Genomic DNA, 60,948 nt, shown 5'->3' on the forward strand with positions numbered 1-60,948 from the left:
AATTTTCAAAGTGTAATGATTTAAACCAATGAAAAAGTGAGTATTAGAGAGGGTGTTCAAAAAAAAAAGTGTTGTTAGTATTAATAACTAAGTTTTATTTATATTCAAATTGAAAAGTATCAAGAGTTTCAACTTCAGAAACTAACCACCTAAACTTGCAAAGAACAAATAAAAACTTAAATATAATACCTGAATACCCAATGCATGGCACCGCCTGAGTATTAAATCTGCGTGATATTAATGCTATTTATATGAATACAAGAAGGTTTGGTTGAGGAAGTATTGCATTCACCTATTGATATTAATCTCACAAACTTGCAAGAGGACTCGAAACAGTTGTCATTTTCATCCTTAAGACACCCGTGATTTGAAACACAATTGAACATTGAAGGTTACTGATATTTCAAACTTCTGGCAGATTGCTATGTTGAGTTTTCATAGATATGCTAGACACTGTATGATAGAACACTATCTAACAGACATCAGTTAGTGAGATAAGGTTTGGTTGTTGTTGTTGTATTAACTATTGATTTGCAAATAACACTTTTAATTATTTAACATATAAAGAAAAATATATAAAATGAGATAATCAGTGATTAAAGATGTTATAGAAAAAGAGAAGCAAAGTTATGTCATGTAATTTTACAGCCATCTCCGTCTCTAATTGGAATATCATGTTAAAAGAAACACATTTTGACCCAAATGTAAGACACTATAAACTTTTAAATGCATTTTTCTTTTAAAAAATAAAATAAATTTTTAGATTTATTTATTATTTATTTTTTCAAATATATCATTTATTAATACTACCAAAAGAGTATAATTATACATTGAATTTAAAATAGAAAAAGTTAACATTGAGTATAATTATTTTTTTGTTGATAAACTCCTCCTTTGGTAAAAGTCATTTTTTAGGTTCATTCATTTAATGATGTATGTGGTTCATAATATGGACCACATACATCATTAAATGAATGAACCTAAAAAGTGAATTTTGCTTATATTTTGAAACGGAGGGAGTACTACTTTTGATTTCCTTAACAACGACACTTGTTAGCGTAAAAAAAAGGAAGAAAAAAACATTCATTCATAAGCTACCATAATCAATCCACCCACCCACCCTCATAAGCTTGTTTTATTAACCAAAAATCTACAAGGAAACCAAAAATCTATCTTGATCCGTTATCTATGCTTTGAAAGAGACTAAAAGGAATTACTCAGGTGGACATGCATTGGAGGAGCCAAGAGGTGGCTGCATGAATGCTTTAAATATCTGCAACATTTCTTTACATGATTGCAACACTTCTCAAATAGCATTAAGTAAAAGTAAATTAGAACATGCAAAGACTGCTTTGATAGAGAGAGTAGCAGACTGAAGTGTGTAGCATATCTATGCAACTCAAACATAGCAATCTGTCAGAAGTTTGAAATATGAGTTACCTTCAATGTTCAATTGTGTTTCAAATCACAGGTGTCTTAAGGATGAAAATGACAACTGTTTCGAGTCCTCTTGCAAGTTTGTGAGATTAATATCAATAGGTGAATGCAATACTTCCTCAACCAAACCTTCTTGTATTCTCTCTCTCGAATGCATCAAGTGAAAGTTATTAGTCGTAATAACTATACTGAATGAGGTCGAAAGTTTGACCAATTACCTTAACATCTACATTAAGACATTGCATTATTATGCTTGAAAGAGACTATAGAATTATTAATGCTTAAAAGAGACTGTAGAAAGAATTGAATTACGTCAATGCCTTTATAGCCTTCTTACGTGGGAGGACTCAATGCATGGCACCCAATGCATGTTCAACTTCAAAAACCCACAGATCACATAAAAACTTGCAAATATCACATAAAAACTTAAATATAACACCTGAATACCTAATGCATTGCACCGCTTAGTATTAAATCAGAATACGATAGATCCTTAAGACACCCGTGATTTCAAAAACAATTGAACATTGAAGGTTACTCATATTTCAAACTTCTGACAGTCTTTGCGTTGCGTGTTCTAATTTACTTTTACTTAATGCTATTTGAGAAGTGTTGCAATCATGTAAAGAAATGTTGCAGATATTTAAAGCATTCATGCAGCCACCTCTTGGCTCCTCCAATGCATGTCCACCTGAGTAATTCCTTTTAGTCTCTTTCAAAGCATAGATAACGGATCAAGAGAGATTTTTGGTTTCCTTGTAGATTTTTGGTTAATAAAACAAGCTTATGAGGGTGGGTGGGTGGATTGATTATGGTAGCTTATGAATGAATGTTTTTTTCTTCCTTTTTTTTTTTACGCTAACAAGTGTCGTTGTTAAGGAAATCAAAAGTAGTAGTAGGTTTACATTGAATTCAACGATATTTTTACTTTTAAAATGTTAAATTCATTACTTTTCACTATTTTTCAATATAATATTTATATTTTTATCCTCTTAACCAATGCCCTGAGGGCATTTCAGGGCATTCATTACTTAATGCTATTAAAGAAGTGTTGCAATCATGTAAGTTGTAAGTGAGCCCCTGAGTAAAAATAGGCACGCAGTACAAAACATGTAAGTTGGCAGATAATGCAATGCTATAATGCATTGATATTTAGGGGACCATAGCATCTGTTGGTACAGGAAGCGTTGCAATCACCGACGCAGGAGAAAATATAGGCACACAGTACAAAACATGTAAGTTGGCACTAAAGCATTCACGCAGGAGCAATTCCTTTTAGTCTCTTTCAAAGTATAGATAATGGACAGTAACGGATCAAACTTTAATTTCACTATTGTGTCAATAAGAAGTGGCGGAGCCAGAAATTTTACAGAGCCTGGGCGAAAAATTTATCGCAAATTCACATGTGATATAATATACAGTTTAAAATAACATAGATGAAATATAACCTGTCAATAATTTAGATCGAATGTATCTCAATTCAATCCACTAAGTTGAATCATTTCGAATGATTAGATTAGATCTAATGGATCACAATTCAATCTACTAAGTTGAATCATTGTGGATGACCATATTCGTTCATTCGACTTTTAGTTGAATCCTAAACGATAAGTTGAATGTAAAAATATACTTATAGGTAAAAATAAGTACAATATTAAAAGAAATTTAAATAAAACGTGTTTTCTTAAAGAAGTCAAATAAAATGTTGTCCATCTCAAATAAATTTCTTTGGCATATCATGGCAATTAAAAAAAAGGAAAAATAAGAGTTAACGGGCTTCCATCAATCCTAAACAAAAAAAGAAAGAAAAAAAAAATTAATGGGCTTGTAAGTAAGCAGACTCGGGTTAAAGCCCAAATTACACTTCATCTTCAACCTTGGAATAAAGAGTGCAGAAAGGGGTTGCAGGGATGGTGTTGAACAGCAATCACGTTTTCACGACTGAAACGCGTGTTTGACAGTGTTGAACGCGAAACAAACAGGCACAACTGCATCCAGAATCGAATTTGGGTACGGTTCAATGTTTTCAACAAATTCAGGAGTGAATTCTCACGAATTACGTGACTGTGTGTTTGCCCAATAATTTTTTTTTAAGTTGTGTTAATGGCCTTTCAGGTTGGGTCTAATGTGAAAATATTATCAATCGAACCCTGGCGACCGCCCGGGGTCGCCGGGCAGTGAAACCGCCCCTGTCAATAAGTACAATTGCATGTTACCATTAAACAAAGGGTCTCGTTAAGAAGGGGGTTTGTTAAAAATCTAAAAAAGAAAACCATTGATAATTTTCTTGAAAAAAAAATTGCTTTGATATTTCAATGTGTTGCATGCACTAATCTTAAAGATAAAATTTCTACTTTAAAATTCTTATCAAATGTCTTTAAGGTATTTGTTATTGTTTTCCTTAAACAAATACTCCCTCTTAATTATAAGAAGGAAAAAAAAACTAAATCAATACAATCATTAGTTTTTGTTAAGAAGTAAAATTATCCCATCTAAATTGACATTGAGAAAATCGAATCTGAAACCTTGAAGAGGTTCAACTCTCAAATTTCAAGCCAACACCATCAGACCAACCGAGTGAGTTCAAGACAATCATTAGTTATTGTAACTTTTTGAATGTTTTTACAAATATACGTTTATATAAATCTGAAAACGATTAAATATGTTCATTAATATTAAAAAGACAAATATTAAATATTTGTTAAAAATTTCTTTTTAAAATAATCATACATTAAAAGATATGACTTTTTCTTCGAGTAAATATAGAACCAAAATAAAGACCGAAGGGAGTATAAAATATCCTTTTTTTGAGAATAAAATTTAACATAACTTCAAATTGAATTTATAAGGTTTCGACTTATAAAAAGTGTTTCAAAGTTTCGTCTCATAAAAAGTGTCTGGTTTAAGTTGTACGTGGTTCTTTAGAAAATAATTTGTTGTGTCGATTGAATGGTAAACTGATTATTGTTTACCAAAACGTTTTTATTAGTTTGTAGTAAATGGAGTAATCAATAGAGCTGTCAAAATAGGTCGGGCCTACCGGGCCGAGCCGTAAAAGCCCGAAAAATGCCGGGCTTGAACATAAAAAATTAGGCCCGTTTAAAACCAGGCCTTTTTAGCTTGAGCCCGTATAAGCCTGTGCCCGTGGCGGGCTAGCTCGAGCCTGTGGCGGGCTAGCCCGACAGGGCTCCGGGTAGCCCGCATTAATATAATATTTATTAAAATTTATTACAGTTAATTTTGTAGTATTAATTCACCTTCATTTTGTTTAGTTTGTTTACTGCTCTTTCAATTTCATTCATAAAGCACATTAGAATTTAGTCCCTGGTTGCAACAAGGTTATTAGAAAAGCATTAGTCATTGATATTTTTAGCACAAGCTGCATTATTTCACAACAAATAATAATCATTTTGAAAGTTTAGAAGAGTATATAGTCCACTAAAAGTTATGAAGCAACATTATAAAGTACTCGAGACTTTCTTTTAAAAAACTGTTATTGTTTTAACTAAAAAAAAAAATAAAAGTTTCTATTAATCGGGCCGGCCCGATAAGCCCGTTGCCCGCAAAGGGCCGGGCTTGGACATTAATTTTGGAGCCCGTTTATCATCCGGGCCTTTTTAACCCGGCCCGAAAAAGCCCGGGCCCGACGCGGGTCGGGTAGCCTGAATTGCCAGCTCTAGTAATCAAGTGGAGCGAAATTCAGAAAATTAGAATATATTACTAGTGGAAAATAAAATGAATTTTACATTGATATTCTACGTTAAAAATAATTTCAAGACAGAGAAAACATTATAAATGAAAGACCAAAGAGTGGATCAAGCAACACAAAATTGGACCTGCCTTTTTATGTCCAACAAGGTATTTCAAAGTTTTGATTCTTAAAAATCACTTCCCTTCACATTTATTTATTTGAATAAACTATTGGTCAATAATATAGTTTAAATACATTAATTGTTCAATAGATCTAAAAAGTGAGATGTTGTTTATAATTAAGATTGAAGAATTTCTCCAATTTTCCGTCGTTTTAGATCTTCGTCTTCAAATAACTTGACTTGAAATTTGGGAACAAAATTCCTCCCACTGTAAAGTCTCATGAGGCCTCTTGAATCTTCATTATTGGTCTTCCCAAAGTCTTCACAAATCTTCGGACGTTCTTGATTTGCCGATTTGCATGATTTCTTCGTGAATTAATTCAAAACCCCTGAAATTGTTATGTTTCGAGAAAACTAGAATTACAGACTCAAACATAGAAAATATTATAAAAGTCCTGAAATCACAGGCAATCGTAATAATACTCCACCTTTTTGCTGTTAAAAACTACTGAAAATAACTGAAAAACATGTTAAGAATAATGTAAGATGACCTGTCATCACAATCACAAACTTAAACTGTTGATTGTCCTCATGTAACGAAAGAAACACATAATTTATTTTGTGCATTTTTTAGGAAAAAAATAATTGTGTCACTCGGTCTTTATAATAAAAATCGCGTATTACATTGGATAATTTTGTTCTCTAAAAAATTATTACACTTGTAAAAAGTCGGAAAATTAACACAACTTCACAAGTTTATTTGTCAATTTAATCTATTGACTATGATACAATTACCAATCAAATGCAAAAATAAATTTTAACCATAAAGTTGATTTTCATAAAAAAAAAATATTATGCTATTTTTAGTTTTGACAAAAGAAATATGTTGTTAATCACAACAATATTTACAAGCAAGTGTATTTTTTTTGTGTTAAAAATAATTGTATATAATTTTAAATATAAATTGTAATATCATTAAGCTAAAATTATGAAACATGAGAAGTAAAACAGTAACACAATTATGAAATATATCATTAAAAATAATTGTGAATTTCAATGTTTTGTAATAAAAGAAATGTGAATTATAGTGACCTTTTGCAATTGAATTTAATATAACAAATACTACATCTGTTCCTTTTTAAGTGTCACTTTTTAACATTTTACACAAACCAAGATACTCAATAAATGTTACTTTTTCTTATACAATAATCTATATTTTTACTATAATAGCCTTAGTCATTTAATATCTTATTTCATATATTTCTCTCTCCACAATAAATAATTAAGGGTAATGTTGGTAAAACAACATTTATTGTTGCATTGAACTTTGAAAGTGACAGTTAAATAGGAACAAAAAATTTCTCCAAAGGTGACACTTAAAAAGGAACGGAGAGAGTAAGAAACAAAACCGAAACACAATTGAGAGCATGTGTGGTGGTTAGTGCATTCCACATTTTAAGCTGTTGTTGTCCAAAAAAAATCGAACAATTGTTGACCTGATCTGTTTTATCAGACCTCCAAGTCGCTGGTTTTGTTTCAGTTTTGGCCGAGTTTGACCGGTTTATAGCAGTTCAATAACATAACTGATCTAATAAGTGGACCGAACTAGGTAACCGATCCAATAAGTGGATCAATCCAATAAGGGTATAATATGAGAAGTAACCTCTTATTTAACTGTCACTTTCAAAGTTCAATGCAACAATAAATGTTGTTTTACCAACATTACCCTTAGTTATTTATTGCGGAGAGAGAAATACATGAAATAAGATATTGAATGACTAAGGCTATTATAGTAAAAGTATAAATTATTGTATAAAAAAAATAACATTTATTGAGTGTCTTGATTTGTGTAAAATATCAAAAAGTGACAATTAAAAATAAACGGAAGTAGTAGTTGTCAATTGGATTGTCAAACAAATGGATGTTCAAATATCACAACTCATACTAGTATGAGCATAGTTACTACGACGTCGACTAATAACTTTCACTCGATGCATTCGATAGAGAATACGAACGAGTACACATTTGCCATTGCCGTCAATTATTAAAATGTATATCAACGAACTTTTGGTTTTGTCCATAAAATTTCATGTAGTACTTCGATGCTTGGAAGTTTAAAACAAAGTTTTTTTTTTGGGGCCATATTCAATTAAGAGAATGAGCATCTGTAATTAACTTTTATATGATATATTTATGCTAAATTATCATTTTGTAGGCTTATTATGACCAAATAATTTGAGGTCTAAAGCCTTAGATTGAGCTGTTAGTCTCTTGGGTCGACACCGTTCAAAATTATTATTTTAATTTAAAAGGAAATTTATTCTATTCAAATTTTCTTCTTTTTTTTTTTGTCAAGTAGTCTAGTAGCTCGAAGTCACACAATTAAATGTGGAGAAGTGGGGTGTCCGGGGTTCGAATCCCGACCCATGCATATAACATGCAATATCCCTACCAACTGAGTTAAGCTCACGTCAATTTTAAGTAGTCTCGAGATCTTTAAATTGGAAGATTATGTTGTCAAATTTACAAAAAGAAACTCTAACATTTTATATTTAGGTCTTTTCAATTTTCGAGCGAAGTAAAGGTTTGTCTTTAAAATAGGGAAATGCTAACCATTGTTGAGAGAGAATAACAACATCATGTGAGTATGAGAGAGAAAGTTGTCCAAAAGTTGTCAAAAAGTGGTTGTCAAAATATCATTTCTCAGAAGAAAAAAAAAGACATAAATCATCAAGACCAAATAAATATATTGAAAATAGTTATCTTCATTTAAGAACATCCACAATGGTAGTTCCTTAATAGGGACTTCTTAAATGGATCTCACGTTACACATCAATTATTTATAATATTTTAATAAAAGTACCAATTAAGGACTCAATGACTCCAATGGGAGTACACTAATAAGGACTCTAATAAAAAAATATTTAAATAGACCCCACTAAATTTTCATCATTAAACTAAAATAATTTATTTATTAAATTATAAATTACTTCATAATATTTAATTATAATCCTTAAAAAAATTAAATTATAAAATATTTATTTATTGTATGAACTTAAATTTCTGCCACATTTGCAAATAATTTGAAAATGGAAAAATTAACATTACAAATTTATATTCCTTCGATATTTTTAAAAAAATTGCATTCCTTCGTTAAAAAATAATAATAATAATTTGCATGAATTACATTTAATTTAAAATGATGTCAAATAGATAAAATAATATTTAAAACAACTATTATTTTTATTTTATTTTTTAAATCAAAACAACTATTAATTATTAAAATATTACTTCTTTTGTAAACGGGACCACATAGTATATATTTTATTATTTTTTAAAAAGTGGGACCCGTTAGTTGCCTAGGATAGAGAGGGTCCTTATACAGTTACTCGTTCCTTAATGGGAACTCATTTTTCTTCCTTAACTAGGAGTGGTCCTTGTTAAGTAAGGACCTCCCATTGGAGATGCTTACACCTCTATATTTATTTATTTTTCCATGAATACCCCTAATTTAATTACTCTTGATTCCACCAACTTATGTACTATTAATATTCTCTCTCATAATAAATAAGGTCACTAATGAAATTTATCATCAAACGCGCTTGAAAATTGGTCAATATTTCTTATAAATAGGACCTAAAAAATTCACACTTTTGTTTCTTGTAAAGAGGACCGGATGAAGTATTATATTTTACTTTTTAAAAGTATTTGTTTTAAGGGATCAACTTTTAAAAATTTGAATGCACGACTTTTAAAAATGAATATTTTAATGTTTAACTCCTAAATATTTGTCCTTACAACTCATGTTAACATTTATTTATAGGATTAAATATGTTTTAAGTCCTTACAATTACGAGTTTAATTTTAAGTTTAGTTTCTATAAAATTTGAATGGTAGTTTTAGTTCTCTAAAATGTTGTAGTTTGTAAAAATAGACCTTATAAAATGCAAATATGGACTAAAGTGAATAAATATTTTATAGAGACTAATCTTAAAAACTTGTAATTTTGTAGGGACTAAAAACATATTTAACCCTATTTTATATTTAAATAGTGTTTCAAATATGACAAATTTTGAAGGTGGGGGACCATAATATCTCTTTGCCCCTCAATGTCTTCGCCTCTTATCAGTTCTATGACTATAAGTTTACGAATAAAACTATGATGTATCAAAGTGTTGCAACCACATGAGGAGTAAATAAGGCATGCAATACACATAAGTGGGAATCGATCAAAGGCATTGTTGTATTGTAATCAAAGAATTGTGAATAGTTTACTCAACACCTAACACAAATTAGCTACATCAGTAAATTTTCCAATCGAGTGAAATTAGTTTGTTGGTACCACTTGCAAATTTTTATGCCTAATTTTCAGTAGTTATTGGTTAAATTACCCAATTTCTTCAAAGGCAGCTTAGATCTCACTTAAAAAAATAATCAAAACTAAAAACTTCATTTCGTGGTAAAATGAGAAGAAGAATCGATGAAGATTCCTTAAAGGAATAAATTAAAGAGTCAAAAACATATGTTGCATATATTACAAAAAGCAGTAGTGAATTAGCATTCAATACGAGCAAAAGAATGAAATAAACATAACATAAAATTGAGAAAACACGAAAAATATGCAATGAGAGGCTTTATATATTTTTGTCCTAAGGGAAGGAGGGAGTAAATTTTTATCGATAATGATTGGTTTATTTGAGCAATAGAGAAAGAAGAGGGAGATGAAATGACAATAAGGGATCTAACTAGAGAATATTTTTTTTGGTTACAAAAAGTTTAGGTGGGTTCGGCTCCGGTCACCACCAGGGTCAGGGCACGCCTCCAGGCCCAAAGGGCACTTAGTTTAGGTGGGTTCGGCTCCGGTCACCACCAGGGTCAGGGCACGCCTCCAGGCCCAAAGGGCACTTATAAAGGTACTTACAGATCACCCACCAACACTTCCCTTACATCGGCAGAGGGAATCGAACACACAACCTTCTGCAAGGAAGTTGCTCGTTCCTTACCAACTGAGCCAACGTACAGTACAAATAATTTATTGCAAATATATCAAATTAATTTGAATTAATTGAGATTATTGCATTTAAAAAACATATTGTTTGTTATTTCTTTTAAATTAGTCCATTTAAATCTATATAACACCATTTAATTCAGTTTTATGTGCAAGTGTGAGTTATATGTGACATTAAATGAATCCCTGATATAGTGATCGCTTTCACCGTTGAGTTCTCAAATGTTTGGGAACATGTTTGCACCATTGTGTCTCTGTTGCTAAAAAAAAAAAAAAAAAAGTGTGTTTCGTTCGTTTTTTGTTTGTTGTTTGTTGGAGTCGGTGATTCTGTTGGTGTTATTTGGCTTTGATTCGGTTGCTATGTGCCTTTGTTGCTCCATTTTAGTGTTTTGTTGGTTCTCATTGGATTTTTATAAAAGTCGCAATCTTGTGTTTATGGTGCGTCGATTCATCAATGTTTTATTGAAGGTAATCCTCACCTCACAAGCCGGTTTTGTGGGGTTGTGTTAGACTCATCCACCATTTTTAAGAGTGTCAAGTGTCAGGGATTAATACTTACAACACAAAGTCTAAAATTAATTTAGTTTTTTCCACCATTTAATTCAGTATATACTTTGAATATAATAAAATCTTGGAACTAGAGCCTGGGCAAGTAATGAATACTACAACTATAAAAGGATGATACCAATGTTAAAAAAACAAATCTCATTCCATCTCTCAAGTTTGTGTATTGCATTAAAAAAAATTCTTTCACATAAAAGTATTTAAAAAGATATGGAATACTTAAGTTCCTTGATGACTTTGTTTTTTCTTTTTGTTACTATGGTGTTCTATGTAACCAATGGAGAACCTCGTGTTCCGGCATTTTTCATATTCGGAGATTCGATTGTGGATGTGGGAAACAACAACAACAACCTACTAACTGCTGTTAAAGCAAACTTCTTTCCGTATGGAAGAGACTTTGTGACTCGTAATCCAACCGGAAGAATGTCTAATGGAAAGCTTGCTGTAGACTATGCTTGTGATATTTCTACCCCCTCAAAATCTACATTGTCAATTTATTTTATTTCAAAATGAATATTTGTAGTCGACTTTAAATTCTCAGTTTATTGCATGCTAGTAAGATTAAGACAATTTAGCAGTCTCCAGGCGACTGCACTATAAAATTTGCTATAAGTGTCCTACTTATTTTGTCTAGTACTTATTTTTTTTACAAGAACTAGTATTTGATCTATATATGTTAATTTATTGCAGCCGAATTCATTGGATTTACATCTTATCAACCAGCTTACCTAACCCTAAATATCAAAGGAAGCAACATCTTGAATGGTGCAAACTTTGCCTCATCTGGTTCTGGTTACCATTCTTCCACATCAAAAATATATGTAAATAAACAATCTCTCTCTCTCTCTCTCAATTTCTTTATTGTATGTTGCATGAAATGAATATATTAATTAGCAATTCTTGTTATTTATCGGGTAAAAAAACCTTTGTTGTGTGTGTTTCATGTATGTAGAATGTAATTCCATTAATGACTCAACTGGAACTCTACAAGAATTGTCAGGAGGAATTGAGGAAAATAGTGGGAAATACAAATGCAACATCAATCATTTCTGGTGCAGCATATCTTCTTGTTGCTGGGTCTGGTGATTTTGCACAAAACTATTTCGTAAATCCATTCCTCAACAACCTCTATACACCTTACCAATTCTCGGACATTCTTATCCAAGAGTACTCTAATTTCATTCAGGCAAGCCCCTCTCAACCTTTATCTTGTCTTAGAAAACCTTTAAATTATGATTGGTTAGAAGGGGAGGTAATGAGAAAGAGAGATTATTTTAAACCTAACTTTTGGGAGGAGAGACTCAAAATCTCTATCGGGCTAATTACTGATATCCTCTAGGTATATATGAATTAGGAGAGAAGATAATATTCATGTTATTAATAGTTGATAATAGCAATTTATTTAAATTATGCAATGCAGCAATGTCATAGCACCACTAACAATAGCTTGTATTAAATTGAATATTGTGGAACAATGGCTATTTGTTAAAATTATACTATGTTATAGTACCACTAATTTACAATAGTGGATAATATTTGTTTAAAATTTTGATTTAAACAACTTTATCAATATAATGTTAAATATTAGAAATATGGAAGAAAAAAAAGTCAAATATTTTCCTCCATTGAAATATCATCTTCATCAAACATATATATGTATTTGTTTGTGTGTGTAATCTTATTTGATTTTAATTTAAATTTCTTTGCATGCATGTGACAGAATTTATATGCACTAGGAGCAAGGAAGATTGGTGTAACAACGATACCTCCAATAGGTTGTATGCCTGCAATGATTACTATATTTGGGTATCATACAAATAAATGTGTAGAAAGAATAAATGATGCAGCTTTAGATTACAACAAAAAACTTTCCTTCACTACCGAAAATCTAATGAAAAGGCTGCCTGACGTCAAATTGGTCATCTTAGACATCTATCAACCTCTCTATGAACTTATTATCAGACCTTCTGATTATGGTAAATAATTCAATTACGCTAAACCTATTAAGTCTTATTATTTATTGCTTATGAACAACATAATTTGTTTATTTCTATGTGTGGAATTAATATACGCAGGATTGTTTGAAGCAAGGAAGGGTTGTTGTGGGACAGGCTTGCTAGAGGTTGCTATATTATGCAATAACATGAGCATAGGAACATGCGCTGATGCATCAAAATATGTATTCTGGGATAGTTTTCATCCCACAGAGGCTACAAATAAGATTTTGATGGACCGTTTGATTCCTGCTGCATCCTACCTAATATATTCTAACCAGACAGTTCACTAGTCAATACTTTCCATTAATTTAGTGTGGAATGATAGAAGTATTTGTATTTAGCAATAGGAAAGTCTCTCCATTAGAGAATTTGGTTTCCTAGAATTATCTACGCACTATTTTAAAATAGTATTGATTCTTATTTTAGTTATGCAATTCACATCTTTCTTCTTTATGCTCAATAAGTTGAGTTGTCCTTAAATTGTTTGGTAAAGTTATGAATAGCTATAGCTAAATATAGAAATCTATAGAAATACCATTTGGTTGAAAAATTCTAAGAAAAGTAAAACATTTGGTTGAAAAGCTTATAAATTTTCTACTAATTTTGTTGTGAATTAAAAAAATTGAATAATTTAAAAAATATAATAACAAGGAGATCATCCTAAATATAACAAGGATATCAAGTTACCTCGAATTCTATGCTACTTGCATATTCTAAGTAGTTCATACCAAACATTTAAATAGAAATCAATGACAGAAATAATTTATTACTCTAAAAAGAAATCAACATAAATTTGCATTGACAATGACCTTGTCGTAACGTTTATTACCTTATCGTAAGAAGATTGTGTCTCGATATGATAAGGTTTTGCACCGCATTAGTTGTGGATTTTGTGTTTATATCCGCAGAAACAAATTTGTATGTCCCGATATGATAAAGTTGATATGATAAAAATTTTATATCCAAATGGGACCATTAATATTAACTTTTTTTTAACATTTCTAGTTATGGTGACTAGTTCATCCACGGTGTAATGGAAATTAGAAATAATGTAATGGCCCAAGGCTAACTTCTTCCACGGTGAAGGATATTAGTCATACGACTTACTTACTTACTTACTTACTTACTTACTTAAGGACATCACTGGAATTGTAAAAAGACGTGAATAAACAAGCTATGATAAATAAAGGAAACATGTTCTCCAACATAAACAATACCTTCATTTTGGCATGTAGGTAATGAAAGCAATCTTCAAAGTAGATCTGCGAACGTAAGCAAATATAGGGTTGGCGGTTTAGACAAAGGGATTACCAATTTCACCGTAATATGATGCCTGACACAACAAACAATATCAGATCAAACAACTTCAAAACTAGAAAGCTTTTGCAACCATAGACATGTCAACCCTATCAGGATACCTAAACATCTCGACAAAATCAATTAAGTCCAAAAATCACACATCCTCTTTTTTCCATCTTTGACTTTGTTGAGCAAACTAAAATACTCTTGATGTGTGAGAGACATAAGAAGAAACATGTAACATTCCAAATTTTATTTATATAATTTTATAAAGTTAAATAAATAGCATCTTAATCATTGTTGTGGTGACGAGACATTTCACCTAAAAATAATATGTCATTGTTGAGAAAAATAGAGTTTTAGTGGTTATAAATATTTTATGTGAATTAAAATAATGAGGAGAGGAATAAAATAATAAATAATAGAGATAGTGTAACACCCCAATTTTTATTATTAGTTTATTAATTTTATTATTATTATTATGTGATATTAGTAATATTAGTATTATTTAGGAATTTAATTGTTTATTATTTTCATTATAATGTGGTTGAATAGATGAGTTAGTTAGCTATTGCAAAATAAGATATTATGAGAAATTGAGAAAAGAGGTGTATTAGTAAATATGAGGTTTAAGTGAGTAATTGAATAATGTTTTATTAGTGGAGAGTAACATAATAGTAGAAATTTATGAGAAAAACCAAGCCCAATAAGTGGATGTGAGAAAAACCAAGCCCAATAAGGGGATATAAATAGAGTGAAGTCTTAAGAGAATGAGGGTTAGAACACACACAGAGTAAATTAAGAGAAGAGGCAAGAGGGGATCTAGGATTGTGAAGAGAAGAACTAAAGGAGGCGACCCATCCATAGGAGAGGCTAGCTTTTGTGATTTTTAAGGTAAAGGGGAGTCTCTATTCACATATGAGTTATATGAATAAATGGGTAGTAAAGGGTTTGTGTAATTCTTCCTTATTTTCATGATCTTATGATGAATTGTTAAATTCGTGCTCTAATTGTTGTATTGATTTTGGGTATGTTCACATCTTTGAATTCATGATGTTGATATGCTAAATTTATGATCCAATTGTGGTTATGTTGTGTTTTTTAGTATTATGTTAAAGTGAGTAAAAATCATGAAATTTGATGCATAATTGATGCTTTGATGTGTTCTAAGTGCTCAATTCTAATGTAACAACCTTGGGTAATGTTTTCTACCACTTTGGGTTCAATGAGTATGTATATGGTTAATAAGTATGTACCAACATGGAAACTTGACAAAGGTGAAGGTTCGAAATTTGATGATGAATTGTATTGGTGAATTATTAAATGATGGACCGAAATGACTATTTAATGATGTGCATTTAATGATGTGACGATGATGTATAGTTGAAAGATGTGAAAATGTGTATGTAAAGTGATGATATATGAAGATGTGTCGATATAAAGATGTGTGGATATGAAGATGGATATGAAGAATATGATATTCTGTTACGACGTTTTTTATTTGAATGAAGTACTTTTGAATTGATGAAGATGTATGACACCCTTGCGTTCTTTATTAATTATTGAATTTCTATTAGAAAATATTATGTGGAGTTTAGGGTGTTACAGATGGGAGGTGAGAAGTAGAAGTAGCAAATTAAGTGGGGAGGAGGGAGTAAATTGTGATAAGTGGAGGGGAAAAAATAATAATAGTAGTAATAAGTAACCTAGTTTGATTAGTCCAAAAAGAGGAATAGAAAAATCAATAAAACATTGTTGAACGTGAGAAACCAGAAAAAGGACGAGAGGAAAGGAGACAAACCATATCTAAGGAGGATTGAACCAAGGTAAGGTGGGGAAAACCTTCATCTTAGGGTATCCTATTTTCTGATATTTGAGTTAATGTTGTAATTATAGAAATCATGGTGAATGATCGGTGATGAGTTACTGATGTTGAGAGATATTAGTGCGGTAGAAGATTAGAATTGTGAAACAAAATAAGGGAAACTGAATAAGGAGTTTAATCATGTGAAGAGAAATGTAATTAGGTAGAATGAGTGTGAATTGGCGTTGGGATGATAGGGTATCCTTAGGGTTTTATGGGGACGAATTGGGAAAGTTTAGGGTCGAAAATGGAGTCCAGAGATGTCCCTCAAAGTGAAATCGTTGAAAAATTGTGATTCATGTAACATGTTAGATGCGCACGTTTTTGTGTTGGTTTAGTGGTGCACGGCCGTGCACCTTCCTAGAACTAGAAAACCATAATTTTCTTACTTAAATTAGTTCCTAAAGTGAAGGTTAGGGTCCGAAAGCATTTACCTAAGTGAGAGCAGTGTGTTTAGATATTTTAGAAGTAATCCCTTTGAACAATGTTGGGTCTAAAGCATGAATTAGTTAAAGGAGTGTAAGACGATTATATGAATAGATATAGAGTGATGGTTTAGGATAGTTGTCGATGATAAAGGTAAATTCCTTAGAGTAGTAATGAGCCTAAGGTAGACGTTTGATAAAGTAATAAAGATTAATGTAAACGAATAATAGAGTGTGTATGTTAAGATAAATGACAAAGTGAATAAGAAATGCAATTATGAGTATAGGTCTTAATTATGATGTTGAATCATGACGAGTTGTTTGCTATTATATACAATGTTGAATTTTAATGAGTTGAACTTTGTTGCTGACGTTGAATAATGACGAGATGATGTTATTGTATGATGTTAAATAATGATAAGATAATATTGTTGAATAATGATGAGATGAATGACTGCTTACGATGATAAGTAATGATGAGACATACCTTGTTTAGATTTTTTAAATATGATGAGACGATTCTGGATTATAATGATGAGTTTGATGAGATAAACCCTACGGTGGCGTAAACTACTGATGATGTGGCGTAAACTACTGATGATGTGCTATTGTGTATCATTTAAAGAGTCCTTCCTCATGCATCATATCATATTTAGGAAATTGATGAGTGTATGTTCGATAACAAAACCCTAACATACAATAAATGATGAGTAGAAATGGTACCAAATGCATATAAATGTTAGGAAAAAAGTGCATCTGCATATAAATGGTCATGTTTGAGTTTGAAGTGTGTAGTGTGAAATTATATGTTAATAATGATGTATAAATTGACGAGAAATTATGATGATGTTCATAAATGATGACCGAATGTAATTATTTTTTTAATGTTATTCATGTGCCCTAATTATACGTTATGAATTGTATTCTCGCCCCTTTGTTGTTGTTGTTGTTGTTGTTGTTGTGTGTTTCTACTCGTGGGGAACGAATACTTAGATTGAGGAGTCTCAGTTGCAAGGTAGTGGGACGATGACGTTGGAAGCTTGTTCCATCTTTATTTTAGTTTTGAATAGTCAATACACTATGTAGTCGGATACGTGTTCTGATCTGTAACACTAGGGTCGGGATTTTGTCGTTGGGTTTATATTTGCTTGAAGTTAAAGTTTTTTTTTTTTTTTGGAATTTTTTATTTATTCACTATTGTTGAGAACTTAATTTTTGGAATAGTCAATACACTATGTAATAGAATACGTGCTCTGATCTGTAGCGCTAGGATCGGGATTTTGTCGTTGGATTTATGTTTGCTTGAAGTTTGGAATTTTTTTATTTATTCACTATTGTTGAGAACTTAATTTGCTTCACTAAATGTGATTAATTATTCCGCTGCTTAATTTTCTCAACCTTACATCAATTACGAAGAGATGAAATTGGCAGAGGAGGTCATGGAAGAAAGCAGTCTCAAAAAGGAGTGACCTTGTAATCTAGGTTCAACCTTAATCAATTACGAAGAGATGAAATTGGCAGAAGAGGTCATGAAGAGAAAGCAGTCTCAAAAAGGAAAGGATAACAAACGTCGTGATGACGACAACAAAGAAAAAGGCAAGGATTATCGGTAATGTTTCACCGATTACACGTCGTTGAATACAACGCAAGAATGAATCCTGCAAGAATGTCTGAAAACTTAGTTCAAAGAAGCCGAAGAGAGAAATATAGTACCTCTGATGGAATCCTCCACAACGGACAAGTCCAAGAACTGGAAATTGCACATGTACAATGGCCACGATAACAACGATTGTTTTCACCTGAATGACACAATCTAAGAATTGATCAAGAAGAAACTCAAACACTTCACCAAAGAAAATTATCGGATGAGTGAGAAAAAGAATTACAAAGATTCATCGTGGAAGTCTTCGCATCGCAGTGAGTTCCCAAAGAGAAAACAATCCCTTGCTCGTGAAGAGACTCCTCCAAGGAAACCAATAACCCTGTTGGTGGAGGATCGAATGATACGATGAGTGGAAGTGAGTATAAACAAAAGGGAAACTGTTTTCCTTATGCCTTTCATGGGAAGGTTTTCCTAGCCATGAAACGCCTCCAAAGCAACGTTGAAGAGAAAAATCGCAGAAATAATGGTCGTTAAGTCATCTGGGCCGTCCAATAGCACTACTAAGAAGAGACATATCCCCGGTTTCAGTGATAATGAAAAGGTAAATGGAGGCTCAAATAAAATATTACAAATAGTCGTGGTGGCCAATATACACAATCATGATATAGCCAGACGCTTGTTTGATGAAGGAAGTGCATGCCACATCGTGTACGAAGATGTAATTGAAATTATGGGCTTGAAGAAGTAAGAAATGAAGCCATACGAAGGAACCTAACTCCTAGGCTTCCACAGAACCACAACCCGTTCTTCGGGGTATATAGAGCAGAAGGTTTCTTTCAAAGAAGGCGTCAACTAATGCGATGTTGTGATATTATTTTCGGTGGTCCCTTGCAAATCCATCTACAATTGAATTTTGGGGAGGCCAAGAATAGTTTCCTGAGACCCGATCACGTCAACGGTTCACCTCAAAATGAAATACCATAACAGTAAGGTTCAAAATGTCACCATCCAAGCAGACCTGGACGGAGGAACTATGTGCCACAATGCTTGCATTCGACTCAACGTCAATCCAACAAGGGGAATTTGTGGAAACCGCACGACACTCCCATGTTGGCCCTTTTTAACTGCAACTTCACAGACTTCGACGTGCGCCAAAAAAAGGCACATCCAAAAGGAGAGAAAAACTATGAGATGTGGATTTAAAAAATTTCAATGTGGACAACAATCCTGCGCAGAAAGTGAAGATTGGATCTAACCTTCTGGATACAATGGAAGAAGGTCTCATCAAGTGCTTGAGGGAGAAAGCAGACCTATTCACGTGTTCTTCAAAGGAAATGCCAGGGACAGATGTCACAAGCTCAATGTTAACCCCTCTCCTAAGTACGTTAGCCAAAAGAAGCGCCGTCAATCTCCAAAAAAAAGCCCAAACCACCAAGGAAATTGTAAGCGGACTCATCCAGGTCGGGTTTATCTTGGAGATCAATTACACTGAATGGCTCTCGAGAAAGAATCTAAAGTTTTTAAAGAACTTTGATGGCACGTGATTTTTTGATAGAAGAATAAATAGTAAAATGAAAATAATGAAGGAAAATGATTTAAATAGTAAGCACGAGAAATCACGAATGATGCAATAAAATTGAAATATATAATTTTTCTTATGAAATGCAGTTCAAAATGAAAGATACAATTAGATACTTAGGCATAAGGAAACAATGTGAGATATAGATAAATAAATACTAAACTAAAGCAATCAAAACAAAGTATATGTCTAGAACAAAATAAACTTAGTTGAAAACCTAACATTTTCAACAAAATCTATGTCTAGAACAAAATAAACTTACATCAAGAGCTCCTAAATACCACAATTTTAAGAAACTAAAGAGTATGACTAGATAGGTGTTATCAATCAAAAACTTGTTTATAGTCTCTCAGAGATGAAAATCATCCTAGATACATACTTTCGATTGCAGTATATAGCAACATCTAGCATGCATGTCCCACAACAAGTCTTTCATGATTCAACTAATCCTATGGTAGTGTATGCATTAATTCTAAAAACTATGTGAAATGAGAATCTATTTTGAGTAACTTATGTTCAAAATCATTTTGGACAAATAATATTTTAAATAAAAGTAAATTTCATTATATATACAAACACAAATTTTAAACATTAATATGAAACAAAAATAAGGACATGATGATCCTAAATATAACAAGTTACCTTGAATTGTGGATTATCTTGTTCATCAAGTACTTATTCGTAGTTTGTAAGGGTTGAAAACTATCTCATAATACATATTTAGATGCATTAACCATGTTCCGCTAGAGGTTGCTATGTATGCAATACAATGTCTATAGGAACATGTGTTAATGCCTCTAAATATATATTATGACATATAAATTGTTATTGCATTTGATTATCTTGTATATCCAAAGTAGCTCCATATCGAACGTCTAAAGAAAGGAGTCACATAACTAAGTTATGACTATAAACAAAAGAAGAATATTGAAACTTTACATTGATTTTAATTGATCCTCACGTCATAACATTTTTTTAATCTTTCAAGATCACCACCCTAAACATTAGTCCAGTTTGCCAAACTTCAAATTTAGGAAAATAAATTTATAGTCACTGGTTAATTTAACTATTATTATACACATGTTACTATAACATGCACAAAGGAAAGAAGAGACCAAAACAATCAATAAAAACCCAGTAAGTTTTGAATCGAATAACTCAACACAACTTCAATTATTTTTGAATTTTTTTTGGTAAATCAACTTCAATTAAATTTAAGGACTAAATTAAATTCATGTAAACATGTTTGAATTGAAGTTAAAATAGGAAGGGATTTTCACAAATACTTTATATTTACTTATTTTCTATAATAACTATCTCTAAGACTACTTGACCAAAAACAAAAACTTTTTTTTTGACAAACATAACATTAGAAACTTAATTCACTAAAAAAAACATTAAAATCTTAAGTTTTGTTTGACGGAAAGAAAAAAAAAAACCCTAAGTTGTAGGGCGAAATTTTGTCCAAAAGAAAATCATATGATATGATATGTCTTTAAATACTTCAAATTTTAATCTATATAACAATAAATTTCAATCCAATGGAAGAATAAATGAATAATACTAGTAAGATTCAATCCAACAGTGAAATTCGTAATACAATTAGTATTAAAGTTAAAAACGAACATAAGTATCATTTATTAAATTTGAGATATTTGAGTCAATTGATCTTGTCATATTTTTCTAAAAAAAAAAAAAAGTTGATCTTGTCGTTTTTTTTTTTTTTGAATAAATTGATCTTGTCATCATCATATATTTAAAATTTGATGATTTTCTAATCATATATTCCCATTTTCGTAGTGGGACGAGCAATGACGAAATTATCGCCCATATTAGTTTAGCAATTTTTTATTGCCGAAATTATTGCCTTTACCAATTCTTGATTTTAATACAATTCGATTTCTCTATATATTCCCACAAATCGGGCTAGTACTTAATATAATTTATCATTATAAATATGTATATACAAAAAAAAAAAAAAACTCTTAATTATAAAAAAATCATTTAAAAAAAAAAAACTGGTGTAGTGGCTAGGGTACCTCCTATTGTTACCATAGATAGACCAAGACCATCTGATCTCAAATGTATGACCGAGATCGTTTCAACAATTTTGAAACAGTAGAAAACCCAATCCACATAAAGCATTTGTATTTTCTGTTCTTATAGACATTATGCATTGCTCGATCTCAAATATATGGCTGAGATCGTTTACAACAATTTTGAAACCACGTTAATCTAAATTGTATGATTTGTGATTAATAGTCAAGATGCGAAACAACGTGAATCCATCTAAGAGATTTGGATTTCTTACTGTTACAAGAGAAAACTATAATAGACCAGGATCATTTGATCTCAAATATATGGCTGAGATCGTTTACAACAATTTGAAACCCGTTAATTTAAACTGTATGATCGGTGATGAATAGTCATGATATAAAACAACGTGAAACTGTAGAATTTTATACAGTAGTATTTCTACGGCAACAAAACCCAATCCATCTAAGAGATTTGGATTTCTTACTGTTATATCAGAAAACTATAACAGAATACTGTTATATCAAAAAACTATAACAGACCAGCTTCCCTTCATCTGATCTTAAATATATGGTTGAGATCGTTTATAATAATTTTGTTCTTCAGATAAAAACTATCTCTATTTTATGTTGAAACAAAAAGTGAGTGGTGTGCAAATTTTAAAACCGTAAAACATTTGTGTCCATCCAAATGATTCGGATTGTTTTTCGGATTTCGACGGTAATGGGTTAGTTAGGGTTTCAAATCAAATTAGGGATTTAGTTTTTAAACATAAAATGATTAAACGAAGAAGAATCCTTACCATTGGAGATGAGTGTGACCAATTGGCCAGAGTAGTTGAAGCGGTGGTGGTACTCTTTCAAATAATAAAAGAGGTAACATATGAAGAAGGATTTTTAGGGGTAGAGAGTTCTTCTCTTTTTTTTTATTTTTTAAAGAAAGTTCTTCTCTAATTCTTGATGTGTTTGTTTGAGTGGCCGCACTGTGCATATATATAGGCTGAAAATTAAAAGGAGAAACGATTTTTTTTTACGGAAAGGAATATTTTTTTTTATTTTTTATTTCCATTCTAGTAGTTTTTTTGCACCTCAACATCGTAGTATTTTTTTTTTTTTTACAAATCATAGTATTTATTTATTATTTACTAAAAATTACACAAGTCTTCCTTAACTTATTTTTAACAAACAATTTTGTCCTTCCTTCAAAAAAAAAACTAACAATTTTGTCCTATATATTTTATTTAATCTATAATGTTATAATAAGGAAACATTTTTCGTCATTTGTCTTCATTTCCTCCGGTCAAATTTTTTTTATGTTATAATTTCTCTTATAAAATTTTGTTATAAAATATCAACATTGTTATCCTTTTTCATAAACAAATCAAAACACTGAAAGACAAAGTTTGTAACGCCCACACTAAATGTATCTAAAATTTTTAGTATGAGCATTAACTTAATACTGGATACATTAAATTTTCACAACATAAGCTTCAATGAATAAACACATCTATACAAATTCGTACGTTCAATACAACAATCTTAGAAATCCTATACGTTTGTCTAGTAATCACTTGAATCCAAACAATAATCTTCGTCTGGTAAGAACATGTACTCGATGATGATCCATTAGGCCACCTGCATAACGTCCTTTGCCACATAATCTGATGATCTGAAACAAACACTACTACAAAATTGGGAAAATATAGCGCCTCATAAATAGCGCTTTTAACACTAAAGCGCTATAAATTAAAACACGGAGGTCTTAGCTAGCGCTTTTTTGAAAAAGCGCTATCTATCATTTTAAGTATATATAGCGCTTTGTATTGAAAGCGTCAGTATAGGCTAAATAAAAATAATAGTTATTTAAATAAAAAACATGATTAATCGTATATGGCACTTTTTATGAAAAGCGCTATATATAAATCAACCTTAAATAGCGCTTATAGGTTAAAAAAAGCGCTATTGTATGCTTGAGAAAGATAGCGCTTATAGGTTAAAAAAAGCGCCATTTTATTAACTGATTTAATGTACATTAACTAACAGGTCCCCTGTTCGATCCCCTGCATAGCATATTTCAAATATTTTTTGAATTTTTATGAAAAATGGATTGCAGTAACAAAGCACACCTTTTTTTTAAAAAAAAATTTGGTACAAACCTTTTTTAATTCTTTTATCATATATATAACAAACCTTTTGTTATGTATATTATATATAACAAACTAAATCTAAACTTTTAAAAAAAAAAACAAATCTAAACTTTTTCCCAAAAAACAAATCCAAACTAAAAAAACAAATCAAATGTCCTGGTCCCACTAAATCCTACTTTTCCATAAATCCTACTTTGCACGTTGCGTTTTTTGTTTTTTTATTTATATTTGAAAAAAAAACGCTTTATACACTAACAACAAAGCGTAACTTCTTTTTGTTATATACTCAAAAGTAACAAAGAATCCCAATTTTAATGGAAATCCCGCATCCTAAAGATAAAATAAAAACTATAACATAATTTTCATTAAACGTATTTTTTAAAGCAATTAATAACATAACCCAAAACTACTTTACTCAAAACTTTCATTAGATCGTGTGCAGGAAATTCAGTCCAGAACCACCACCTCTATTGATTCATTCATCACCAACCACCTATATCTATCAATTCATTCATCACCATCACTCGCTTCCTTCGATCTATTCCAAAACCATAACCGTCTCTTTCGATTCATTCCAGAACAACCACCTCTATCTCACTCTTAATTGCGGTGCATCATAACGTCGCTGCCGTCGACCGGTTACAGCTTTTTCAATACTCAATTCTTCATCTCAGGTACCATCTTCATTCTTTCCTTACCTCAATTTAACTCAAATATTCTTTAATTTTTTTCATATTTTCATCTGGATATTTTAGGTTTTCAAGGTTCAAACTGATTAGGATGAATTTGACAATCGAAAATTCAAAATTTTTGTTTGATGGATAATTACTGAAATTTGACAATTGTTTATTAAAGATTTTGGGTTTAATTAAACTCTACACAACTAGTAAGATGAATAATTTTTCTTTTGGTTCAATTTTTTTTTTATATATATAAACAATAACACTTTTTGTGTGTGACTAGAATTATTTTCTAATAAACTAATTGAATGATGTGATAATATGATATACACTATGCATATGCCTTTTGTATAACCTACTAATCAATTCCATAATCATCCATCGTGACTTCTACATGGCATACCAAATAAACTAACTTATACAATTACTTATTATTTTATTTTTTTTAGTGTCCTTGCCAAGAAAATGGTATAGATTGCGGGTACTTTGTGATGAGGTTTATGAAAGATATTCTCATTTCAAAACTAAATGAGATTCCAAAGTTGGTATGTTTTTTTATATTAAAGTATAATATTTATGTATACTTAAGTTTATTAAGTAACATGGTTATTTTTAATGTTATAATATATACAGTACATTGATGGTTTCAAGTGTGTGACATACTCAAAAGATAAACTAATAGAAATCTAAGAAGAATGGTGTCGGTTCATGATCAGCCTAAAAGTTATATGATTTTTTTATAATAAGGTGAGTTTAATGTTTCTAAATATATTTGCTAGAAGTGGTACGTAGTTGTTTTAATTTATAATCTTGCTTTAATTTCTACTCATGATCAGTAGTACTTTGAATTTATCTTTAATATAATATAGCGTTATTGCTTAATGGCGTTTTCTGGTATATATTCAGGTGGAGGAGAGTGAACGAAATTTGGAAACGAATGATGATTTGCGTGCTTGTTTTGGATAAAAATGTTGAGAAGACCAAGAAGATAGATGAAGACTGCATGATACCATAGAAGATTTTGATCTTTATGTCAACTAATTAGTTGTAACTCTTAGAGATATCCATGTTACCATATTAGAGGCTATAAATTTCTGACTTTTATGCTATATATACATACATTTTTTATGATATGGTTATGTTTTATTCGATAAATAATAGTCTCAATTATAATGTGCCTAAATTATATACATTTCCCTTTAAATTTCAGACTTTATATATATATATATATATATATATATATATATATATATATATATATATTACTTTAAATTAATAAAAAAAACGCTATCTGGAAAGGAATTTTTTTTGACAAAAATAAAATAAAATAAATGCTTTTCCTAGCGCTTTTTTTCCTTTATAAAGCGTTATCTAAACCTATTGTTACATAGCGCTTTTAAAACAAAAACGCTGTTTCTAAACTTGTCTTAGATGACGTTTATTTTTGAAAGCGCTATCTAAGGATAACCTTTGCTAGCACTTTTTGACATAAAGCGCTATATAAACCCTGCTATAGCTAGCGCTTTATACAGGAAAAAAAGCGCTATATTACCTTTACCAGCGCCATTTACAATAGCGCTTCAAAAGCGCTACCTAAAGCCAAAAAAAAGCGCTATATAAGCCCATTTTTGTAGTAGTGAAAAAAGGATTGGGATGAGACATAATGCCTCAGTGAGTTCTACCTAATCCTAGGCTATAGGTACCTGGTGGAAACCTAGGGTCACCACGTGTCTACAATACAACCTGTCGGTTGATTATACGTGTGTGGAGCTTGCTTACCTAGACGGTCGTGCATACTAGACCCGTCATAGGTTCTTCATGTTATAGGTTATAAGTCTTGTCTTCATTATACATGTCATGGCGGTCAAGGGAACCTAAGACCGCTACGTCAAGATACGAAAAACGTGTCTTCATTATACATGTCATGGCGGTAAAGGGAACCTAAGACCGCTAAGTCAAGATACGATAAACGTATCAAGACCTAAACATAACTTATTCATGACACGATCCTAAACCGGACGATCGGGGAGGTACAAAGATCATTAACGGTATAACTTCATAGTCTTATTCTATTGCATGAGCTTGTACATATTCTTGTCGTAACATGACTTATAATAATCTTAATACATGATTCATTCATATTAAGTTAGAGGTCATCGTTGAACAAACATAGTTATCTTGGTTCATTTTACAGAGTGTATCGGGTGGAGTAACCCCGAGTACAATCCCTTACTTGACCGACGAAAACCTAGCTAAGGTACATCAGACTCCCTCAGTGTCCCCCTTGGCGTGAACCTCTCGTATCCCCCTTGGCGTGGATAACGGAAAGACACGACACCTACATCTTGTTTAAAATCTTAATCATGCATAAATGTCTTATACTTACTTTCTTGCTTACCACGGGTCCGTAACCTATCCGATTAGCGGTAAAGTACTTGCTTAATTTTATTCATACATGCTTATACCTAATGTATTTAGGAGATAAGATGCATTACTAGTTCTCGACGATCTACGTCGAGGCTCTATGGTTTTCCCGTGCCTAGATTCTTTCCTACCCGAACATAAGCATATATAAGCTCTCTTGGGTCATTCTTGTCCTATGTGTGTAAGATTGTCCATGATTTTCATTTTAAGAGATCATTCGATGTTATGTGCATTGATTAGATGATGTTTAGAGGTTTAAGGGTTAGAAAACATTACGTTGAAAAGCCTCGGGACTGCACTACGGCCCCTTAACAGGCCCACAAGCCATAGAAAAGTGGGAGATGGCAGAGCAACTCGCCTATGGTGTGTTGCTGTTTTGGGGAAACTCGCTATAAGCGAGTTTTAGGCTTATGGCGAGTTTCTTCGGGGCTGAAGTGCAGATTTTGAGTTTTTACCCCAAATTCATCCAATATTGATCCTGCAATGCACACAACACTTCTAGCAACTCATATAAACGTTAAAACACATCTTTCATGGCAATTTTAACACAACATATAACATTTGGGCACTAAATTCACATAATTCTAAACATAATACAATTCAAGGTTTTTACACTAGAATTGCACAAACACAAGGTAGGAAATCTATCTATAGAACTCATATATTGATTAAACTCTGCAATGACAAGCTCCAAGTTCCAATTTCACTTCACACCATTCAAACCCTAGCCTCTTGAGTCTCTTGATCAACATGCTCCTAGATCCTCCAAATGCAATACTTGTTCCAATCACTAATTGATTCTTGTTCTTGAGCTAACCATGCATAATGTTTGATCATCAAGAGTAAAGCTTGGAAGGATTTGGGTTGTTTAGAGAGAAGGAGGAGGAGGGCGATGCTTAAGAGAGAGGGAGGAGAGAATTCTTGAGCTCTAACCTAGAGAGATAAAGAGCAAGCTCAAATGAAATGTTTGTGGCCAACCACCCTTATATACCATTTGTGTGCAAATACTATTTTGCCCTTCGTCTTAATCGTGTTTATCCTAACACTGATAATCAACTTGTGCTTAACTGACATTGTGTGATAAAACATTCTCCGTTGTACTTGAATTCCATGAACATTTGTCCTCTGATATGATCGACTGGTAATATTCCAATAACTGACGAGTGGGATATTACACTCTACCCCCTTAAAAGAAATTTCATCCTCGAAATTTGGAGATCACTTACCAATTACTGCGATTAATACTTGACATCTTTGGCTCCAGTCATATAAATTCCGATCATACACAATTAAAAGGTTCTGAACGATACTTCTATCGCCAAAAACATGCAACATATCTTTACTAAATTCACATTTTATCGAATATGATCCTCTTACTTCTGGAAAAATCTCCAAGATTCTTATCTTAGATGTAACTTACAAGAAACACGATCTTCCTTTCCGAACATTAAGGATCCCGCTTCTTACTTGTACCACTTATCTGACGACTCTGCAAAATTCTAGTCATTTCTCATAGTCTTAGAAAATTTTCCGACTTCGTTTCGAACTTCATACAAAAGAATTCACGGGTATCTTATACAAATTTGACATGGAGGAATAAAACCACTACGCCAATATTCTGACAATCATGATCAAATCCCATCATTCACATATTCTTGCAACTCCCGACTTAGATCATTTGCACTTGAATACCTTAGCTACAATTCAGAACATCTCATACGATTCTTTCAACGAAGTTGTTGTTGATTTTGTTAACCTTAACTTCCGCAATAACTATCTTGTAAGATTCGATGCACTTCTCGAAAACATATCTTATACATGTTCACACTCTAGAACGTCATGCTTTGTTTATTAATAACGATACTTGTCCGATGTTTTTCTTTTGAGAAAACTTTAAATACTAGCACATGGGTCCTTGGAACGGAAGGTATCTATTTTTTAAAAAAAAAATTATGAAACTAAGCCCATGACTTTACTTCAAAACCACAGGACGAGTCATCACATTTTTAAAAAGGTTATGTGACTCGCCCCAAGCTCGCCAATGGCAAGTTGGCTCTGGAGTTTGCACGCCTTAAGTGAGTTTACTCGCTTATGGCGTGTTCCATTAGTTTCAGAAATGCAACAATCATTTTTTAACATAAATTTCCATTCCAAATTTCCTAGTGCATATCTTACCTCTGGGAGTCATAAAAATCATGTTTCAACAATATTATGACAAGTATCATTATCGTCTAACAAGCATGGCATAAGAGGGTATAAATCTCATCGTGCATAACTTAAGAATCGTGTCCCCCTTCGTAGTAAAACTCTTAGCTTCAAAAGTGGATTCTTCCCTATTCTTTCTTAACTTATGTATATATCTCAGACACATATTACTGCATAACATAAATCATGTAGGATCCTTGACCCACATGACTGCATCTCGTTCCCTTGCTCCTAGAACACTGAACCTAAATCTTCAGAACATCATATTCAGATAATGCTCATGTATTGTTACTTTCTCCTGAACGGTACCTCTGCTTCGAACACCAGTTATCACCCTTGATGACTCGATCATTACCTTGAGTCGCAAGAAGAACCTTCTGAATCTTACATGTATTTCTCTTGTCTTAGCACATACTCTCTTCTAATCGATTAACAGTTCTTGCGCGTATCGACGCCACCAATTAGGAAACCCGATTACTACCCCTGAAGCGACTCCAATCTTTCTTGACATACTCAGATGAGGACACATCCATTATACTTCTACCATATCTTTCACTGACTATATAAGTCTCATTACTTTAAACTTGATGCTTCGAGAACTCCTTGTTCATCCCATATAGCTCCTCATTAAAACCGCATTACTAGGTCTGACATTTCGTATCATTCCTCGTGAAGATTCTTTGCTACCCAAACATAAGCATATATAAGCTCTCTTGGGTCATTCTTGTCCTATGTGTTAAGACTATCCATGATTTTGATTTCAAGAGATCATTCGTTGTTATGTGCATTGATTAGATGATGTTTAGGGTTTAAGCGTTGGAAAACATTACGTTGAATAGCTTTGGGACTGCACTACAGCCCCTTAACAAGCCCACAAGCCATAGAAAAGTGGGAGATGGCAGAGCCAACTTGCCTATGGCATGCTGTTGTTCTGTGGAAACTCACTATAAGCGAGTTTTAGGCTTATGGCGAGTTTCTTCGGGGCTGAAGTGAAGATTTTGAGTTTTACCCCAAATTCATCCAATATTGATCCTGCAATGCACACAACGCTTCCAGCAACTCATATAACGTTAAAACACATCTTTCATGGCAATTTTAACACAACATAACAAGCGTTAATATTTGGGCATTGAAATCACATAATTCTAAACATAATACAATTCAAGGTTTTCACACTAGAATTGCACAAACCCAAGGTATGAAATCTATCTATAGAACTCACCTATTGATTAAACTCTGCAGTGACAAGCTCCAAGTTCCAATTTCACTTCACACCATTCAAACCCTGGCCTCTTGAGTCTCTTGATCAACATGCTCCTAGATCCTCCAAATGCAATACTATTTCCAATCACTAATTGATTCTTGTTCTTGAGCTAACCATGCATAATGTTTGATAATCAAGAGTAAAGCTTGGAAGGATTTGGGTGGTTTAGAGATGAGGAGGAGGGCGATGCTTAAGAGAGAGGGAGGAGAGAATTCTTGAGCTCTAACCTAGAGAGAGAAAGAGCAAGCCCAAATGAAATGTTTGTCGCCAACCACCCTTATATACCATTTGTGTGCAAATACTATTTTGTCCTTCGTCTTAATCATGTTTATCCTAACACTGATAATCAACTTGTGCTTAACTGACATTGTGCGATAAAACATTCTCCGTCGTACTCTAATTCCATGAACATTTGTCCTCTAATACGTTTGACTGGTAATATTCCAATAACTGACGAGTGGGATATTACAAAGTTTACACAAAATTCATCAAACTCATAAACAAACATAAATCTTCATCATACAAACATATATAATACATATTTCATTGAAATAATGTCATAAAATTGATGCAATATTGACATTTTATAACATGAAGTATTAAATCAGGAAAAAAATATGAAGGAGGAAAGTGTTACGTAATTATAACATAGTCGGCGCTCTTTAACGCTGTAGGAAAGTGTTACCTAATGATAACAATTTGTAGTGGTTGGCCTTGTATTATAAAAGGACAATCATGTGTTGGTGCCAAGGACCCGAAAATTTGTTAATGAATTGGATAGGCCAAATTCCATCTAAGGTTGGAAACTTTAGAGTTCTCACTCCATATCATCTTCTCCATATATGAGCATAAGTGCTAGATTTTAGAGTATTAGAGTTAGATTACCTGGTAATGTTTTTAGCTCACCACTCTCCTTCAAGAATTGTAATCTTGTACTAGCTCTATTTAATCTATCAATTTTACTTTTCATGTTTTCATTTATGTTTATATTCATCTTCATCTCTGAGGTTCAACTCATCATGAGCTAAACCCTTTCTCGTGGTTTAGACATGGTGAGGTTATGATATCTTTTACTTGCGATGTATAAAGTTATAGCTCTGTGCTTCTTTCAAACAAACAGGTTTAACTTAAAATCTTAAGAAGTGATAATTTATCACTTTTACTTCTAATAATATAGTTGATGAGTCAATAATTAGTGTTTTTAATATAACATTTGAATCCGTTTTAATTATATTTCATTTCGTTTTATTCAATATTATTTCCTTTTTAGAACTATTTTACTTCAATTGTAAGTTATTTAATTTCAGGAACAAATAATTGAAAGATTCAGTCTTGGAGCAAAAGAAAGGGATTTGGAGCTGTATCGGGACAAAAATATGAAGATTTGGTACAAAAATATGGAGTCCCCAAGTCAGAAGCTTGGCACGGCCCGTGCCACCAGCCACACGGTCGTGCCAGCTCACATGATTCTCTTTTGCTGCTTCTGCTTCAAAAACAAGCTACCTAAAAGCCTGTGGTTTCTTGTGGAACATTCTAATGATGTATTTCTTAGGGCTTAAGTCGTTGTAAACTATAAATAGAGTAGCTAGCTATCACAACAATTCATCTTTTGTTCTTAGAATTCAATAGTGATAATTGTTTTATCTTAATAAAAGTTCTTCTCTTTATTATTTTATTTTATGTTCTTCTCCTTCTTCTCTTCTATGTCTACAATGAACATGAGTGAGTAGACTCTTCTTGTCTTGGGATTGTTGGATAAGTCTAAATGACATAATCCTAATCAAACCAAGCCTTGAACCCTAATTTTATATAAATCTACTTTCTAATCTAATTTCACTGTTGTTATAATGAATTAACAAATATCAAACTCATAAAGCGACAGCGAACATCACAAATATTAAGCGATGGATCGAAAGATGAAGTTTTAATATTGGAACAAGTGAAATTAGACAAGGATTGCGAAACATGAGAATAGTCTAGCAAACCTTGAGACAAATAAAGTTTCGTTCTTCAAGGATTCCAATAGCAATCAACCATGAGAATAGGCGTGATTGCTAGAGGAACACACTCACTGAGACCGAAAGGAGATGTGATAGGCTTAAGAGAAACTTGTCTTTAGAAATTGGGTCCAATATAAAATTATGGTTCAGGGTTTGTTTATGAAGGACTTGTTATTTAGATGAACCAATAATCTCAAGGCACTTTTTATTATTATTTTCTAAACCGTTAAAAATCCCAACTTTTCATCTTGAACTTTCTTCTGATCATTGTTAAAGGTTAATTGAATTTAGCAACTCCCTATCGGAGATACTCTCTTTTCTACTACTTAGATAAATCGTGCACTTGCGGATTTATCTCATCAATAGTTACCTAGTATCAATAGGGTATGGGAATGGAACATGTTTGTTTTATATGAATGTGTCCCTATGCATCATAAGGTGAAGAGATCAAGTGAGACTGCTTAAATGTTAACTAGATCTTTGAGGAGGCTTCATGCACTGAAATCTAGATAGGACAATTGCCATAGGACAAAGGCTTAGTAGAATAACATTTCGGTGGGAAATGTTGAGATCCTAACCCAACAACGTTGCATGTTAAGTTTTGTGTGATTGTACACCGAAAGGTATCTCTTCACAGGCTTAACGTGAAGGCTGAGTGCACAACACTCCCAGTGGCCACCAGGTTGCCAGAAAGTCGTAGAAAACTATAACTTTGTAAATCATAGGAAAGCTATGTCATAACTTAATATAGTTTATACTACCCTTTTAACTTTGATAATTTCTAAATCTTTTTAATTGTTTTTCCAACCTTCAACTTTTATATGTACGGTTGTGACAAATGATTTATTTTATTTTCTTGCAAACAAGTTTTCTGCTAGAAAGATATATAGTTATAGCTCCCATGTCCCTGTGGGATCGATATCTTGTAGGATTTGAGACATAGATTGTTAGGGTGTTGTAGGACTTGTACGATTGTAGGATTTGAGATATCGATATCAAGCATCTTATGCAAAAGGAGGCACTTTTCACCTCCAAAGGTAACTATGGGGGTTGTTTGTCAAACATTCAAAATCCAATGGGATCAAAGCCAAGGCATAACAAAGACGATTTCTCAGAGTATAAGATCAAGGGATTACATACAAGCTTGAAATTCGAAGACCTTGTGGCTGTCTGACTTCAAGAGGTCTTGAAGATTGGATCTAGTGTAATTTCTTAGCATAGATGATTAGAAACCAAATGATTCTTCGTAATCATACACTTGTAAACATTTTCATCATAGTGGAAGCTCGTAGAATAGATGTATTCTTCTACATAGAGATGATGTACCCCTTGCAAGGACGGAATGGGGGAACCTCTATAAATCTCGGTGTTATTCTTTCCCTTGTTCTTTTGCTTAAATTTAATTATGTATCTTGATACATAAAATTATTTAAAATTTTAGTTACCATATGATAGTGATTTATTACTTTGTACAAACCTAATCTCAATTGCTTCTTGATTGAGATCTATAAACACTCAATTCAATCACAATTCATCTTGGCAATCAAGGTGTTAATAATTCATTCATGTATCAAGTTGTTAATCTTTCAAGTAGGGTGTTTTTGTTTATCAATAGTTTTGGGTTGAGAAAGTTATAGTTTTCTCAATTGTTTAGTGTATTGAATTTTGATTAACATAATACAATTCATATTTGAATTTCTTATTCATGTTAATTGGCATTATCGCATTTTGTAGCTATTATCATTCGAACCTTGTGCATAAACTCAATAACATATCATTTTCCAAAGGATTTTAGAAAAGCATGCTTTCGCAAACTTTTAATACAAAAATTGATCCCCCCCCCCCCCCCCCCCCCCTCTCATAGGGGTGCACTTCACCGAAATACTAATCCTAATGAAACGTAATAGCGAACAAAAAATATACTAAAAGAAACGACATTAAATTAAATAATTATCCAACAAAACAAATAGAGGTTCATCTTAGAATCCTAGCCTATAAATCTCTAGTTACACATGATAACTAAGACAAAATACAAAAAGATAAAAATATACCCTAGAAAGATATGAGAAGATAGAACTTCTCCTTGGCTACTAGAATCGCATTCATCTTAAACTTCTCCAGTTCTAAAGGAGAAACTATGAATCAGAACGGCGATATTTATAGGTAAAGTTTCCACCTAACTTGGGCTAAAAACAAGGGCTTCTAGGGGCGAAAAAGTCACAAAAAGTGACTTTTTCGCAAGGCACCAGGCGTCTAGGCCATGCGTTAAGAGCATGTGCCTTACATCTCCAAGCGCCAGGTGCCCCACATCATGCGCCTGGGAGCTTTTGTCCTCCTTTTGGCTCATTTTGGGCGCCCAGCGCCCCATCCGGTGCGCCTGGGCACTTTAGTGCAATAGCTGATGCTGAAATGCTATTTTCTTCGCCTTTTGAGGTGTTTTCTTCAATGTAAAATATCTTGGAACTTGGGAACAAAATACCTCCCTCCCTAAAGTCTTCTGAATTACATTAAGAACACCCTAAAATTGTTTCTCTTTGAATGTCTTGTTTTGCCTGATTTGCTTGGTTTTTTCGTGAATTGCATTAAGAACACCCTAAAATTGCTATGTTTCGAGAAGAATAGAATTACAGACTCAAATATAGAAAACATTACAAATGTCCCGAAATCATAGGCAAATGTGAAGCCCCGATACGGATACGGGTGCGGGTACGATACGATACGGGTACGCGGATACGCGATTTTTTTAAAATTTAGGATACGTTCACAAAAACTTATAATAAAACTTATATGTATGTAAAATACTTGAAGAAAATTAACATTGATGACTCTTCATTATTATATTATTATAAAAGTTACAATTTTTTACAAATAATACATGTGATCAAAATAATTTTTTTTGAAAGTTTTCTTATAAACTATATTACATTTTCATATGTCGGGATATTGAGAGAAACATCATTAAAAGGACTCAACACAAATTTTATCTAATGTTGATTAACTAAATCACATCTCTCGCTACGTTCATCCACAAGAAGTATAATTTTAAGTGTTTCATCGAGAAACAATTTTATTGATGCATATCTAAAATTGAGTCATATACATCTATAATGAATTTTTCCAACATTGTCTCACTTTTTTACTCTTCATCTTTTTCTAGGATACGTGTCTGTGAAGTATCTTAGAAGTATCTTTGTGTATATGTGGAGTATCCCATAAGTATCCGATAAAATATTTATTAAAAATTAAAATAATTAATTTCGATACTTCGTGGATACGTATCAGCGAGTATCCGTGGAGTATCGGTATCCGATACATATCCGGTACGGGTACGTCTCGGTTTTGGAGTATCCGGGCTTCATATCTAATATTCCTCTGTTTTGTTGATAAAACCTACTAAAATTGAATGAAAAACATGCTAAGAATAACGTCAATAACGTAAGATGACCTGTCATTATTTTTCTGAAGTGATTGGTATCAACTTGTCCTATTTTAAAACCTTTTTCAAGAAAGAAGTTACTGAGTCTCTCATACCATGCTCTAGGAGCTTGTTTTAGACCATATAATGACTTCTTAAGTTTAAAAACATAATCTGGGTGTTTTAAATCTTCAAGCCTTGGTGGTTGCTTCACATAGAATTCTTCATAAATGAGATCATTTATAAAAGCACTTTTAACATCCATTTGATATAAGATGATGCCATGATTGACAGTGTAAGATAGAAGTAGTCTTACTGCTTCAAACCTAGCAACGGGTGCAAATGTTTCTTTGTAGTCAATTCTCTCCTGCTGACTGTAGCCTTGTGCTACCATTGTGGCCTTGTTCATGACTACTTCTCCTTGTTCATTTAGCTTGTTCCTAAAGACCCAATTTGTTCCAATGTTGTTCTTGTGTGGAGGTTTGACAACTAGATCCTAAACATCATTTCTTTGGACCTGATTCAGATCTTCTTGCATGGCTACAATCCATCCATCATCTGCCAATACTTCATCAATGGAGGTAGGCTCAACTAGAGAGATTAGTCCTAACATAGATTCATTTCTGAATGTTGATCTTGTTTTCATAGGACTATCTTTTTTTCCAATTATGAGCTCTTATGGATGTGACGACTTGTATTTGAAGGTTCTTCTAGATTGAGTAGCATCTTGTCAATCATAATGGGCTTCCTCTTCAGAGTCTTTATCTTCTGGATTTGCTTTATGGATTGCATCAGTTTCTGGAACCTCAGATGGATTAACTGGTTCTTGAGCTTCTATGACAGGTTCAGACTCTTGTGTAGATTCTGGTGTGTCTTCAGATACCTGTATTTCTACAAAACTTTCAACCACCCCTGAAATTTTGTTGTCATACTTTTTGTCATCAAATACGTTGTGTATAGATTCTTTTACCGTTTTGGTTTTAGAATTATATACTATATGTGTCTTTGACCTTATAGAGTAACCTAAAAAGTTAAACTTCTGAACCTTGGCATCAAATTTAGTCATATAGACTTTGTTGTTTAGAATATAGCATGTACAACCAAATTGGTGAAAATAAGCAATACTTGGTTTCCTTCCTTTGAATAGCTCATATGTTGTTTTGTTTAAATAGATTTTATGAAGATTCTAGTATGTACATAACATGATGTGTTTATAGCTTCTGCCCAGAAGTACTTAGCCATGTCAGTTTCATGTAGCATTGTTTTAGCCATTTCCTATAAAGATCTGTTCTTTCTTTCTACAACCCCATTTTGTTGTGGAGTTCTATGAGAAGAGAACTCATGGAATATTCCATGTTTTTCACAAAAAGATTCAAATGGCTCATTCTCAAACTCTCATCCATGATCACTTCTAACTTTAAGGATTTTTAATTCCTTTTCAGCTTGTACTTGTGTGCAGAAGGTGCTTAACACATCATAAGCTTCATTCTTGGTTCTGAGGAATTTCACCCAAGTCCACCTATTGTATTCGTCAACAATGACTAACCCTTATTTCTTCCCATTGATTGATGTAGTTTTTACTGGTCCAAATAGATCAATGTGAAGTAGTTCCAAAGGTCTGGAGGTGGAGACAATGTTTTTAGGTTTAAAAAGGTTTTGACAATCTTTCCTCTTTCGCATGCTCTACAGAGAGCATTTGAATGATAGTGTAGCTCTAGTAGTCCTTTGACTAGTTCCAACTTGACAAGTTTAGAGATTAATCTCCGATTAGCATGTTCCAATCTTTTGTGCCAGAGCCACTTTTCATCATTCACTGACAGAAGGCAAACAACCTTCTGGTCAACCGAGTGAGAAAAGTTTATTTTATGAATATTGTCTATGCTCTGACCTATGAATATTGTGGATTGGTCAGACTCATAGATAATTGTACATGTGTTCTTGTTAAATACTGCTCTACACCCATTATCACAAAACTGGCTAATGCTAAGATGGTTGTGTCTGATTCCATTAGCATACCAAACATTATTCATAGAGATAGTAGAGTTACCAATAGTTCCTTATCCAACAATCTTTCCTTATTGGTTCCCTCCAAACCCTACAATACCTCCTTCTTTCATGACCAATTCTTTCAAAAAAAAAACTTAATCGACCATGTAATAATAAAAAGATTTAATTGTATAATAAAAAGTAGGAACATACTTGAATAACCGAAAAAAAAATAGAAAAAGGTTTGACTGATAGAAGAGAGAAAATGTATTGACTTTGATGACATGACTTGTTGAAAAAATATCACATTCTGACTGGTTGATAGCAAGGACAGATTTAAATCCGTTAAAAAGCGACAACATAATAGAAGCTCCCTAACTGAAATAATGAAAAATCTAGACCAAAAAAATTAGGTATTACCTTTATATATTGTTATAGATTTAACATTTGACGTGAGTACTCCTTCTCTTCAACAATAAACAATTCAATTGAACATTTCACACAGATTTGAAATCGATTTCTTTATTTCTTGATTCTTCTTCTTTGACAATAATTGATTTTGAGTGAATTGATTTCGTAAAATTGATTCTGATTAAAAGTAAGTTAAATTATAAATTTGTGTGTTAGAATCAACTTTAAAATCAAAAAGTAGATCAGTTTTAGTGTATGTATGATAATGCTTTGATAAAAATTGATTTTTGGTGAACTGATTTTGTAAAATTGTTTCTGACTAAAAGGGAGTTGTAGATAAAGTGATTTGTCGTTAATAATTCATGTAAAAAAGAGTTAAATTATGAATTTTCGTGTTAGAATCAATTCTAAAAAAATGTTTTTAGTCCTCAAAATTGATTTCTCATAAAAAATGTGAAACATAATTTATAGAGTTAACATTGTTTTTTCCACTTAAACACTTATAAGACATCTAGAACCAAAACCAAACACTCGCATAGTCTCTAAATTTGATTTAAAAAAAATGTCAAACATTATTTTATTATAGAGTTAAAATTGATTTTGGCTCTTCTAAGGTATTTAGAAGTGAAATCAAACACTCACTACATAATGTTGTGTTTGGTCTAAAACAAAGGCTCTGTTTGGTAAAAAGAAGCCATAAGCTAGCTGATAGCTGATAAGCTAGCTGATAGCTGAAAAGTTAGCTGATAGCTGGTAGCTGATGGCTGATAGCTTATAACTGAAAAGCTCGCTTATTAAAAACAATGTGTTTGGTAAAATTAGCTGTTATAAATATAAAATGACCTAAAAGTACATGACAATTTAATTTAAAAAATATCAAAATTATGTCCAAAAAAATATAACCTTTGAAAATAAATATTCATCAAAATCTATGAAAGTCACGTATTGTCTTTGGTCCCTTCTTCATATACGTTAATTTAAGTGACTAAATTATCATTTCACAAATGTAAAGAACTATACTAGACTTTGTGTATCTTAAAGACATTGATTTAAAAGAAAGAAAACGTGACAAAAAATTGCGGCCTTTGAAGTGTTTGTGACAAAAAATATCTGAGAAGAAGAGGAAAACAAAACGTGAGTGAGTGGTGAGTGAGTGGGACAGTTGCTTTTGTTTACTGAAGGGTACAAAAGTAATAAAAATAAAATAATAAGGTTATTATTGGAAGAAAATGTAAAAAGCTATCAGCTATCAGCTAAAAAGCTACTTGAAATAGCTTCTCAAAAAAAGCTATAAGCTCGTGAAAAAAGCTTGTTACCAAACACATCACGTTTTCATCCAACGAGCTTATAAGCTACTCCAACAAGCTATAAGCTAGCTTTTTTGTGTTACCAAACACAGCCAAAGCAGTAATCAGAAGCGAAAGAAATAGTACCGGACATAATTATCAACGAAATAGCACAAACACAAAAGTGAATTACCAATCAATCAATTAATTGCTATTGCATTATTTTCCAATAGCACATAAAAGTGAAACCACAATTATCTCATGAGAATTTTAACGGATGGAATTGAATTGTTATTATTATAGATTGGAAATTTTCGCATGAGCTGGAATTTAGCAAGACAAACCCTAGCAGAGCGTTTTTCTCTTAATAAAAGATAACTACAACTTGTTTCTATCTAAACTCACTCAAATTTTTTTGCAAATTGCAACGATGTCATCATTAAAAAACTTACATTTTAATAAAAGATAATTGTACCAATTTATTTTTTTCAAGGATCTAAAAATTACTTTTATAGGGTTAAATATAAATTACTCGAAATTTAAGTACGGTCACCAACCCCTAAAATAAACAACTACGGTCACCAAACTACCATTTCATCGTTTAATTTTCTATAGGAATTTTTCTTCAAACTTACATTTTAATAAAAGATAATTGTACCAATTTATTTTTTTCAAGGATCTAAAAATTACTTTTATAGGGTTAAATATAAATTACTCGAAATTTAAGTACGGTCACCAAACCCTAAAAAAACAACTACGGTCACCAAACTACCATTTCATCGTTTATGGTAGTGGCCGGGGTTTGAACCATGGGCCTTGCATATTTTATGCATTGTCCTAACCAACTGAGTTAAGCTCACGAGGACCGTCGTTTAATTTTCTATAGGAATTTTTCTTAAAAAAAACAAAAATAAAAATTTTTCTATAGGAATTTATAAGTGAAAACATTAACTGATTTTATTTTTTAAATGTTAAAGTTAAATATATTTCCGCCATCCCACATTGAGTGATACTTTTATTTACAAAGAAAAAAGCCTCATATTAATTAATTTTTTTTACTTTTATTATCCATTCATACTTTCTACATCAGTTCCGTTTGATAAGACACCATTTGAGCTTATAGTTTATAACTTATAACTTATAAACTCATATGATTAAAAAAGACCCGTTTGATAACTGTCATTTTCCCTCTATTATCTCATGGATTGTTATAAAACATTTTTTGTATAAATATTTCGGGTAACTTATAGCTTCTCACTTTTTATCTTAATTTTACCAATGCAATCTTATTTGAAAAAAAATATATATATATCAATTAAATATTCCTTTTATCATGTCATTTCATAATTATAAGCTACTTCAACCACTAATTTTCCCAAACACTACAAATTTAATCAATTAACTTATATGTTATCGGTTATCACTTCCAAGTTAAGGTTGTCTGGTAAGGCGTATTTTTTAGCTTATAACATATGTTTTATAAGCTCATTTGGCTAAAAATTATCCATTTGGTAACTGTCACTTTTTCACGAGCTTAATTGAAAAAAAAAATTAAATATATCATTTTTATGTCATTCATTTTTATAAGCTAGTTCAACCGCTAAGTTTATCAAACATTGCAAATTCAATGAGTTAGTGATGGGAAATTTTGTCAAGTGTGTCAAATCGTTCATAGATATATAATAAAGTGATAAGTAAGATCATCTTCACAAGGATTGTCGTTTCAACTAAGCAACTAGCGTTACTTATTTATAACAGAAAATAAAAACAATAAAGTAAATAAAGAAAGTAAATTAGGGGAGATTTTGCAAGTTTGACTTGATTGCACAAAACAGTAGTGAGTTAGTAATCAAGTTTGATTGCTGAATTTTAGCGGCATTTAGAATTCTTCGAACCTCCTCTATTTCCTTGTTGGATTAAAGACAAATCAACATTCGGTTATAAGACGATGGTTCTTTTTAAGTGGTGAGTTTGTGGGATAGTATATCTCTCTAGCTATCAAGTTTTACTTGTTGATCACTCTAAGGTTAATTATACGCAACACTAATCGGTATAGTAGGCCAATCTACGAAATACTAGAGTAGAGGCTTACTCTCTCAAAGGCAATTTAAACATAAAAGAATCGGGATTCTTAAATTGTCATCTAAAAGCTCCAACGTCGTATATGAATCTTATAAGTTCATCACATGCTCTCTCTTAGTGTGGTAGTTCTACAAACATGAAGTCTTATCTCATCTATCTTACCAAGGGGAAAAGAATAAAATTCAATATGCAGCGTTTGGAAAAATGTTTGCTCTATTTCTAGGTTCAGGCACCAACCCTAGGTCTAATGAGAGCATTAAGACTTTTGCATAAGAAAAGTACTCCCTCCGTTTCAAAATGAATGTCGCTTTAGCCAAAAAAAATTGTTTCAAAATGAGTGTCGCTTTTAGTTTCCAATGCAATAATAACTTTTTCTTTTCAATTGTACCCTCCAATTAATACTCTGTACACGACTTCCAAAGTATTACTTTTAAAACTAACTAATAGTTAATAAGGATAATTTGGTAAAATAACCATTCTTTTTCTCTTAATCATTGCATTTCTTAATATGTGTGTAAACACCTAAAACGACACTCATTTTGAAACGGATGGAGTAAATAGAAACTAGACTTTTGACCCATGCGTCGCACGGGCTTTCTCGACTATAATAGAGACCAATAAATAATCTTTAACCCGTAAGATCATTGATATGGTAGAAAATATTTTCTTTAAAAAAAAAAAGGCAAGAGGATAGAAATGAAATTGGTGTGCAATGCATTTTTTTAGATGGACTTTGTTAGGTTAAATAATTGCAAACCTACCCAATTTGGATTTAGTTACTATGACAAAATTCCAAAAGAATAAAATATACACCCTAAAGACTAAGGTTCGGTGTGGGCTCGTTCATTGTCTCCAATATTTATCTTCCCCGATCAACAATTCATTCATTTGTTGGCGTAACGAAGCAAGTTGATGTGGGTCACTATAACTACCTTGATTGCGACATGCCTCTATTTCTGTTTTTCAACTTGTTACAATTGCTTTTGCTCCATGAACTCAAGTCAACTGCACACACCTATAATCGTGGTACCGCTGAATGATGAACATGCATTGGGTGCCATGCATTGAGTCCTCCCACGTAAGAAGGCTATAAAGGCATTGACGTAATTCAATTCTTTCTACAGTCTCTTTTAAGCATTAATAATTCTCTAGTCTCTTTAAAGCATAATAATGCAATGTTTTAATGTGGATGTTAAGGTAATTGGTCAAACTTTCGGCCTCATTCAGTATAGTTACTACGACTAATTAATACTAACTTTCACTTGATGCATTCGAGAGAGAATACACACAAGTACACACATGCCATTGGCGCCAATTATTAAATGTAGTTTTGTCCATAAAATTTCATATAACACTCGATGCTTAGAATATATGTAAAGTAATAAGGACCAGAGAAGGAGTTTATCAACAAAAAAATAATTATACTCAATGTTAACTTTTTCTATTTTATATTCAATGTATAATTATACTCTTTTGGTAGTATTAATAAATGATATATTTGAAAAAATAAATAATAAATAATAAATACATCTAAAAATTTATTTTATTTTTTGAAGAAAAATGCATTTAAAAGTTTATAATGCCTTATATTTAGGTCAAAATGTGTTTTTTTTTTACATGATATTCCAGTTAGAAACGGAGATGGCAGTAAAATTACATGGCATAACTTTGTTTCTCCTTTTCTATAACATCTTTAATCATTGATTATCTCATTTTATATATTTTCCTTTATATATTAAATAATTAGTTATTTGCAAATCAATAGTTAATACAACAACAACAACCAAGCATTATCCCACTAATTGACGTCTGTTACATGAATCAAATTACTCCATAGTGTTCTATCATAAACCATATTTGAATCCAACTCATTGACCTCTAAATCATTTATAATGGTTTCTCTTATAGTTTTCCTAGGTCTTCCTCTATCTATTTTGACCTGACTCTCCTCCATCCAGGGGCGGACCTGGACTTTCAATATCAGTGGGGCTATATTTTTTTTGTCAAATGATTAAATAATACAAAATTTAATAAGAAATTATATAAAAAGTGGTTGTAGCAACCAAAATTAGAAAGAAAATGCACTATTTTTCATTTGTTATAAATAAGCTTAAGAATACTATGTAACTCTATTTTTTTTTTGCACAACAGACATATAATGTAATCAAACAATCAAATTCTAAAAAAACTAGTATGGATACCCGCACGGGCTAGAATTTTTTCATATTTGAGGGAGATAATGTTGTGATGTATCAAATGTAAGTTATAGTCTAACATTGAGTAGAGGATTGAAGGTTGAACAACATATAAGTGAAAAAATTCATACACTTAGTGCCTTAAAATATTGGGTGAAAATGTGGTATCATTCTTATTTGTGTGGTTCCTCTCTATTCGATTCAACTTTGTGGGGAAAGCGGGAGTGATTCAAGGTGGTAGATCACAGATGCAAAGAGTCTCATACTTGAAGAAGAGATGTTAATGTGTCAATTGTGAGTTAAAGTTTTGCATGAACGCTAGAGTAAATTTTAAAGAACATTTAAATGATATACCCATATACCTAGTTAATTCCTTAAAGATCTATATTGGATGGAATAGTAGATTTCGAAGAAGGTATCAGTAAAAAGACTCATATACTTGATGCTATAAGATATTTTGTAAGGATGTGGTATCAATCTCACTCGTGTGGTTTCTAGTATACTGTGGGAATCACACCCAGTGTAGGATTCCCTGGTAGTTCCAAAATTATGATGAATTTTTTTGTTAGTTTTTGGATCCCCGGTAGTCCCCCAACAACTCAATATATTCCGTATACTTTCACAGACAAAGCACACACTCCTTAATTTTTTTCCCTTACCATTTCTCTTATGTTAAAATTCATTTTCATACTATATTTTTATTCAACTTCTATTATTTTAAATTCCTTTAATTTTGATATTAGGTGGGATGTAATAATCGAAAAATGCAGATGTGTTATGTTGAGTTTAGAAAATACATGCTTATTAAACATTTTAAAATTATATTGAGTTTTTTTAATTAAGTCTAATTTGTTGGTAAAATAATTACTCAAGATTCCTCAATTCCTTCAACAAATCTATAAAATTAACGACAACTTGTATTATTCACTACTCTCTTATGGACAAAACACACTGCATATTTTTTTCTCTCATATCCAATGTCCTTTTTCGTATTCATTGTGTTTCTTCTAATTTTCTTTATCTCTTCTCGTGAAAGAAAGGAACATAAACATACATCCACGAAATAATCATCAACCCAAATTTTTAAACATGTTGTGTCTCTATTTTACTTTCCATGACCGTGTCACATAATTAAGAACACATGTAATCACACAGTTGGTTAAAATATGGTAACATTTTCAAGTGTGAGTTAACATTCTACATATTGGATTCCCTCAAAAAAAACATTCTACATATTGGATGAAAGAGTAGATTTTGATCAAGATAGAAATGAGATGACCCATTTACCTAGTGCCTTAAGGTTTTTTGTGAAGACGTAGTGTCAATCTAACTTGTTTGGTTGCTATTAACATAACATGATTATCCAACCTAATGTAGGCTCTATTGGAAGGCCTAACATTATGATAAACTGATTTGTTAGTTTTTGAATGTCATTTGTTTGATTTTTTTTTATCTTAAATTTTAGATAGTAGATGTCATTCGCTTTAATGCTATATTTTTTATTCAAACTTAATATTTTTTTTTCAAATTCATTTACTTTTGGCATTTGATGGGATTTTACATTAGACAAATGCAGATGTATTATGCTAAGTTGATAAAATACATGCTTATTAAAAAATTTAAAATGATATAACACTTTTTTTGGTTTAGTCTAATTCTTCTTCTAGAAAATATGAAATTTAAGTTTTTCCATGTTGTTCTCTTTCATACCATTTATTTCATTCAACTTGTATTATTTCAAATTCTTTTATTTTTGGTCTTTGGTAGGATTTAACCTTAGAAAAGCACTTTTATGTTATGTTAAGTTGACAACATACATGTTTATTATACATTTTTAAATGATGTGGTTTGTTTTTAATTGAGTCTAATATTTTGGTAAATTAATTATCGAGAAATTCTCAACCCTTTCAAGAAACTCATAAAATTACCAACAACTTTTGAAAAATGTGTTTCATAATGTAATTTCAATAATCAAGAACAATTAAAACAATAAACTTTTTTCAGTGAAAAACCAAGATGAGAGATGGTTCATGTATAATGAATATGCTATTTATCATGATTAATTTGAATTAAAAATGCATTTTCTACTTCATTGTGATTTTCCGACTCTAAGGGTTTAATCTAGTGGTAAAAAGAAAAACTTTGGATTTAAAGGTTCCAACTCATGACAGAAAACCCATTGCATATCTTTTTCTCTTATCATTTCTCTCATAATCAATGTACTTTTTCGTATTCACTTTGCTTCTAATTTCATTTATCCCTTCTCATGAAAGAAAGGAGCGTAAACCTACATCCATGAAATCACCACTAACCCACATTTTTGAACATGTTTGTGTCTCTATTTTACTTTTTATGACTACGTCACATAATTATGAATGCATAAATTCACACACTTGATTAAAATACGTTAATGTATGAAGTGTGAGTTAACGTTCTACATATCGGAAGAAAGAGTAGAATTTGATCAACATATAAATGAGATTACCCATATGTCTAGGGCTTTAAGGTTCTGCGTGAAGATGTAGTGTCAAATTAACTTGCGTGATTGCTATTGACCTAACATGATTACCCAACCCAATGTAGGCTCCACTGGAAATCCCGACATTATGATAAACTCTCAGGATTTAGTCTAGTTAATTGTGATTTTCCAACTCTCAGGGTTTAATCTAGTAGTAAAAAGACAAATTTTAGATTTAGGCTAGTATCATTGGAGATAGATGAAATCATATTTCATACCTATCACAAAATCAACATTCGTCGACATATTTTTTTTATTAAAAATAAAGTCAATATGATTTTTGTTTCTTATTTTATTAACTTCATTAAATATTATACCTCAAAAATCGTTAGTGCAATGATCATTAAAGAGTTATCCCATGTACATTTTTATTTATAAAATTAGACAAAAAGGCATTAAAAAAAGTGTTATTAAAAGACTTTTACATGCATTATGCTATTAAAAGGACACGACATATATACTTTAAAAAAATTTGAAATACAGACTTTGTAGAAAATTAGTAAAATTGGAATTTAAAAAATCACCGGTTATTGCTCAAATTTAATTTTGGGTAACATTCGATTCTTCTTCAAAACTTTATTATTATTGTTTCTATAATTATATGATTTTTCCATTTTATTGAATAATCTTTCCTAAAAAATGTTTTCGATTGATCTTTTTTCTTTTATAATATGCTAAAATTTAGGCTTTCATTTTGAATCAAAAAGTTGAGATTTTTCATTTTTAATTTTTTTTAAATTTACAATTTAAAAAAAATGATAAAATGTTTAGATGAGTTAGGCTTCGGAAGCTCATCAGGGTAGTCAAAACAAATCTCATGGCTCGAAGAGCATTTAGAGAGGTACTTGTAAATCATTCACTAAAGAAGTCCTCGCGCAAGCACACCATAAGTTAAATCAATTACCTTGCAATTAAGTCAATTCTTTACCAATTGAGTCTACCTTCCTTTGTAATGCTACTATTAGTAATTTAGTATTAACTTATAAAAAAAATTTAAAGACATGTTACCATATTTAAAAAAAAACATGATAGCAAATATTAATACTAATAATATCATTCAATTCTCCTTTTAAATATTGTTGTTATTACTATTTCTATAATTATATGATTTTTCCGTATTGTTAATTTTTTTTCTTTGGCTTAAATGTCACTTTGGCCCTGTAACTAATTTTAAAGTTTAATTTAGTACCATAACTTTAAAATTGGTCAATTTAACTCATAAACTTATTTTAAAATCTCAGTTTGGTCCCTTAATTTTAAAATAAGTCAAATTGATCTCTTAACTTGTGTAAGTTAGTGCAACTTGATCCTTTATCGTATAACCAGATTAAACTTTGTTAGTATCATTAACAAAAAAAAAACACCATTAAATAGAAGCAAATTTATATGTAGTACAAACCTATGGAATATCATCTTTTAAAAAACGAATAGGTGTAAAAATATGATGACATATTCAATTTCATTATTTTTAGAAAAGTAATAAAGACCGTTTAGTGGAAATTATATTGTTGTATATTGTATGATTATTTTTAGGGAAAATGATAATGAGCATTTATTCCCTAAAATAATAATAATGGGTATTTAGGTGTCTTTATATTTTTTTTTTGTTAACCTTATGGTTCCTAAGAGAAGAGTTCAACCGTGACGTAACTAAAATTTGAGTTTTCCCAAAAAAAATCATTTGATGGAGTTCATAAACAACTTGAGCCAAAATAAGTGATTTTCATATTTATTTTTTTATATTACTATGATTACGATTTCAAAATCAATCAATTTTAATTTTTCAAGTTTGGAGAAGTGTTTTAAAAGAATTGTTTTTCCGTAGAAGTCAAGGATGGAACGAATATTGTGGAAAGAATTAAATATGGAGTCGTTTTTAAACCATTTACGATTATAAGTTTTAATAATAGAATTGATGCTCCTTAAAAAAAAAGAATGAATACAAAGATATGGTGTTGAATAAAACATTAATATTTTTTTCTAATTTTTTTTAATAATTTAATAATCATTAATTAGAATATTATTTTTAATAATAGTATGAATTCATTTAAATATTTCATAAGGATGAAGGAAATAAAACTAAAAAAACCAAAAACATTATACACTAACGCAAGGTCTTGTTTTTGTTTTTTATTTATACGCCCATTAATTAATTAACTTTGTCCACTCAAATATCTATTTGTTTTAATTATAAAATATTAGTTTTGTTATTGTCTGTTTTAAATAAATCAAAGGAGCCATAAAAACAAATTTTTTTTGTTATCTACAAAAGAAAATAGAAACATGAATAGAGATTCGGTCAAAAACAAAGAATATAGAAAAAAGCACCAAAAGAAAAATTTAAAAGAAAATATGAGTAGAAAATAGCAACATAAGAAATCACAATAAAAAGTAACATGTCATTAAGAAATAAACAAATAAAAGAAAAGAGAATGGGGTTGAAAACAATGATTTTTTTTGGGAGGAAGATGTAGATGAAAATAATGAAAAACAAATTGTCTCTATATATAGGAAAAAAAATCATGTCATTATCAATTTTAATTGGCTCATGAAAAGTAAATGAGTCATTGATCCATTTTGATTGGCTAACAAAAAGTAAATGATTCAATATCCATTTTGATTGGTTGACAGAAAAACATTAAATGAGATGAAGAGCAAGAAGATGCCACGTGTACTATCGCTTATAGAGGTATGCTTTTGTATTATATAAAGATAGATGCTAGAGATATTCAGACAAAATCATTCATATTGTATTCTATTCAGACTGCACACACGGATCAGATTATTAGTCTTGATTTCTCTAAAGAGAAGAAAGTTCGAGTTCGCACAGTATGTTCAGATTCAATCATCTGGGGAAATAATCATCACACCCAAGAATGCTATTGTAACTTAGTATGCAGTAAACACTATCAATATAAAATCAACAAACAAAATAATACATCCTTTCTCTGTTAAAAAAAAAATCCTAATTCAATTTCAACTTCAAACAATATAAAATCAATTTAGTAATCAAACCCTAAAAGTTAAAATCAATTTCAATTTCAGTACTGCTATCATTACTACTCTCACTATCTTAATTCAATTTCAATTTCATGATTCAATTACGCTCACTACTATTCAATTTCAGTATAGTAATTTCAAAATTGACCGGCCGGTGAGAGAGGAGAGAACTGATCGACGGTTCACTCACTGGTTGTGGTGGTGAACTTGTCGTGTGTGTTGTTAATCGTGTTTTGCAAAGAAAAGAAGAAGGAAAGGAAAACACATGTTTAATCTTTTTTTCTATACTGAAAATGAAAATTGAGTTATGGGCTGGGCTGATAATAAAAAAAATTGGGCCTGAGCTGGTGTGGCTATTGCCACACCCTGCCCTACTCAGGTTTGCCCCTACCTCCATCTGATATACACTTCTTATGACGGCATCTACGGGTCTTCTCTCAACATGCCCAAACCATCTAATCTTATTTTCTACCAATTTTTCTACTATAGGTGTTATCTCCACTCTCTCACTAATGGTGTGATTCAAAATGCACAGTTTCCTGAAAAGAGGTAAACTGATTTGAAGCTGCTTGAGTGCTTGTGTCATGGTGACAAACCTAGTGACATTTCCTTCCTTTTTCTTCCCGGGAGGTCTGTAATGCTTCACCATTGATGAAGCTGCTGTGAGAAGAAGAGGCGAAACGAAAAATCACGGTCACCATGTGCGTCTTTCTTTTTTCTTTTTTATTTATTTAATTTTTTTTAATATGTGGCTTTTATATTATTTTTTAATATAAAATTACCTACGTGGCATCCAACACACTTAAGTGAGGAGCCACGTAGACGTTGACTCTGTCAAAAATTAAGGGGGCCTTTCAGTTGTAAAATGGGTTAAAGTTAGGCGACTGAAAAGTGATTTATTTTTAATAGAAGGTCAAAATCGCAAATATAACAAAATTACGCGGGTCAAAAATGCGTTTAAGTCATAATTTTATTACCATTCAAGCAATCAAATAATTTTGTTCTTGAATAATCGACTAAATTTTAACTTATACTCTATGAAGCCCGGATACTCCAAAACAGAGACCTACACGTATCGGATACCGATACTTCGCGGATACGTACTCATGAAGTATCAGAATTAATTATTTTAATTTTTAAAAAATATTTTATCGGATACTTATATGATACTCACATAGATACACAAGGATACTTCTAAGATACTTCACAGATACTAGGGGTGTTCAAACAATTCAGTTAACTGCACCAAACTATGAACCAAACTGCATCCAACCCTGTTTTGGACTGAACCATTTCAAACAGTTTTGAACTGAACCACTTTTTCAAACCAGTTCCAGTGCAGTTTAAATCCGGTTCAGAACCGGTTTGAATTTAAGAACTTTTTTTAAAAAATAAAATAAAATTATCTGCAAAATGTTTAACATCCCGAGAACAAAATTAACACCACTGGTCTTCCAATCTGATATATTGCATAAATCAGATTTCTAGCACATTTCTAGCACTAAACACAAAACCCTCACTTACCTGATCGGAGCGAAAAGGATTGAAACCGGAACCAGAACCTTCATTTTCAACTGCGGTGGCGGTGGTTCTGGTCTTAGACCTTGCAGTTTGTGACGCTGATTGCTTCCTGAGTTTGACAAGTCTCGGCTTCGACCTTCCACGTGCGGTTGCGGCGGTAGGAGGATTGACGGCGTCGGCGTTGAAAGGAGCAAAGGGGAGAGGAGAATGTGGAGTTGTGTCATCTGAGTTGATCGGAGAAGGTAAGTGCATCGGAGCCGGTGACATTGAATTTGGGATGAGTAGGGTTTTCGAATTGAGTTTGTGGTGTTGTTTGTTGCAACGGGTTGAAGAGTTCAAATTCACACGCACTCTTCAACGCTAATCAAATTTGGTTGGGTTAATTGAGTGATTAATTGATTGCAAAAACCGGTTTAAAATGGTAAATCGGTTCGAAACTGGTTCGAAATAAATAAACCGGTTCAAAACTGTAAACCGGTTCAGAACCGGTTTTAAACCGAACTGGAACTGGTTTGAAAAATAAACCAGTTTTTTTTAAAGTGGTTTTAAAAACTGAATTGTATCCATTAATGTGGTTCAGTTCCAATTCAGTTTAGAACCATGAACACCCCTAACAGATACGTATCCTAGAAAAAGATGAAGGGTAAAAAGTGAGACAATGTTGTAAAAATTCAGTTGAGATGTATATAATTCAATTTTAGATATGCATCAATAGAATTGTTTATCGATTAACCACTTAAAATTATACTTCTTGTGGATGGAGATAACGAGAGATAGATGATTCAATTAATCAACATTAGATAAAATTTGTGTTAAATTCTTTTAATGATGTTTTCTCGATATCCCGATATTTGAAAATATAATATGACTTATAATCAATGTTTATTTTCTTCGAGTATTTTGAATACATATGAGTTTTATTATAAATTTGTTTTGTTAACGTATCATAGCCGTATCGTATCTTAAATTAAAAAAAAATCGCATATGCGCGTATCCGTATTGTTTCGTACCCGAACCGGTATCCGTATCTAGCTTCATAGCTTATACTATGTTTACCAATCAAACAAGGAGAGCGATAGTGTGAATCACACAAGGAGAGCGATAGTGAGATGGATTACAGTTTGGCAGCGTTGAAGCTATTTTGCTCACAACTGAAACTCGCTCGTGAAGTTCCTTCTCAACATAGCTTCACTCTTGGCGGCATTCTCTTTCAACGCGCTTGGTTACAGGTTTCATTCCTTATTCAAAAACGCCGTCGTTTTCACTTTCAATATTCTCCGTTTCTTATTTATATAATGTCTTAACCGTAGGGCGTTCTGGTGTCCTCCAACGAGGGCAGCGGACCTCTTCTTCTCGACGATGGAACCGGCATCATCGAACTCTCTCTTTCCGGCGAGTTCCGTCAACGTCAATTCAAAGCTGGTAAATTATGTTTCTTCACTGTTCAAAACCAAAGAATTTTTGTTCTGTGTACATTGTGTGTGATTCCATTGAATGTTGAAAAATCTGATTAATCATGTTCAAAATTATGTTTAATTCAGTTGAATAGATTGTTAATTTAGTTTGTGGTTAAAATTGCGGTTGATTTAACTATATGATTACCTACAATTTGATATAAATTAGCTGTTTACTCAATTGAATTAACCACAAAATTATGCATGTGATTAATCAGGTGTCCATTAAACATTTTTGTTTTGATTATTTACTTGATTTATTGGTAGGAATGTATGTGATGGTAGTTGGAGGGTACGCTACACGTGCGACGGGAGAACCTTCTGTGATCAAGGTGAGTGTGTTCGCTTGTTTGTCAGTTAAGGTTGAGTTAATTACTTGTTTGTCTCAAAATGAGTTAATTACAAAATAATCTCAAAATGTTGTATGGAACAGAGTGTTGGGCGGTAAAGAACCAACACCTGAGTAAAGCGTAATGTAGATGAGGATGTTGGGTTTAATGTGTGGTAATCCTATCTTTAGAGAGAGAGTTGGGGTAGGCACCTATAGTAGAAAAGATGGTGGAAACTAGAATTAAGTGGTTCGGACATGTAGAGAGCACAACTGTAGATTCTGTAATAAGGAAAGTAGATCAAATGGAGGATAGTTGGATCACTAGAGGTAGGTAGACCTAGAAAAACTAAGAAACTATTAAGAAATTTCTAGAGATTAATGAGTTTGATCACAATATGGTTTATGATAGAACATTATGGCGTAATTTGATTCATGTAGCCGATCCCACTTAGTGGGATAAGGCTTGGTTGTTGTTGTTGTTGTTGTTGTAGTATTTATCTATCTCATTGAGAATGTTAAATGTAGTGAAATGATGTCATGTAAGACTTGTAAATATAGAAAATCTTTATCTATTAGGGCAATGCCAGTATGCATTAAAACAACAAATTGTGTCTGCCTCTCTAACCGTATAGTTTCGCTCAACGATACTCGTTATACTTTTAGCTGAGCTCGAGCTTCTATCCACTTAGCAGTCAATATGATTCATACTCAACAATGTCTTGATGTCAGAAGGAATATAAAACACAATACCAAGATATTATAAGTTGAATTTGTTCTTCACTAGGTTTGATTAACATAGAGTTAACATGACATGAAACAGACTCAACTTTTGTTGATGAAATCCAACTGGTTTCTTTGGAAGCAGAAAGCACAACATGTTCTTAGGGGAAATTCAAAGTTTGCCTCACTTCTCACAAAGAATGAAGGAGAAAATATTATTTGGTGTGGTCCTCAAATAGTTTTGCTCATTGATAAAGTGTTGAAAAGAGAGTGTTTTTATAATTCATCTTGCTGGAAAATCCTTTTCATGTTTATTCTTTTCTTTGTTCAGCTTATTTTTGCAGTTCTCTTCAACAAACTGTGTCTGAATAATAATTAAGCCACCTAAACTTGTTATGTTGAGCAATGATAATAAATCCCCTAATAATATTGATATTGCTAGTGGAAATAATGAACGTTAGGTGAAGTTATCATGATCTGTATTGATATGTTGTGACAGGTTCACAAGATTGTTGATCTTTCATCATCCCCCGACCGAGAAGCAATGTGGTATCTTGAAGTTATGGAGGCATACAAACTGTTCTATCAGCCTCTTGTGGAAGGCTTTATGTAATAGGGTACACAATAAGACAGAGAATGTGTATTGGAGATTAGCATCTGACATCTAGAAACTTTCTTTCTTTTGGCCACAAAAGTGGAATTGTTTAAAGATTGAATTGGTATTCACATCTCTATTTCCATATTCTGTGATATACATTAACAAAGTGCATTGTAAAGTCATCATTCATCACTACAATGTTTATGAAATATACTGATATGCAATAACTTATCAAAAGGGGGTTGCATAAGAAAAGAGGAGAGAAATATTCCTGAAGATTCATCATATATTGTCATTCTTGTTGTAACATGAAGGATATAGTAATGGTTAAGCTTAGTACCTTGTCAAAAAGGCTTCAACTGCTATGCTTTGACAAGCTCTTATTTCAACCTTGTTAGTATATAGAAGTATATCGATCGCGCGTTCACTTCTCTATTTATTTATTTCATGAGAGCAATACAAATCTAGACGCTCGTATTTTAATAGTCACACATGATTTTGAAAATACACATTTGAATGATTCTGGAAATACAAATCTAGATGAAAAAAGCTGTGTTTTGTTTTCCGGATGCTGTGCTTCTAAAGTACGAGTTCAGAGTCATCTTCAGCTAGCTTTATAAAACAAGCACTGAATATTGTTTGACATAACCGAACTCTAATACTTTTCTTACAACTTTTGCTTACTTTGACAAAGCAGGAATTCAAATCAAGGAAAAATATATAATATGTGAATGTTTTTATACATACAATGAACACTAACCGAAGTACACTCAAAAACTTAACAAAAAATGGTGTGAAGTCCACAACGATAAAGTCAGATGCAGGATTCAACTCATTCAAAATGAACAACTCAAATCACCCAAGTATACTATTTATGGAAGAGAAAAATGCAATCTAGGAGAAGTTGCAAATACTCCCAAAAATTATTACCAACCTGCTCACATTATCAGAGTCATTATTCATGAGAATGTTCAACCACCTCAACACTCTCATCACAATCTTTCTCAATATTATCATGGTTTTCAATATGATATTGGCTCTTGCTTTCATTGTAATTCTATTCATCCATAATATTAAGATCAATAACAGGTTGTTGCCGAGGCGTATGGAGTACTAGCAGACGATGTTTCCTCAGGAACAAATTTGTCATAATTTTCTGGCATGGTTGTTTTCTTAAACACTTCAGACTAACGTGCTTCTCTCCCATTCTTGCACTGATGTATTAATTGACCAACACACTTCGTACAAAAGGAAGGAAATGATTCATATTCAGTACCCACAAAAAATTCAAAGTTTTCACGCACCACCATGAGATAACTTAAATATTTTCTAGACAAATCTACATACACTAAACCCTAGCAAAGTAACCATAAGTTTTGTTTCTAGTAGATTCATGGATAGTGATGAGCAACTACCTATGCATGCAGCAATCTCAAAAAGATTCTCAGTCTCCAATATTCAGGAGGCAAATCATAAATGCACGTGCATGTTTGAAGGTGAATTTGCGTTTGTATGTTAGGGTTGAAGTTGGGAACCAACGTAGAAAGACGAAGAAGTCTCGGATTGAGATTCCACACACCAAGCCACAGACTGTCCACACTCTGCAAATCATCAGATGAGGCAAAGGATAACTCGAAGAAAGCCTTGCCGAAAGGCGTGATGTTCCAGACACCAATCGGTTTCCATAGCAAAGCGAGCTTGATACACGTAAATCTGTAGTCTTCATTCGCTTGCCTCCCTTGGGAAGGCAAAGTCTTGCATGCTGATTATTTTCAGTTCCTTCAATACCTCTTCTTTTATTTTGATCGATACAATGTTGCCTTTGATCGTAGAAATATGTAATTGAGTGAAGGAAGATCATCCTTGTTAGACAGGGCTTGAGCAGACTATTGCATAATGAGAATGAAGAAGTCAACAAACTATTTGACTTAGTTTACTTGCTCCTCAAGTAACTAGCTAATAGTATAGATTAGCATTGTTTAGATTGATCAGCTATAGGTCCAGGAGATCTTTTTTGAATCACGAGACGGAGTCTCTGACACTCGGCTTCTAACTTTGAGACTTTCTGAGAACTCTCAAGATATTGTTTGTGTGATGCATCTGCATACTGACGGCTATAGTCCATCTCCTCCTTTCGTATCTCAAGTTCCTTCTCCAACATGTGAAACTCATATCTTAGGAATGCATTCTCCTTTTCTGTGGAATCTAACCTTGTCATCAGAGTCTTAAATTCTTCATCTGCTTCTTGTTTACATCTTACTAGGTCCCCAATAGATTCCTCTTTGGAGAGCAAAGCATTAGTTAGAGAAGTATTCTTAGCAGTTAACTCATCTATCTTCTGCTTCTGTAAGCTTCTCTTCCAATTCTTTCTGAATCTTCTCATGATCTTTTGATATATTTGGAATGATAACGCACGGCGTTTGCTCTTGTTCTTCTTCAACACAGCTTAGAGGCTGCAAAGGTTCCTGCAATGTTTCATCTGTAGGAGTGACAGTTTCAGCAGACACTTCTTTGTCTAAATCTTCATCAGATTTTACTCCAACAGGAGAATCAAGAGGACTTTTGCCAACTTCTCGTTTAGACTTCTCGATGATCTTTTCGATCCACTTTCCTTATCTGTTGAAAGATCGTGTGCCTGATAAATGTAGTATTGTTAGTATATTTTAATCAAATCAAACATTTCTCTAGTGAATTCAGCTCTAAAAGGAGAATTATAATTGATTAACACATTGTCAAAACTTAGCAGAGAATAATGTCTTAATAAGTTTCTGGTTTGCACACAACAAGAGGGTAATATGAGAATGTGTACTGTAAAATTGAGTGAAATAAAGCTTTAAGTACCTCTTTTTCAATGATTTGAGAAGGGCTGGAAACTTTTTGAGCTGTAAAGATTGTCTTCTCTATAGATTTTTTCCTCCAATGCCATGGCTTGTGATTCATGATTTCAGATTCTATTCAAGAGCACAAAGAGAAAATTTCATGCTATTGTACAGTAAATATCAATGAGGATAATTTCTATTTCCTACATTTGGCAGTAAAAAAATTCCACTGAGCAACCAAAAAAATAAACTAAAGAAATATGGGTACATGCTAGAGAACTGTGAATTTCAAAGTCAAGGTAACTCATTTATAATAGTAGAAATGAAAAAAATTGAAGTACACGGAGAATGCTAGAACTACTTTTTTCTTGCTCCTCGATAATAATTACCACATACATAAGTACAGTATCCATAGGTTGATGTTATGTCTCTAATTGAACATAGAATCATTCTTTTCATGTCTTATTAAATAATAGGTCTCTTCCGGGATTTACCTTCAGATATCCCGATGTTTCATAAACTACCTCAAGATGTTGCTCAAAAGGAGAATGCATAAACCGACTTACTACACTATTGAGAAGCCAATGTCAAGTCTAGTGCGTGAAAAATGAATCAATTTACCAACCAATCTCTTGTAATTTATAGTATCAATGAGAACACTTCATTCTCCCCAAAAATGAGTAGAACATCAAATTAAAGGGTTATAACATGTGTTTTGTATTTTACATGATTATTTTTCAGACATAGCGTATATTACGTAGTCAATTTGAACAATTAAAAAAGAAATAGAAGCAAACTTGTGTATTACAAATGTGACGAGTAAAAATGAACGATTTCTTGAAATGGCATGAGAAAATTAGTCCTCGCTCCCTAATGAATGACCTACTAGAACATTTTATAAAGAGAAGAGAAATGTATAAATGAAAGAGAACGAATAATATTTTTACTAAACTATCCTTAGTGTATCAACATTACTCTAAAATAGATATATAAAATTGGGAATGATGGATGCAATGTCAATTAGAGTGTACAATTTTTTTTTAAACAAAAAAAAATATTATATTGAGAAATGAAAACGTTACTTATTGAAAAATACTATTTTTTTTTAAATGTATTACACTTTCAGAGACTGAACAAGTATCAAAAGAGTGAGAACAAGTCACATTAAATTCATCACTTTAAACCATTTTTCAATATAACATTTCTATTTGATCTTCTTAATCTCTAAAATCTCTAAAGGCACTTTTTAGCATTTCTCTTATATATATCCAACGTGGTTAGCGTCCCTAAGAAACTGATATCTCCGACGGAAACAGATTTATTGCATGACGTATAATTGCTATCAACCTCACGTACACGAATGAACGACTAAGATTAAATTTATGTGAAATTGGTCAAATTACACTACTTAAATCGGAGTTGTTGGATCGCATTTCAACGACTAGATCGCCTACTGCATGAAGCAGTTATAGCAAAAACGATCTGGGTTCTATCGGACTTATACTATTTTTTTATAATGAATAATGTTGTATGTTACCCCCAATTCGAATCTTGTTTAAAATGTATTTTAGTTTTTATTAAATTATATATTATATTGCAAAATACTACAAGTTGAAAACGTCAATTACTACAATTAAGGATGTTCACGATACAGTTTGGACCGGCTATGAGGTAAAAAAATCATTTAATCTAAGAACAAAGAAACCATGGAATCTGCCATGGATAAAGCTTGAAGAAGCTTGAAGAAGAAGAGAGAATTGATAAACATATTCAGTTATTTCATTAAATGAAAAACGGTTACAAGCATTGTTTATATAGAAGCTTAGAGTGACACGTCATCACTATCACTTCTAACTAACTACATGAAATGTAAATGCAAGCTAAATGTAAATGAAATTACAAAGCTAAATGAAACTTGCGCCAGAAACCAGAAGCTATGTGTAACTTCAGACTCTAGTAAGTCAGAAGCTATGTAACATCAGAAGCTATGTGATTTCAGAAGCTATGTAACATCAGAAGCTATGTGACTTCAGAAGCTGTGTAACTTCAGACTCTAGTAAGTCAGAAGCTATGTAACATCAGAAGCTATGTCCTTATTCTTTGACTGCTCCAATAATCCCCCACAAGCTGGAGGTTGGTATATTTCAATCATCCCCAGCTTGTTAACACACTCATAAAACTGTCTAGGATTTGATGCTTTGGTAAAAACATCAGCAGTTTGATTGTGTGAAGAAATGGGCAGTAACCTCATAACTCCAGCTTGCAATTTTTCACGCACCAAATGACAATCAATAGCAAGATGTTTTGTGCGCTCATGAAACACAGGATTGACTGAAATGTGTAGGGCACTCTGATTATCACAGTAGAGTACTGGCAAGCATGAAGGTGACTGCTTCAAATCATGGAGAAGAACACACACCCATTGCAGTTCACGAGTTGTTGAAGCTAGAGCTCTGTATTCAGCTTCTGCAGAAGAGCAAGAAATAGTGTTTTGTTTCTTTGATTTCCAGGACACTAGAGATTTCCCAATAAAGAAACAATACCCAGAAATGGATTTTCTGGTGTCTATGCACCCTCCCCAATCAGCATCACTGAATCCAAACAGTTGTAAGTCAGATGATTGGGGAAAGAATAAGCCACGACTAGGGGATCTCTTAAGGTATCTAAGAACTCTTAGACCTGCATGATAATGAGTAACTGTTGGTGAAGCCATGAATTGACTGAGTTTTTGGGTTGCATAGGCAATATCTGGTCTAGTAGTTGTGAGGTATAGTAATCTACCCACCAGTCTTCTGTAAGCAGCTACATCATGGTAAACTGAACCTCCATCAAGATGCAAACATGAAGATGGATCAAGGGGTGTGCTTGCAGGTTTGCAACTGGTCAGTTTAGCATCTTCTAAGAGTTCCAGACAGTATTTTCTCTGACACAGTGAAATACCTTTATAAGAACGTGCCACCTCAATGCCAAGGAAAAATTTAAGCTGACCCAGTTCTTGATTCTAAAGGTTTGATCTAAAGCCAACTTTAGTGCATCAAACTCAGTAAGAGATGTCCCAGCAAGTATAATGTCATCTACATACAGAAGCAGGGCAGTGAAAGATCCTGCAGTGAATTTGATGAACAAAGTGTGATCTAAAGCTGCTTGGATGAAACCTTGTGCATAGAGAAATGTGGTGAGCTTTTCAAACCATTGTCTACTAGCCTGCTTAAGGCCATATAGGGATTTACGCAGTTTACAAACTTGTCCAGGTTTGGGAGGTGTCACTCCTTGAGGCACCTTCATATACACAGTTTCATGTAGCTCTCCATGAAGAAAGGCATTATTTACATCCAGCTGGTGCAAATGCCAACCATGTATGGATGCAAGGGCCAAGAGTACTCTAATGGTGGACATTTTGGCAACTGGAGAGAAAATTTAAAAATAATCCAAGCCTTCAGTTTGAGTATACCCTTGTGCCACCAGCCTTGCTTTGAATCTTTCAATACTCCCATCAGCATGTCTCTTAATTTTGTAAACCCATTTATTACCAATAGCAATAGCATCTGATGGTAAATCAACAAACTCCCAAGTATTATTGGCATTGAGAGCTTCAAGTTCAGTCTGCATGGCAGTTAACCACCTGGAGTCTTGACTGTCATGATGAAAACTAGAAGGCTCTATATCATGGGAAATAGGTAGAGCATAGGTCTGATGTTGTGGAGTAAGCTGAGAGTAAGACACATAATTTGTCATGGGATACACAGCGAGGCACAAACATAGTCTTGCAAGTGTGAAGGAGTCTTAGTAACTCTTTGGGATTTTCTAAGTGGCACAGTTTCTTCAATTTCACCAACATCATAAAGTTGTTCAGTGTTAACAGCTTCAGAAATATCTTCAGTAACTTCTGTATCAGCATTGGTATTGCTTTGAATATAGACTGTTGGCTCTAGGATCAAACTTATGTCTGTTAACAGGCAGAGTGGAAGCATAACTCAAGCATCCAAAAACCTTAAGCTCACTCAAATCAGGCTTTTGGCTATACAAAACTTCATGAGATGATCTATTCTGCAATATTTTAGTTGGGATTCTATTTAAGAGAAAAACTGCATGTAACACAGCATAAGACCAAAATTACTTTGGCAACTTTGACTGAAACATCAAAGCTCTACTAATGTTCAGTATGTGTTGATGTCTTCTTACTACCCTTCCATTTTGTTGAGGTGTATACACACAGCTTCTTTGATGTAGTATACCCTTAGCATAAAAGTCTTGTATGAAGAACTCAGGAC

At 32.3% G+C, this 60,948-nt stretch overlaps 2 protein-coding genes, 1 long non-coding RNA gene and 1 other non-coding gene across 4 annotated transcripts; 3 read left to right on the top strand and 1 right to left on the bottom strand.

Annotated features, from left to right (window-relative positions):
• The first annotated feature begins 10,990 nt into the window (after positions 1-10,990).
• Positions 10,991-13,252, top strand: LOC146930234 (GDSL esterase/lipase At5g22810-like). Its single transcript, XM_085708287.1, has 5 exons — positions 10,991-11,278; positions 11,512-11,642; positions 11,774-12,007; positions 12,542-12,797; positions 12,897-13,252. Exons 1-5 carry the CDS (start codon positions 11,032-11,034, stop codon positions 13,106-13,108), a joined length of 1,080 nt encoding a protein of 359 aa, XP_085564413.1. The 5' UTR covers positions 10,991-11,031; the 3' UTR covers positions 13,109-13,252.
• Positions 13,253-24,396: 11,144 nt separating this feature from the next.
• LOC146930235 (uncharacterized) lies at positions 24,397-25,573 on the top strand. Its single transcript, XR_015008322.1, has 4 exons — positions 24,397-24,442; positions 24,898-24,993; positions 25,082-25,195; positions 25,355-25,573. It is a non-coding gene; the product is annotated as an uncharacterized LOC146930235 (long non-coding RNA).
• A 23,433-nt stretch (positions 25,574-49,006) lies between these two features.
• Positions 49,007-49,108, bottom strand: LOC146930236 (small nucleolar RNA Z103). Its single transcript, XR_015009051.1, has one exon. It is a non-coding gene; the product is annotated as a small nucleolar RNA Z103 (small nucleolar RNA).
• A 2,727-nt stretch (positions 49,109-51,835) lies between these two features.
• LOC146930237 (recQ-mediated instability-like protein) lies at positions 51,836-54,134 on the top strand. Its single transcript, XM_085701833.1, has 4 exons — positions 51,836-51,984; positions 52,066-52,177; positions 52,477-52,541; positions 53,760-54,134. Exons 1-4 carry the CDS (start codon positions 51,865-51,867, stop codon positions 53,871-53,873), a joined length of 411 nt encoding a protein of 136 aa, XP_085557959.1. The 5' UTR covers positions 51,836-51,864; the 3' UTR covers positions 53,874-54,134.
• Positions 54,135-60,948: the final 6,814 nt, after the last annotated feature.

This window comes from Medicago sativa, chromosome 4 (assembly GCF_051527215.1).
Source record: "Medicago sativa cultivar Bolivia chromosome 4, Bolivia_mono, whole genome shotgun sequence".
Lineage (NCBI taxonomy): Eukaryota > Viridiplantae > Streptophyta > Magnoliopsida > Fabales > Fabaceae > Medicago > Medicago sativa.

Coding starts and splice junctions, on each gene's coding strand:
- LOC146930237 (XM_085701833.1), top strand. CDS start 51,865: ATGGATTACAGTTTGGCAGCGTTGAAGCTATTTTGCTCACAACTGAAA. Junction 51,985..52,065: donor TTCAACGCGCTTGGTTACAG/GTTTCATTCCTT, acceptor TCTTAACCGTAG/GGCGTTCTGGTGTCCTCCAA. Junction 52,178..52,476: donor TCAACGTCAATTCAAAGCTG/GTAAATTATGTT, acceptor ATTTATTGGTAG/GAATGTATGTGATGGTAGTT.
- LOC146930234 (XM_085708287.1), top strand. CDS start 11,032: ATGGAATACTTAAGTTCCTTGATGACTTTGTTTTTTCTTTTTGTTACT. Junction 11,279..11,511: donor GCTTGCTGTAGACTATGCTT/GTGATATTTCTA, acceptor AATTTATTGCAG/CCGAATTCATTGGATTTACA. Junction 12,798..12,896: donor TATCAGACCTTCTGATTATG/GTAAATAATTCA, acceptor TAATATACGCAG/GATTGTTTGAAGCAAGGAAG.